At 41.2% G+C, this 72,089-nt stretch overlaps 2 protein-coding genes across 2 annotated transcripts in view; both read left to right on the forward strand.

Annotated features, from left to right (window-relative positions):
- The first annotated feature begins 6,843 nt into the window (after positions 1–6,843).
- On the forward strand, positions 6,844–39,117 carry LOC147035794 (extracellular calcium-sensing receptor-like). The gene is made up of 6 exons (XM_085847504.1): positions 6,844–7,203; positions 15,355–15,634; positions 15,757–16,030; positions 16,464–17,404; positions 34,040–37,312; positions 37,633–39,117. Exons 1-5 carry the CDS (start codon positions 6,908–6,910, stop codon positions 34,364–34,366), a joined length of 2,118 nt encoding a protein of 705 aa, XP_085703630.1. The 5' UTR covers positions 6,844–6,907; the 3' UTR covers positions 34,367–37,312; positions 37,633–39,117.
- A 19,734-nt stretch (positions 39,118–58,851) lies between these two features.
- LOC147035795 (extracellular calcium-sensing receptor-like) overlaps positions 58,852–72,089 on the forward strand; it is a 56,606-nt gene continuing 43,368 nt past the window's right edge. The window contains exon 1 of the mRNA XM_085869547.1: positions 58,852–59,208. Coding sequence (XP_085725673.1) covers positions 58,913–59,208 — 296 coding nt within the window. The 5' untranslated portion in view covers positions 58,852–58,912. The remainder of the gene's footprint in view (positions 59,209–72,089) is intronic.

Consider the following 72,089-nt stretch of genomic DNA (forward strand, 5'->3'; position numbering starts at 1 on the left):
CATGTGCATGCAGATGTTCAGTAAAGTTGGTTCTGAGAGAGTCCCATCAGTTTCACTTTGAAATGTGGAAGATACTGGTGAAAAAATTTAATTTGTTCACTTGGACTTCTCAGAACTATTAAATTTCACTCACTGTACATGGAAATGTACTCCAGGGTGTTGGAAGGAGAATGTCCTCATAGTGCTCCGAGAATGACTGTCATTCACGTACCTGTCGTTTCCAGGACCATTATGGGGTCACTTTTTTAATGAAACACCCTGTAGTAAATTGAGTGATGCCACTGTGTGTAACTGATTTCCTATGACATTGAATGTTGCTTTCAGGTTTCTCAGACAGATCCACTTGTATTTCAGTGGTCAGTCATGTACAAAATCCAATGGGCTATGAAAGACAAAGAAAAGCTCTGTTTATATTTTGACTTTTTATGTTTTTAATATCATTTATCACTTTAAATACATGTGTACCAGTTTAACTTTCACTTGAACAAAGATTTAAACAGCAATTTTCATGTTTTCTTCTTCAATTTCCAGCTTGAAACTTTCTATGGTCTTCTGTAACTTCATAACTTGCCTTCTGACCATGAATCCCATAGATGTCTTCGTCCTCCAGGCACGCGCCACTCCATTCATAAAATAATTAAAAAAAAAATATCTCCCTCTCTACCTGGAAAAATTGGAAGAGGTGGATGCGAAACAAGTAAATTTTTTTATGTGGCCTTAGGTGTGCTCTGTCACTGGTTGTTGAAGCACTGTTGCTGCATTCTGGATATAATGGTGATGACCCTTTCTGACAGTGAAAAGGAAGCACTTGTGGACTGTTGGCCATGATGTTGACTGTTGGCAACGATGTCAATCCCTGTCAAGAGAAAAACAAAATGACACTTGACACAATATTGTTTTGCGGAATTTATACAGGCCCTTTTATTTGTTGAAAACTTGGCACTGAAATATGAGTTGTCATAGCATGTCCACCACGCCTCACATGTGGAGAATACAGTGCAGAAGGGAAGAGTTCATTTCTGCCATTTTTGCTTACGTAATAAATAGATGGTATAATGTTTTGACCAACAGGTTTTCAGAGAAAATAAATAAAAATGAACTTTCACCCTTTTAAAATAGTGCGACAAAATGCAAGTCCTTTTCTCATCTGTCATAATCTCAACTGTGATAATTTCTCAAAATTAGAAATGCCATTGAATGACTCACCATTATTATAGGTGAAGAAGAAGAAGAAGAAGAAGAAAAAGAAGAAGAAGAAGTTATCGTCCCATCAGCAAACTACTCTGCGTTGCCCAGCAACGCCGGGTTCATTGGACAGTACTGTTTGATCGTGCATTATATTACTGTTATGTAATTACTATGATATGGAAATGTTTAAAGAAAAAGTATTGTAGATAGCAAGTGTTTTCTGAATCTAATCCATATGAGAAACAGAATTGAATAAGACTCTTCATTATTCTCAGTAAAATGATGAAGGAGTAAGAGTTGCTGTTTTAATGTAAATTGAAACAGCCCATCTATCCTCACTTTACTCAACGATATCTAACTGCTTGCAGATTTCCTATTTGCTTTAATTCTCATTGATAAAAAATATGGTGATCGGGGTCTTTCAGGGTTTTGGTGTATATTAGTTATTTGGGGTCATTTCAATCTTTTTTGTATTCAGGGTTTTTGGGTCTTCAAGGGTTTTGGGGTGTTTAAGCATCTTTGGAGCATTTTGGATCTTCTGCGTATTTTCGTTCTTGTGCATGTCTTTAAGGGTCTTGGGGTCTTTTAGTTATTCGAGATCTTTTAGGTGTTCAGGATATTCTGGGTCCTCAGGGGCTTTGGGGTCTTCTTGATCTTTTAGGTGTTTGGGGCTTTTTGGGTCTTTTTGTTATTTGGGGTTTTTTTGTGCCTAAGGGTTGTTTTGAGTCTTTGGTTCTTCAGGGTCTTTTTGTACTTTTGGGTATCTGTGGTCTTTAGCATTTTCAGGGTATTTGGGTTTTAGAGGGTCTTCAATGGTCTCAGGGCCTCAGCAGTCTAAAGGGTTGAAAGATACTTTCCAAAAGTACGTAAATAATAAACATATTGTCACACAGCTAGAAGGACAGAATGAAGGACGGACGGACGCCCGCCCGCCGAGACCGTGCTCTTTTCATATATATATATATATATATATATATATATATATATATATATATATATATATATATATATATATATATATATATATATATATATATATATATATATATAATTTAATTTTATCCTTTATTAGGCGCATCCTCAGTCAACACTCTCTGTCGTTTTTTTCATGAATACTGATTTTTTGCAAAATGTGTTTTTGGTTTAGAACAAGCTAAAATACACACTTTTTGATTAAAAAACATGTTTCGGCAGGGGAATAGTGATTTAGACCAAGAAACAACATCAGAACAAGCAAATGTGTTGTCAAAAACAACTGTTTTCAGCAAATATGACAGGTTTTTTTTCATTAAAAATGTTTTTTTTCCAAAATGTATTGTCTTGTTTGAAAGAAGCTAAAATACACACGATTTGATGAAAAACACGTGTTTCTGCAGGGAAGTCGTTATATCAAAAAAAGAATCCTCATCAGAACAAGCAAACGTGTGGTCAAAAAACTTGTTTATGTAAATATGTCCGTTTTTGCATGAACAATGGTTCCTTTCAAAAAAAAAATTTTTTAACGAGCTAAAATACACACAAATTTGATGAAAAACATGTTTCTGCAGGGGAGTAGTGTACCGGGCAAGAAACAATGTCACAATAAGCAAATTTGTTGTTCAAAACACGTGTTTTAAGGAAATAAGACCGTTTTTTCATGAATAATGTTTCTTTGCAAAATGTTTTGTTTGGTTTAGAACATGCTAAAATACGTACTATTTGATGCAAGACATGTTTCTGCAGGGGAATAGTGATTTATAATGAGAAATATGGTCAGAACAAGTAATTTTGTTGTTAAAAAAAACCTGCTTAAAGAAAATAGGACCGTTTTTTTCATGAATAATGCTGTTTTACAAAATGTGGAGTCTTCTTTGAAACAAGCAAAAATACACATAACTTGATGAAAAACACGTGTTTCTGCAGAATAAGCGTGATTTATCACAATAATTGTGGTCAGAATAAGCAAATGTGTTACTAAAAACACCTGTATTAAGGAATTAAGACAGTTTTTGCATGAATAATGTTGTTTTGCAAAATGTATTGTTTTAGTTAAAACATGCTTAATGCACACAATTTGATGAAAAACATGTGCTTCTGCAAGAGAATACTGATTTCGAAGAAGAATCCTCGTTGGAACAAGCAAATGTGTTGTTAAAAACACTTGTTTTGTGAAAATAAGACCGTTTTTGCATGAATTATATTTCCTTGCCAAATATATTTTTATCTTTAAAACAAGTAAAAATACACACAATTTGATGAAAAAGATGTGGTTCTGTAGGGAAGTTGAGACGTCGAGCAAGAAACGATGTCAGAAAAAGCAAATTTGTTGTTGGAATACCTGTTTTGTGGAATAAGACTTTTTATAACTTTTATAAGAAATAAGACCTCCACACCATCAAACACCATTGGGATGAATTGGAATGCTGAATGCGAGCCAGACCAGGTCAGACCAGGTATGGGAGCATGTGCAGAACATCACGTCGCTGCGTCCACTTTCCGCCGGTACTCCAGGGACCTCCGTCTGGCCATCCCCCAGGCAGATGCCAGGCCCATCCCCATCTCCTTGAGATGATTATCAACCGGCTGCAACCACGAGGCACGTGGTCGGCCCACTGGCTTCCTCCACTCACGAGACTCCCTCGCTGAGAGAATCTGGTGAGCAGGATAAGTGTCAGGAAAACGAACCACATGTCCATTCAGCCGCAACTGACGCTCACGGACTATGCAGGTAACAAATCTCATCAGAGTCTCTCTCAGCAACCGCTCGTTGGACACAAAATCCGACCAGCGATAGCCAAGGATTCTCCGAAGAGACCTGGTACCAAAGGAATTAAGTCTCCATCTCAGATCTTTGGTCATAGTCCAAGTCTCGCAAGACTGGAAGTACCAAGGACCTGAAGACTCGGAATTTCGTCCTCCCGCACAGGTACCGGCAGCGCCACACCCCATGATCCAGTGAATCCATGACTCCCCAGGCCCGACCCAGACGTCTATTGACCTCTGACTCACAGCCAGCAGAGACATGAATATCACTGCCAAGGTAAGTTAATCTCTCCACGACCTCAACATCCTCACCACAAACAGACACAGACAGGACAGCAGCATCCAAGATGTCACCGAAAGCCTGGATCTTCGTTTTGACCCAAGAAACCCGTAATCCCAGCTGCTCTGACTCCTCATTCAGCACCTCGAGGGCCCCCAAAATGATATCGAAAGTCTCTGCAAAGATTACTGCATCATCGGCAAAATCAAGGTCCGAGATCTTGACATTCCAAAACGATGCACCGCAGCTTGATCTCTCCGACATCCTCCCTAAAATCCAGTCCATACAAGTGCTGAAAAGTGTGGAGGCCAGCACACACCCCTGACGAACTTCAGTAACAATGGAAATATGTCAGAGGTGTTACCACCACACTTCACAGCACTCTCAGTACCAGAGTAGGGTTCAGACATCAGATCGATCAGTTTTGGTGGCACCCCACGAAGACCAGAAATCCTCCAGAGGACATCCCGATTCACTGAATCGAACGCTTTACAGAGATCAACATCGGCTGCAAGCAGCCCCTGCCTAAACTCTCGTCTGCGTTCGGTGAGGACACGAAGAGCAAGGATACGGTCAATCTTTGACCTCTTTGGTGTAAAGCCTGACTGCTCTGGACGCTGGTGCTCAATCAGATGGTGGCGAACCATATCAAGAATTATCCGAGCAAAGACCTTGCCCGGCACTGAGAGCAGCTTCACCCCTCGGTAGTTGTTGCAGTCTTGGTGATCACCCTTCCCTTTCCAGAGAGGAACAACAAGGTCCCTCTTCCAATCAGTTGGGGTGATGCCTGTGTTCCAGGCAGAGCACAAAACTGCATGCAACGACAAGAGTGCAGCATTTCCACCAGCATTGAGAAGTTCAGCATGGATGCCACAAATCCCTGGAGTTTTGCCGCGTTTCAACCACTTCACCACAGCCCGTGTTTCCACAAGCGAAGGTGGACCTCAATTGATTTGAGGGTCAGCAACAGGGATTGTAACACCCTTGACGTCCAACTCGACAGCTGGGGGATCAGCCTGGTACAACTGCTCAAAGTAACCGGCCCAGCGGGCCTTCACTTCAGACTCCTCTGTCAAGAGCCTACCACTCTCTGCTCTCACTTCAGTGGTCCGAGGGATGGGCTTGGATGAACACAATGCGCGAATTCCCCTGTAAGCGGGATGAGAATCACCTGTCCACAGGTGATGCTCTACTCCCTCACAGATTCCTCGCACATAGGCCTCCTTGTCCACCCTCAGTGCACGTACAGTTTTACGCCTCAGCTCCGTGAACAGCGCAGCTCTGCCATTCAGCCTGGCCCTGCGACTCTGGTCAATGGTATCCAGTGTCCCTTAAGAGACAAAATTCTTCTTTGCCCTGCGGTGAGTTCCAAGAAATCCACCGGCAACATCAAGGATGGTGGTCTTGAAGGCACTCCACAACTCTTCAGGACCCCCCAAAGTACCCAGACCCCCCAAGTGTCCACTCAGCCTGTTCGCAAACTCCTCAGCTACTCTCTCATCCCTGAGCTTGCAAACATCCAGCCGAGGCTGGGATGGTACCATTCTCCAGGATTTAAGGTGCAGCTTCAGAGTTGCTTCAACAAGCCTGTGGTCAGTATTGAGGAACTGAGCACTCCGGTAGACCCTGCAGTTCTGGATCATCCTCCAGCGACCATCAATGAGAACATGGTCAATCTCCTTTGCTGCACCTCCCAGCGTTGGAATACCAAGTCCAATGATGATCTTGTGGGTGCTGAAACCATGAACCATCCACCCTAACTCCATGACTTCTTGCAAACTCAAGGAACTTAGTGCGATTCTGGTTCATAGTTCCTGACCCATGGGGACACATCTCATAACCATCCCTATCAGTTCCAGTCGATGCATTGAAATCCCCCAAGACTAGAAGTGTATCTCGTCTGGGGCACTGATCAACCACAGACTCTAGCGTGGCGTAGCGAGCCAGACTGAATCGCCCAAAATCAGTGCCTGACCGCACTAATATTCTTGTGGCTGAATGTAAGTAAATACCTGCAACAATGTTCCAACATCTAGTGGAAAGCATTCCCAGAGGAGTTGCGGCTATTGTAGCAGCATTGGGGGTGACCAAGTTCATATTAATGCCCAGGATTTTGGAATGAGATGTTGGACAAGCAGGTGTCCACATACTTTTGGTCACGTCATGTGTAAATATATATCAGAAAAAGAGAATGAAGAATACTTGACCAAAACAGAACATTAGAACTGATCAAACATAACTGATGAGACAGCATTCCCAAAAGTAATCTGAATCTTTGTGGAAGGACCACATTTTTGCTGAGATTGAAATCTCTATTCAGTCTGAACAATGTTCTTGAAATTTATCTTTTCCTCATTAAATTTTCAGCTCTGGCACATACCTGAGAGACATTTCTGTAATACTCATCATGAATTATTCATAATGGATTGCACAAGTGCGTTTTACACAAAAGTGAAAAAGGATATTTTACTGATACATCTTCATAATTATTGTCAATTAAACATTCAATTTCACAAAACCTTTTAGTATTTCCAAAATAATCCCCCATTTGGAGGTCCTCTGAGGCTCCTGCTTTGATGAAAAATCAGTATTTATTCTCCTGTACAGAGAGATGTTGTCTTAGTTCATCAACACTTAGAACGTTGAATGTCTATTTCTCACACTGGAGTTTCATATTGGTATTTTTTGTGACTTGTAATGGATTGGATTAAGAGATTGGAGAGAAGTGAAAGTGTTCCTCTTCAGGCTTTCCAACATTTAAACATGTTTTTCTGGATTCCAACTTCATTGTTATTTTTGTGTTTCATATTTCTGTTTCCTGCACATTCCAGGACATTTTTTTGCAGTGCATGTGATATCAACATTGAACACATGTCCAGTGGAATATTTCAACCTGGTCAATTAATGCTCGGTGGTTTGTTTCCTTTACACAGAAGAGCAAGCATTGCTCCATTGAATCCAAAGGTCGGTCCTGAACCTGCCGTCTGTGCTGAGTAAGTATTCTTCAATCTTTTTTTTCTTTTCAATCAAAAAAATGAATTGAATAATTCAATTTTATTTTGACGTATCCATTTCTAGCGACACATTTTGAATATTCCTGGGGATTTCAACATAGTTTTGTTTTATGAACGCAAGAGTTTTGCCATTTTCTCCCACGATGAATTGTAAATTGAGGAAACGAAGGGATAAAAATCACTCTGTTTTGAAATTCCAATTTCTTAACTTCTCACACAGTTTTATTTACTATGATTCCACGTGTTCTTCAACGATTGCATATGTTGACTTAGCGCCCAGGAAACAGTCTCAGTATAAATAATTTAGGCCATGTGCCAGAACCACTAATTTTTGGCCACTGGTACCATCCGAGAGGAATAATGCTCATTGCAATTTTTTGCAACGTATACACCTCTAAAGTCAGAAACTAGCATTGCATTGGTGGTAGCTTTTTGTGTATTATTAGCCGTTTAGTAACCCCATCCCAAAATCAACTTTTCTGAAACCGGTGTAAGACAGAAGACATTTTGTTTAAAACCAATCGTTCTCTCTTATTATATGCTATATCTTCTGGGAAATTGTTAGGCACAGAGCTCATGTTATTTGCCTGCAATTGTAAAAGAAAGTGTTGACTACCAAAATGTGTGTGTTTGTCGAACGGACTGAAATGCACTGATATGTGCAGACTGCCAGACTGTGAGAATCAGGCATCCATCATTGAGTCAGATGATGGGGAAATTTTGATCAGGATATTGAAGAACTGCACAATGATTATGATTCTTAAGTTCATCTTGAACATTTTATATCACATACCATCAGTGCGTATGATCAGAGATTTCTTAGAAACTATAAAGGACCCATTTTTGGTTCATAAGACTATATGTTTATCAGCAACACATTGGGCCTAGGTAATGGCCTTGTTTGTGTGGAACACCACATTTGTGTTTCTATTCTGTAATTTTACGCCCTTCAACAGAAGATTGTGTTTCATTTTCACCTTTGACTCATTCATCAGATTGCACATGATATAACCATCTTGCTACTGTCTTATTGGTTTACATTGTGTAATACAGGTGTTTGATACCTTCATATGTGCATTATTGAGTATCTAAATCCCTGAAATTTTGTATTTTTTTAAGAACTTACAAGGAAAAAACATTAATGTTGCTCTTGAACATTTTATCATTTTCCTTTGTTTGATTTTTGGAAAGTATCCTTCAATAACAACAAGGAAAATATCATGACATTGACCAAACTGCATAAATCCATACAAATTAGGTATTTTGTTTTAAGTTGGGGGGAGGGGGTGGGGTAACATTGTCTGCTGCACAGATTTAGCATACAACATAATTTTTTTTTAGGTATTTGGATTTCCTCATAAATTTGCTAAACACCCAAGTAATTATATTGTTGCAGAACTTTTATTTACTTTCCACAGTAAATTATTGACAAATACACTTCTTAAGGTGGAATGATTTATCACACAGGAAATACGCACTGATATATATATATATATATATATATATATATATATATATATATATATATATATATATATATATATATATATATATATATATATATATATATATATATATATATATATATATATATTGTCACCAATGACATACATTTCGACCGAGGCATGTTTAACACTTTTTGTTAAGAGGCAAATCATCCAAGCAAAAGGTGAGACAAATTTCAATGTTAATGTTTGACGAATAAAAAAAAATGTTAAGTTGAAGGAGCATGTCTTACCTTGTATTGGCCATTTTGCACGAAAGCTTATTTCAGGGTAGGTATATAAACAAATTGATTAAACATTCAATATATATATATATATATATATATATATATATATATATATATATATATATATATATATATATATACACTTATATATATATATACTTATACATATTAGTCTAGTGTTGCCTCAGTGGTTACGATGGTGGCTTGGGATCCGAGGGTCCTGAGTTCAAACCTCGTTGGCTGCCGAATTAATTCAACAGGGGGTTGACTCAGCCTGCCATCCTTCTGCGGTCGGCAAAATGAGTACCAGCTTGCTGGGATGACCGAGTCATTCAAGTATCCTGGGTCAGAGTGGCGAACTGTCCAGGATTGTGCCAAATAGCCAAGGAGACTGCTTCGGTAGCACCAACGCTCTGCACAGGGTATGGGCCCAATGGATGGAGACATACATATATATATATATATATATATATATATATATATATATATATATATATATATATATATATATATATATATATATATATATATATATATATATATATATATATATATATATATAGTAATAGATTTCCGCCCGTTCGTCGTGAGCACGACCGTTTTAGCCCAATCCAGGCCGCATTTCCACCGAACGCGACAATCTAGTCATAGCTTCCAGACAAACACTGAAACCCAGCTATGGGTGTTTATAATACACCATAAAGCAGCCAATTCTTCTGTCCACGTGCTACAGGGTCAATCGCCGAATTATCGATATAACTAACTATTTGTGCATACAGAAATACCGGGAGTTTATACCTCGACGGGGCCTGCACGAAAACGAGCCGTTTCAGCGGCTCGTTCTGTATGCGAATGCCGAGCGGTTTTAATTCGACAGATCCCATCGGACCGATTCACTTTTATTCGCTTTATAAACAGCCAGCTAATTTCCCGAACGCACCATGGCAGTCAATGGAGAAAGTGACACATCGAGCGGGTGGCATTCAAACAACGGGTATTTATTTCCACCCAGCACGTAAGCAGTCAATGGGGGATGGGACAGGACACAAGCAAAAAGCAGACAGCCAAGTTCCATCAGAATGCAAGTATATACAGGCACTTAACAGTTATACTTAATGACAAGGCGCCAAAGACTTTCATGCAAAACCCAAGAAAGAATAGACTCGGGCTCGTGAGCCTATAATGCACTCAGGGCCGGGATGACCGGAATAGGCCCTGAGAGAATGGGCCGGCTACCTGGCCGCTCTGGTGGCGACTCGCTGGCCTTCGGGCCGGTGGCCTCTGGTGTCTCTGCTCAGTCCAGGTGGTGTAAATGCGCCAATCGCTTGAGCGGCTTGGCGAGCAGCTTACTCAGTTCCCCTCGGCAGTCCGCCTTCTCTGCGGCCTGGTCCGTCGGGCCTAGCGGATGACGCACTGGAGGAGTGGACGGGTCTCTCGCTTCAGGATCGGTTGCCCGGACCGCCCCCCCCCCAAACTCCGCACTCCGACTGGCTCCCTTGGTTGTGCTGGTGAACCTTTCAGCGATCTGATGGGCTCCAATTGCCAACTTGCCAACTCTCCAACAACTCAACTCCCCAACCGCTCAACTGCCTGGTTACAGCCGAATGTCCAACTCCTCCACTGCTACCCGGCCCAACTAACTTTGTCGGCGAGCGAACGCAGCTTTTTATAGCCACAAGGGGAGGGCCGCTGTGAGCTTAGCCACCCAAAATCAGCGCCTTCCCCCTTTTCACCTTTGAACCTTCACCCAGGCTGGATCCGCCCCTCTCACTTCCGATTGGACAGCTCGTTTCTCGGCAGAGGCCTTTTTGATCCGATTTTGCCGTGAAATCGCTGATCAAACGCGGACGTGGTTGAAATCGCCGATCAAACGCGGACGTGGTTGAAATCACCGATCATACGTGGACGTTGTTGTTGTCGTTGTTGTTGTTGTTGTGACCATGTGTCTGTTTTAAAATAAAAGATAGAGAAAGAATTATGGCTAACTCAAAGATGCACAGCCCAGCACACAAATAAATCCCTTTATACATCGGTTGGGAATTCTAACCAAGAACACACACTTATCGAAATAACTGACCTCTGGGGAACCTGACTGGTGTTCTGTGAATTTCCACAACCATAACACTACCCCCTCCCCTTTTTACAGACTCGTCCCGAGTCGTCAAATGTTTGTGTGCCTTCATGTGTAGTTTTCCCCTAGTAGATCTTACCTTTGGATCCCTGAGTGCAACATTTGGTGTATCCGTGTCCCAAATGTAAATAACCTATGGGCTGTGTAACTAACTAAACAAACTCACTCATACAGACGACTTACCTAAAATTGCCGGTGCTCTGAGAGACATGCAGGAGGAGCAAAACTCATTTACAATTTTAACTTATTCCTTAACCTTATAATTTTACACGAAACCATGGCCCAGGACTGATGGACTCTGTGGGAAAAAGGGCACAGCAAAGTTAGTCATAGTTTGTAAGGGTGAGTACCCTGCAGCTGAAGGTCAGATGTCCTCGGGGCCTGTTCAAAAGGCCCCGTTGTCTGTCACTGAACGTTTTTCATGTCTTCAGCTGCTGGAGGCAACTCACCCCAACCCGGCATGCCTTTGCCATCCCACAGGCCATTTGAAGAGGGTAGCAAGGCTGCCCAAATGCAGGGACAAGAAGGTAGCTGGCTGCCCAATTCAGTCCCAGACTTCCCCACTTGAAATGAACACAAGAATGTAGCCGGCTGCCCAATGCAGTCCCAGGCTTCTCCCTTGAAATTAACACAAATGGATGGATGGATGCAAAGCACAAAATGATGCACAGGCTGCATCAATGCAGTCCCCATGGTGTAGCTGCCTGCAGGGCAGTCTTTGCAAAAAGGATGATCCTGGCGCATATGGTGATGAAATGAACACAGGGGCAATTGCAAACAAGGGCAGCAGGCATGGGGTCAAGGCAGAGGCAGGCAGACAAGGCATGGCGAGGCAATGAAGGAACAGGCCGCTGTAGCACAACAGGCCGGCACCATGAAGCTGGCCGGCCTCTCTTCTCATTCTGGAGGTTTGTGGAGGGAGTGCGATGGTGCCAGCCGCTCTGAAGGAGGGCTCGGACCTACCCCACTGTTTCCCTCCCAACCGATCGCCTTTGCCTGTCTCTGTCCATACCCACTCCCTTAGTTTGCAAAAATCCAAATTTAGCCCCATCTTATTTATTTATTCTATGTATAGTTTAGTCTCCCTAACCCCCTTTATCATTTCTGTCCGGCTATAGTCCTATAGTCATCTATAGTCATCGAAACCTAGAGTCATCTTAGCCTACTCCCAACCCCTACGTTCCCTTCATGGAGGGGAATAAGGGAGGACTAGCGTTCTGTCCCGAGGCCCAATAAAGCCTCAGAAAGGACTCCTCAAATTTCAGTGATCTTTTTACCCAAGGTGGGTCAAGCGGCCCACTGCGAGCGAAGGGATGGATGGTGTGGAAGGGTGCATTTCACTATCTACCCAAACATTTATGAAACCTTAAACTACCTCAGGGCTTTCCAAAAACGCCTCTCACTTAATCTATTGGTTCTACCAACCAAGATCCCCGTCGCCTTTGTTGGTGTCCTCACAAATTTGGGCCTTGCCCTCCAATTTTCCTTCATGCCCACGCACGGTTTCATGGCTGGGCCGCGTGGCTCACTTGCCAGGAACTACCCTCGACCAAATCTCCAACTATGGCAACCCCGGGCCCTCAAATTGTCTCCGAGCATACCAGTTCCTTAAAATCTGGAGAGTGCACTCCTCGGCTACTCCTCCTCGATGCTCACGTGGAAGGCTGGTGCCACGGGCCCCTTTTCCCCGGGTGCCCGTGCCCACGACACTGCCCACACGGCCAATGGCGCTCGGGGTCCTGCCTCATGCGGGCCCACTATGCTATCCCAGCCCCTTTGGGGCCCTTGGCCTACCGCGGCCGACTAGTCCGGTGCCCGGGGTGCCCCCTAAGTGACACTCACCATTCGCAGCCACGCTCCTAGCCAGTCACCAGGACTCCTGCGCCCCTTGAAAACAGGTTTCGGGCCAACACTCGCACCAACAGCAAAACGACTTCCATTTTGTCAATTTGTCTAACCCACGAGCTAACATTACTCTGACCCCCAGGGTCCCTTGGGTGGGAATCACTCCTCCCCCCAATTACTCATCACACCATGCATACCACATTAGCTCCATTCACACAGGCCCACTGGCCCTCATTCACTCATTGTACACTTTTTTTTTACTCTTCAACTCATTTCACGCTCCCATCACTGAACACTGCCATTCTTCTCACTAAATCCCCTATCTATCTTGTGCTCCCTCGGTATCCCTTAAACTCACGCACGTTCTTTTAACACTACGTAGCTAAGCTACATCCCCACTACCATTCAAGGTCTGTCAGTGTCTGCAAAAATCATTTTCCATTTCTGAGTCCATCCTAAAATCCCTCGAACTAATCCATTCCACGGGTTTCATGAGGAACAACCCACGTCTCCAGAAAGCCAGTCTAACTAACTCTAACCTATCCCCATAACTCGTGGTTTTTCCCGTTCCATAAGCAAGGGGGTCTCCTAACCCCTGCCGAGGAATCCTATTTACTCAAAGTGGCGAGGCTTGCTTTCCTCTTCTTTTTTTTTTTTATGCGCAGTAGCGCGGCAAGGCACAACCTGCGCACTTTTTCCGTGACATCATGGCAGCTGCTCGCGCTTCGCGCACCTCGTCCCTTCCTCCCGGACGGTAACATCCGGTAGGGATTTCCCTTCTGCCGGAATCCAACCATTCGTGCAGCCATGACGCCACTGCGCATCACAAGCAAGCCTCGCGTTTTGAGGGGTTCGCCACGCGAGCCCGTGTGCTCTGCTCACCCGTAACCTGCGACACGGAATCCCCGATGACGTCACTCGCACCCCGTACCCGCGCGATTTCTCGTGCAGGCCGGGGCACGCGTAAAGCATCGGGGAAGCTGCTTCGCGCGCCCTACGAACAGAATACCAGACAGAGCTCTATACACATGCTTGTCTGGAAAACCTGTCCGATCCAAATTCACAATTCCCACCCAAACTTCTGTCCATCCGCGGGGTAGGATTGTATCCACCACGGGCGTTTCCGTTCCGGATCTCACTTGCGCAGGAGCACGCGTGGCGGCCTCATACGAAGCACAGCACGGACCGCGCGCGTTGCTGTGCGAATCCGGCAAGGTCCTTGAAACGGCTACGGCCGCGACATGGCCCTTGTCCCTCGTCTGGCACCGTGTTCGTCACCATTCAGCGCATGCACTCCCGTGTGCCATGATGCTTACACACCTTGCCATGACACTTCCACTCAGAGAGAGAGAGAGAGAGAGAGAGAGAGAGAGAGAGAGAGAGAGAGAGAGAGAGAGAGAGAGAGAGAGAGAGAGAGAGAGAGAGAGAGAGCTGATATGCATGGCTTCATCCAATATGAACCTTGCGACAGCTCTGAGGAGCTGCCACAACCTCCTGGCTGTGGACACACCTCATGACTCTTGAAAGCCCCCTGTCCTCCACACTCCCCTCTGGCCTCATGCTGTTGAGTGCAACATGTCTCCAAGCACAGTATGTCTCCAATCACAGCACATTTCAAAGTGCAATGACTTAAGTGAAGAAGTTTCAAAAGACAAAACACTGAGAGATGAGAGATGACAGATGGCCAGACTTTGTAGAGACAAGGTATGTGTAGAAGAATCTGGAGCCAAAATTACACAACATCAAAACCTCAAGTCACCTATGTGTCCCATCTTTTCTGGCCGCCTGTCCCCATTCTCAGTGCTGTCGCCCAAAACCATCGGAATCTGCCCCAGAGTGCAAGACATAGTTTCATTTCCCACGATTTGTCCCACACGGAGGGTCCTGTCAGACCTTTCCCATGGATCGGTCTGACTGTGACTGGGCTTGTACCCTTCTCGATACAGATTTCTCCTCTATCATGGTTTGGGGACATTTGGCCAGCTCATCCCCGTTTACAGGCACTTACCACCGTGGCAATTTTTCAGATGCAGGTGACTCATTATTTGGTAAGGGCAGCAAGGCGTGACTTAATCCAGTTCTCACTGAATTGAGGAAAGAGGAAGCAAGAGGAAGAAAAAAAGTTCAAGTATCCTGTGCTCTTGAAGCGAGAGAGAAGAAAAACGAGAGAGAAACGAAATGGTTAGATGTGGAGAATACACACAAGACATTCCAGATGATGCATATGCAACACATATTTATCCACATGTAATAAAATACACTTAAACGAAACATAATTTTAAATAACTATCATCATTCCATAGATCTACTCTTTGAACCCATGTGAGCCACAATCACAATACTCATTGATTGTTCGATTTTAAAAAATCACCCTTCACCTTTGCCTTGTGATTGTGAAGAACATTGTTTTTTTCTCTCACAGCTTCAGCATCAGTATTTTTCGTGGTGTTTTGGCGATGATTTATGCAGTTGATGAAATCAACAAAAACGCCTCGATTCTTTCAAATACATCGCTTGGATACATGATTTATGACTCTTGCTTTAACATGCATAAGACCCTCACTGGTGCACTCAGCTATCTAGGGCAGAAGTTCAGTGAAGATCTTAAAGAAGTTTGTCCAATTCATGCTGTGGTTGGAGAGTCTGGTTCACAACATTCATTGACAATTGCTCGTTTTTTCGCTCTCTTTTTAATTCCACAAGTAGGACTTTATTTTTTCATACAATTCTTTAATTTTATATGAATTGTGATTTCTATGTTATTTAACAGTATGGTAGAGTTTTACTAATGCAAGGCATCTTACCACACGCTGTTTTGCTTCAGATAAGCTACTTAGCCTCATGTCGATGCTTGAGTGACAAACACAAATTTCCTTCATTTTTGCGAACAATGCCAAGTGATACGTTCCAGTCTATCGCCATTGCAAGGATGGTTCGACACTTTGGCTGGGTTTACATCGGAACAATTGAGAATAACGAAGAATATGGGAGAGAAGGAATTGCACAATTTATTGCTGAATCGGAGGATTATGGATTGTGTTTTGCCTTTCAAGAAGTTCTGCCCAAAAAAGGGGATGTAAATGAAATAAAACGTCTTGGTAAATCCCAACATGATCGACTCATTGTGCAAGATAAAGTATATTGTAATGAGGAAAATTCCTCTGTTGTTAGTATCTTTAAAAGCTCAAAGTAAATTGACATTGGAGATATATATATATATATATATATATATATATATATATATATATATATATATATATATATATATATATATATATATATATATATATATATATATATATATATATATACACATATATATTACATCTTTAAAGTACAATTATTTTCTGAGCATATTTGGAAACTGTTTCAGATCATATTCTTAATTATTTTCATTAATTAATAGAGCAGAGGAATAACAAAGACATGAAAACACAGAATTTAAATTCTCTTTGTTGTTCCAGGTGTAGTTGACTCATAAAGATGTACAATGAATATAATTTTATTCTGATTTTTTTTTATATCAATCAGGAAAGGACATTGCAAACACGAAAGCAAAAGTCATCTTGGCTTTTACTTCTGTACCAGATTTCATGCCTATCATCAGAGAAATCTTACGGCAAAATATCACAAAGAAGCAATGGATCGCCAGTGAAAATTGGATTGATTCCTCTGTAATTTCAGCAAAGAATACCATCAAAATGTTTGAAGGCACAATTGGTTTTGCTTTAAGTCGGGGATACATTGCAGGTTTCCATGACTTCCTCATTAATTTACAACCAAGTCTTCTTCTGGATGTGAATAAAGTTGCAAGTATTCAAGTAAAATTGTATGAACTTTCTTCCCGCAATGATGATATGAACACTAAAAATAGTTGTATTCATGTGGATGTGAAGCATCCTGTCACTATTTATAATAATTTAAAAACATTTGTGAGAAGGAATAATGGAGTTTCCAATGAAATGACTGATAATAAAACTATTAATGTTAATGATTTGTTCAAAACAAGTTTGTCATCAACATATCACTTACAACCTGAAGCAGTCAAGCAGAAAAATCACAAAAATTTAAATGAAAAACAAATAAACAAAAAGTTCACCCTTAACCAAACCGTTTCCATTATAATGAATCTAGAATCCACTGCTTTAGACATGCTTCATACCAAAACAAAGCTTATCTATGAGAAAGAAAAGGCATCAGTGAACATATTTTTGTTAGAATTTTGGGAGCAGACGTTTGATTGCATGTGGAGTCCAAAAGATGAGACTTCACACGTGTGCACAGGAAGTGAAAATTTGGAATCAGTTGACACAGATCTGACTGATGTATCTCATCTTCGAGTCAGTTACAACACGTACCTGGCTGTGTACGCGATCGCAAAGGCTTTCCATAACCTTCAATACTGTGTGCAAATGAATGACATTTTATTAAATATTACTTGCGGAGATATTCCGAGTTTTGAGCCATGGCAGGTGAGAGTGCTGTTAGATTATACCTTTTTGTTTTGCTGTCTTAGTATGAAGCTACTTTATTTCGGTAGTTAGGTGATGTGAATTAATAATTTTGGTGTTCATTTGTGCATGGAAATGTACATTAATTTTTTTTTTTTAAAAATTGTAAATTACTGAAGTTGCTCAGTGTCTTTATTTTTTAATACATCACATTCTTCACCTCAAATGGCAAGCCATGAAACATCTTGCAAAGGTCATCACTGCATTCCAAAAGCAGTCTTCATTGTTAGTCCTGTTTGAACATTTGAAAGTCTACCTCTGATGCATCACCACAGCCATGCACTCGCTTATCTCACAAGGATGCACATCGACCTTGTACACTGTCGATGACGATTAAACCCATCAATCTGCACTATATCGACACCACATTAATTCCATGTAATAGTTTATCAAGTAATAGTCACTGGGGGAGCAAGTGTGGTTTGATGATGGTGTGAGTATAAGAACAGTGAAGAAAGCACATGTATCATCAGGGTGTTTTGTGTACACGTATAATACGTCCAAAAAAGAAGTAATTTAAAATTATATAAAAAAAAGTTTTTGTTTTGTTTTGTTTTTGTGGAAGGGACGGAGGGATAGTGTGAGTAGGATTCCAAGGTGAGGAATGAAAAAGGAAACAGCACATTCACCTTTAGATGAGACCTTCTTACATATCACAAAATACAAATATATGCAATCACCCATCATACCGACCATTTCTGCCCATATCCACGTGTTCTATCCCCAATCCTTCCAGGTACCCATCGAAGTCAAATTTAAGGCTTTCTACTCTTTTATTTTCTCTACACACTGTCGAGGCTCGTATGAGAGCTAACACACAGAACGTGCAACAAGGGGAGCAGGAGATAAGATAGGTGGGAGAGGGAAGGAAAAAACAATGCGAAGAGAGTTATGAGGAGAACTGTGAAAGGATGAGGGATGGGGCAGGGTACACAAGGGAAACAAGATGTCCACAACAGAGACTTTCAGGTCCTTATACGACAGCGACTTTCAAGATGGAAAGCACGGAATTTTGAGGTGGGTTTGGGGTGGATTCGTGGGGGTAGAAAAGATCGTGGTTTTGGATGGGGGAAGATAAGAGATGGTGGTGAACAGCTCTTTTGAAGACCTGAAAAGAAGAGTGGGACTGAAAAGAATCTGTGAGTTTGTTCCAAAGGCTGAAAAAAGAGGAATGAAACGGTGGAGGTGAGGAATGATTCGTGATTTTGGTAGTTTTAACAGAAGGAGTTTGCTGGCAGACCTTGAGTGCCCTGTGGAAAAATGTGGGGGGGGGGAAATATCTCAGAGGGAGCAGGGGGGTGAGGCCAGAGAGGAGACGGGTGAAGACAGAAGGACCAGCGACCTGCCTGCGGTGAGAGATTGAGAGGCCCAAAGACTCAGCCTCATTGCAAGAGATACCAATGATCCAAAATGCCTTAGTTTTCACTTCAGGAAGCTGAAAAAGGTGAGATGCAGGAGCACCAGCACATCTGGTAGAGCAGAACTCCATCAGGCTGAGGACAAAAGCTTTGTATGTGGTCAGGACCTCAGGTGTACCAAGGAAGAACTATGCACGATAGTAATGCCCAGTCAGCGACTGGCTTTGGAGGTCAGCTTGGAAATGGGGCTTTCCCAGGAAGGATCATGGCAGATAGTGAGACCCTGAAGATTGAATGACAGGACTTTTCAAGAGGATTGTTGAGAAATTAGATGGGGGGGTTTTCCAGACGGTCCTTTCGGAGAGACATCATAAGGGTTTGAGATTTGACAGGGTTGAAAGACATGTTCCACGTGTTGGACCCGCTTGTGACTTTATCCAGATCTGCAGAGTGAAGTGGCTGCAGCTTGCCGATCTAACAGATGACAGATGGTACGACAGAGGTGTAGTCTTCAGCAAAGAGATAAAGAGGATTTTCCGGAGAGTCAAAGCGGTCATTGATGAAAACCAGAAAAAGTTTTGATCCTAGACTGTGAACTATGAAGTGATCCTAGACTGTGAAAAATAAAACTGTGAATCCCATCCCTTGTTGAAAAAGACCCACTGTTACAACTTTTCGTTTCTCCATTCTCGTAATGCTCCTTAATTTCATCCCTCACATAATGTCTTTAATCGCATCTCATACTTAAAAATGTAAAAACTCCCAGTTTTCAGTGCATGTTCGTGCCTCATCATTCATCCTTTTTTTTAGAACTTCATTACCAGTTCTCCCCCCCCCAACTTAAATCTACCTCCTCCTAACCCCTCACCTGTTATCCCCACTCCTTACACCTCCCATATTGTCGCACAACCTACGTCCGCTCTTGGCACTTCTTCAGTGTCTTCTGCTTCAGTATCAGCTCCTCCTCCCTTCCTATCAAAAACTTCCCCTCACCCAACTCCTTCCAATCTTCCCCCTCACTCCCCCTCCCAAAGTCACCCCCCTCCTCACATCCACAAAGCTGCATCCATCCCCCACCCTCTCTCTCTTCGATCTCATCAATCCAAACTCGTCCAATCTTCAACTGCACTCTGCCCTCTATCTTATTATTCCCGACTGTACCTCAACCCATCACCACCAAACCTGTACTCCTCATCCGGCCCTCTCCCCAAGCTCTTCTGCAATCCCTCTCAGCTGCCTCCTTCCCCCAGCCTCTCCACAAAGCTGCCTCCTTCCCCCACCCTCTCCACAAAGCTGCCTCCTTCGCCCACCCTCTCTCTTTTCATTTCATCAATCCAAATTCCTCCATTCTTCAACTGCAATCTGCCCTCTATCTTATTACTCCTCACTTTACCTCAACCCATCAACACCGAGCCTGAACTCCTCCTCATCTGGCCCTCTCCCCAAGCTCTTCTGCAATCTCTCTCACTCTTTCAATAACTCTCCTTACCACCCTCTTCCTATCCTCATCCTCCCTCCACTCCCCTCCCTATTTCTTAGCAGTGTGTACCTCAAACATATCGGGCCTTCGCTCAAACCTGACAGATATTTCCATACAGGTTGCCACTGACAAACTAGAAAAATCTGCTCAACAGAAACTTTCCCCCTTGAAGACATCTCTGACTCCTTAGTATCTCTCACTAGTCACTCCCTCCTCTGGTATGACAGACCTGAGAATCGTGCTGGCAGCAGAGTGACTCTTTTCATCAAAGACCCATTCCACACCCTCCATGCACTGCCCTCTCTCCCCCACACCCCCACCCCCAAGGAATACCTTTGGCTACCGCTTCCCCTCCACTCCCCACTCATGTTTATATGTGTGTTATACCGTTCACCACACAGTGATGACTCCTTTTACATCTCGCTCTCTGAAAGCATGGACCAACTTCTATCCACTCATCCCAACTTTCACTTCCTCTTATGTGGTGACTTCAAATGTCATCATTCCAGTTGGCTGTGTGTGGGTACCTCTCTCACCTTCCATGCTACTTCAGCAAAAGACTTCTGTGACTCATTGGTACTGACACAATCTGTGAAGTTCCTGACCCAGATCTCAACCAATGGTACTCCATCTGTTCTGGATCTGATTTTGTCCAATTTTCCTGAAAATATCTGCTGTTCTTCCTCCACTCCAATCGGTTCATCTGACCACATGCTTGTCGAAATATACATCTCTCTGGCTGTTATTAAAGAATCACCTCAGGGCGGTCGAGTCTGACATTTTACTATTGCTGACTGGTAGGGACTTCAAGCAGCCATCAAACTTCTAGACTGGTCTCCCATCTCTAGTTCTTCTGACATCAACTCATCCTGGGAATTCTTTCAAAGAATCTTGCTCTCTCGCATGTACAGATTTATCCCATCTCTTCTTCAGTTGACCTACCCTTCTTCACGCCCATGGTGCACTGAAGGTTGTGGCGAGGAAGTTGTCCTGAAACAACTTGCTTCACCATATGTAAGGCTAATCCAACCGAAGGCCATTTCAGTTCCTTCCACAAAGCTCGGAACAAGTGTGTATCTACCCTCAGGAGAGCCAGAAAACAACATCTTTCTCATCTCAAATCTGAACTCTCAAACCTCTCTCAATCCTCCAAATCCTCATGGCATCCAGTTAAGTCTGTTTATGGTGCATGTACTCCCTACATCCCTTCCTTACCTCAAATAGCTGCACAGCTGACACTGCATGGGAAAAGGCTGAATGCCTTAACCCTGTGCTTGCTTCTAAATGTTGCGTGCCAAACCTGTCGCGTTCTATACCCACCTTACCCATTTGTACCCAGCTGTTTCTGGATTATGTGTCCTTTTCTCCTGACAAGGTGGAGGGCTTGCTGTTCAGATTTTGCAATTCTCAATTCAGATTCTGCAATGGGTCAAGATGGCATCATCACATGTCTCCTAAAAACCTGCTCTGCTGCTCTTGCTCACCCACTCTCTCTGTTCTATTCACCCGATCATTTGCTCACGGTCATCTGCCATCAACTTGGATATTGGCAAACATTACTTCTCTGCAGAAAAATGGTGAAAAAGAGATCCCTGCAATTACAGACCAATCAGCCTTCTCACAATCATCAGCAAGGTTATGGAATCCATCATTGCTTCAGACATTAAATCCTTCCTCTTTTCCAATGGCCTGATTTCCTATCATCAATTTGGTTTCAGAACAGGTCACTCTACCCTAGATATGCTGCTTCTGCTCTCCCAACAATGGATGGAGGTACTCAATGCCGGACATGAAATCAGAACCATATCCTGAGACATATTGTGTGCCTTCGATATTGTCTGGCACCCTACCTTGTTCACCAAACTCTCTTCCTATGGTATCCAAGGACATCTCCACTCATAGCTCACAGACTTCCTCTCCTGTTCTCTGCCTCTTTGGAAAATCCTCTCTATCTCTTTGCTGATGACTCCAGCCTCTGCCATACCATCTTTCATCACGCATATCGACAAGTAGCAGCTTCTGCACTCTCTGCAGATCTGGATAAAATCAAAAGCTGGTCCAACACATGGAACATGTCTTTCAAGCCTGACAAATCTCACACTCTCAGTATGTCTCTCCGAAAGGACCATCAGGAACCCTCACCCTTTCCCTCCATCTGCTTTCTAAACAATCCTATGGAAGAAGTCCTTTCATTCAAGAATCTGCTTCTCACTATCTGCCATGATCTTACCTGGTTAATGGGAAAGCCACATTTCCAATCTGGCCCCCAAAGCCAGTCACCAACTGGGCATCCTCCACCGAGCAAAGTCTTTCCTTGAACAACTGAGCTAATGACCACATACAAAGCTTTCTTCCTCAGCCTGCTGGAGTAGTGCTCTCCCCTCTGGACTGGTGCTCCTGCCTCTCAGCTTTCTCAGCTTCACGTTGTGGAAGCCAATTAATTTAGCATCATTGGCATCTCATGCTGTGAGGCTTGGTCTTTGGGCCTCTCAATTTCTCACCGCAGGCAGGTCGGTGGTCGTTCTGTCTTCCACCATCTCCTCTCCGGTCCGGCACACCTCTGCCTGTCTGTGATATGTGCCCCCCCCCACCCACACACAAACAAACATTTACACAGGGTGCTCAATGTGCGCCAGCAACTCTCTTCTGGTAAAACTTCCAAAATCACGAATTACTGCTCACCTTCACTCATTCATTCCTCTTTCTTTGCCACCTTTGGAAGAAACTCCCACACTCTCTTCAATCCAACTCTTCCCTCCAGTTCTTCAAAATGGCTGTTCACCACCATCTCTTATCTTGCCACATCCCAAAGCAAGATTATTTCTTCCCCCTGTTAATCCATCCCTCACCCACCTCCTTCATATTCCCTGCTTTCCGTCCTGAAAGTCCCTGTCGTGTCCATCTTGTTTACCCTGTGTATCCCTCCCCATCTGTCTCCCTTCCACAGGTGTCCTCATGTCTCTGTTCCACACTGTTTCCCCCCCCCTCTCTTGTCTCCTGCAACCCTTATTATATATTCTGTGTTCACTCTCATACAAACCTCGACAGTGTACAAAAAAAGATTCCAATTACTTCCTGTCCCTAAAACGTCATTGCCCACACCAATTTTCCAAGGGGAGGCTAACATCTTTCACTCGACTTATAAATTTCAAGACAACACCACATTTTGGCCGTATGCCACCACTTCGGCCACCCTGTCTTCTCGCCATGCCCTTTTCAGAGGACGGCGGTGTGGGTTTTTGCGGTACTTGACAAATGCAGCACCAGATGACCGCTTTACCCCTTCACAGCTTCCATTGCAGATATTTTATCCATCTGCCCACAGGTTTCAGCTTTGTAAGTCAACAGCAATTTTTTTTTCCTGAGATAGGATGACACATCAGATTTGTGGATTTATCACTGAATTCATAACAAATTGGTGTTGAGAAGTAGTGAAAGAAAAACTTGTATTTGTTATTTTAGGATTGTTATATAATCCAGCAATTATTTCACAGTAAATCCAGATTGAATTTATATTGGAAGAGATGCTCATGACATTATCACGATCAAAGGCACAGTTACTATACACCTTCATCATGTCAAAGGGCAACACATGGCCCATCACAGTCACTGATGAGTGGGTCGATGAGTGCAGCAGATTTGCCTTTTAAAAACTCTGAGGTTTTCATAACCCTCCAATGTCACGGCTTCCATTATCATGGGTTTATATCAATCGCAGGCAACCCATAGTGTTCTGATGTAGTTATTGCGATATTTATTTTCGGCGATTCGAGGGTTGTGAGCAAAGATGAGTCATCATTTTCATCTGTGCATACAAATTCCTCCCTTGAGGAGATTTTTGTTGATTCTCGTGCACCGTTAATTGTCGTAATCAGACCAGCATATGGGAACGAAGCTAAATTTAACAAGAAAAAGTGTACTCAGATATTGCAGACCCTCGCCAGGCCTTGTTTTGCGTGGTGTATTTTGTGTGGCGTTTGTGTGCTGGTGTGATACGTAATTAATATAAGACATAATTAGAACTGCCAATTTATAACTAGTGGCAGTGATGATGATGAGTACCAAGACATCGCGCTTTGATTGGACACCTGACATTGACCCATGAAGTTTATCATTATTTTTCAATGGAATCTATAATGGGATAAAAATTAATTCAATTCAAATCAAATGGAATACCAAATGGGTCCATTCCTGCATTGGAGTCATCAGAGGGAACCCAAACAAGCAAAAAGCAAAGATGAAATCATCAGGAGGAACCTCGATAGGATTCACCTTTCAGCTGCTACTCCTCTACCCTCAAACCCATCCAGGCACAGCCAATTTTGCCTCATTCAAAATAAATAAATAAATAAATAAAATGAAGTAGAACCCAAATCAATATATATATATATATATATATATATATATATATATATATATATATATATATATATATATATATATATATATATATATATATATATATATATATATATATATATATATATATATACTGCCAGACAATGTGTCTGATCACATTGAAATAAAAACATGTATTCTCCATCACTACTACATCATAATTGTGAAGTTACATGTCGATTGATTAAGCAGTTCCAGAGGGAACAATAGTTAATATTTTTCTTCAATCCAATATGGCTGGCAAATCATGTGATATATCAATTATTCCTTCACAAACTTGTACACCCAATGCTTTGGGAACACTTGTGTGAAGCTTCCTCTTGATCTGTTTTGCCGTTTTGGAGAAGAATATTTTTTTATGAGTTTTCCGTTAAATCCAATATGTCTGCCCAACTATGTGACCGAGAGTCGTCGCCAAAATTTTTTTTTTTTTTTTTTTTTTTTTTTTTGTATACCTTGGTCGAGGCTCGTATGAGAGCTAACACACAACTCACAGCAAGGAGGCATGAGACAAGAGGGGCGGGAGTGGAAGGGACAAAACATTGGGGAACAGACACAGGTGAACTGTGGAAGGGGGAGGGATGGGGATGGGACGGGGAACATGGCGAGGGGAAGATGGACATTAAAGGGACTTTCAGGAAGGAAAGCAGGAGAATTGAAGGAAGTGGGCTTGGGTGGATTATCGGGGTAGAAAAGATCGAGGATTTGGATGGGGGAAGATAAGAGGTGGTGGTGAACAGCTGTTTTGAAAGCCTGGAGGGAAGAATGGGAAAGAATAGAGTGAGGAAGTTTATTCCAAAGGCGGGAAAAAGAGGAATGAAAGAGTGAAGATGAGCAGTGATTCGTGATTTTGGTAGTTTTACCAGAAGGGGGTTGTTGGCGGACCTTGAGCGCCCTGTGGAAATGTGGTTGGGACAAATCACAGAGAGAGCAGGGGGGCAAGGCTGGAGAGGAGTCGGTAGAAGACAGAAAGACCACCGACCAACCTGCGGTGATTGAGTGAGAGGCCCAAAGACTCAGCTTCATTGCGGGAGATGCCAATGATCTTAAAAGCCCTGGTTTCGACAGCGTGAAGTCGAGAAAGGTGGGAGGCAGGAGCACCAGCCCAGAGGGGAGAGCAGTACTCCATCAGGCTACGGACAAAAGCTTTCTAAGTGGTCAGGAACTCAAGAGGTCCGAGGAAGCACTTTGCACGACGGAGGATTCTCAGTCGACGACTGGCTTTTGGAGGCAAGGTTGGAAATGTGACTTTCCCAGGAAAGGTCATGGCAGATAGTGAGACCCAGAAGCTTGAAAGAAAAGACTTCTTCCAGAGGATTGTTGAGAAAGTGGATGGGGGTTTTGTAAACGGTCCTTTCGAAGAGACATAGTGAGAGTGTGAGATTTGTCTGGATTGAAAGACATGTTCCACGTGTTGGACCAGTTTGTGATTTTATCCAGATCTGCAGTGAGCGAAGAAGCTGCTGCTTGCCGGTCTGAGGGATGACAGATGGTACGGCAGAGGGTGGAGTCATCGGCAAAGAGAAATAGAGGATTTTCCAGAGAGTCCGAGAGATCATTGATGAAAACCAGAAAAAGAACAGGGCCCAGAACGCTACCTTGAGGAACTCCAGCCTGCACAGGAAGAGGGGATGAAAGAACTCCATTTAGGGCCACACGTTGACTGCGACAGGAGAGGAAGTCTGCGAGCCATGAATGGAGATGGCCTTGAATACCATGGGAAGAGAGTTTGGTGAGTAGGGCAGGGTGCCAGACTGTGTCAAAAGCACGTGATATGTCCAGGGATACGGCTCGGATTTCCTGTCTGGCATTGAGGACCTCCATCCATTGATGGGAGAGCAGTAGCAGCATATCTAGGGTAGAGTGACCTGGTCTGAAACCAAATTGATGATTGGAAATCAAGCCATTGGAGAAGAGGAAGGATTTCATGTCTGAAGCGATGATGGATTCCATAACCTTGCTGATGATTGGGAGAAGGCTGATTGGTCTATAGTTACAGGGATCTGTTTTTGCACCTTTTATGCAGGGCAGTGATGTTAGCAGATTTCCAAGCAGATGGCAGATGACCTTGGGAAAATGAGAGGGTGAATAGAACAGAGAGAGGGTGAGCAAGAGCAGAAGAGCAGGTTTGAGGACACGTGGGCTGATGCCGTCTGGACCGGTTGCAGAATCTGACTCGAGGTTTGAAAGCAAGCTCTCCACCTTGTCAGGAGAAAAGGATACAGAGTCCAGGGACAGTTGGGTGCGACTGGGTAAAGTGGGTAGAGATAGTGATGGGTTTGGGACACAAGATTTAGCTGCAAACACCGAGTTTAGACATTCAGCTTTATCACGTGTGGAATCAGCAGTGCGGCCATTTGAGGTAAGGGAGGGGATGGAGGGGGAACATACACCATAAACAGATTTGATTAAACGCCACCAGGATTTTGAGGAGGGAGAGAGGTTTGAGAGTTCAGACTTGAGATGAGAAAGATGTTGTTTTCTGGCTCTCCTGAGGGTAGCTACACACTTGTTCCGAGCTTTGTGGAAAGAACTGAGATTGCCCTCAGTTGGGTTTGCTTTCCATGAGGCAAAGGCAAGTTGTTTCAGGACAACTGCCTCGCCACAAGCTTCAGTAAACCAAGGGCGGGAGGAAGGGTAAGACAACTGAACACGAGAGGGGATAAATCTGTGCATGAGGGAGAGCAAGTTTCTTTGAAAGAATTCCCAGGATGAGTTGATGTTTGAGAAAGTAGTGATAGGGAGACCAGTCTGTAAGTTTGATGGCTGCTCGAGACCCTGCCAGTCGGCTTGAGTGAAATGCCAGACTCGACGGCGGTGAGGTGGTTCTCTGATAACAGCCAGAGAGATGTCCACTTTAACAAGGACGTGGTCAGAAGAACCAATTGGAGCGAAGGAAGAGCAGCAGATATTGTCAGGGAAATTTGTCAAAATCAGATCCAGAAGAGATGGAGTACCATTGGTTGAGATCCGGGTCGGGAAGTTGGACCGATTGAGTCAGTCCCAATGAGTCACAGAAAGCTTTTGCTGATGTCCCATGGCAGGTGAGAGAGGTACCCACACCTAGCCAACTGGCGTGATGACAATTGAAGTCGCCACATAAGAGGAAGAGAGAGTTTGGATGAGAAGATAGAAGATGGTCCATGTTTTCGGAGAGTGAGGTGTAGATGGAGTCATCACTGTTCGGTGGACGGTACAGTACACATATAAACATGAGGTGGGAGTGGAGGGGAAGCCGAAGCCAGAGGTATTCCTGGGGGTGTGGGGGAGTGAGAGCAGTGCAGGGAGAGTGAGGAATAGAGTCTTTGATGAAGAGAGCAACACCTCCACCAGGACGAGGCTCAGGTCTGTCATACCGTAAGAGGGAGTAACCAGGGAGAGATACTTGGGAGTCAGACACGTCTTGGGAGAGGAAAGTTTCTGTTAGGCAGATAATGTCTGGTTTGTCAGTGGCAACCTGCATGGAAAGATCTGAAAGGTTTGAGCGAAGGCCCCGGATATTTGAGGTCCACACTTTTAATGAAGAGGTAGGGGAGGAGGATTTGGGTGCAGGAGGTGGAGGGGGCGGGGAGGGTAGGACGAGGGACGAGGGGGGAGGTAAGGAGGGTTGCTGAAGGAGTGGGGTATTGCAGAATAGCGGGGGAGGGGGCGGAATGAGGAGGAGAAACGGCGCTGTGGTGCTGGGAGAGAGGGGGGACAAGAGACAAGGAAGATGGCAGTTGAGTATTTGAGGAGGTGGAGTGAAGAGATGGAGGTGAGAGGGCAGTGGAGGGAGGCAGGTTGGTGGATGAGAGGGGGGGCAACTTAGAGAAGGAAGAGTGAGGGGGATGAAAGGTGGGAGAAAGGTGAGGGGGGAATTTTTGGAAAGAGGTGAGAGGGAGGCTTGGAGGGAGAAGAGTGGGATGGTTGTTTTGGGAGGGAGAGTGAGAGGTGAGAGGGAAGAGTTGGCACTGAAGTTGGAAAAAAAGAATGGTTGATGGAAAGCGAGCATCCATGGCAAACTGTGGTTTTTAAAAGTTTTAGGTCAGAGATGCGATTTAACACAATTCTTGATGGATGCAATGAAGGCGAATTCAGAGCATGGAGAGAAGAAGCGCTGTAATAGTTGGATTTTTTAGGCAAGGAATGAAGGAGAGGTCGAAATGAAAGCAGTCTGTTGAAATAGCAGAAGAGTAGTGCATTGTGAAACAGTAAAGAGTACCACATGTGAGAGAGAGGAAGATGAAGCATCATAAGATCGTTTTTGTTGTTAATATTAATGTATGAGAGAGTTCAACAGATTAGGTCATGGAAATGTAAAAAAAAAATATTGGCACCCTTGCACTTTTTTTCAAATAAAGCACCACTTCTTCCAGAAAATTGTTGAAATAAAAAAATATTTTGGTATCCACAGATGCATTTCTTTGGTTTGCAATGGAACAAAACAAAAAAATCGTGAAAAAATTGAGTAAATCGTAGCTTATTCCACACAGAAATCCTGAAATGGCCATGGCAATATTATTTGCACCTTTTAGAAGTTGTTTCAAATAATTAGATTTCAAGCAGGTCATTCTCCTTTACTTTGGAATTGAACTCAGCTGTGGTGAGTTGCAGGTGCTTGCAATATAAAACTCACTCATTCTACCAGTTTGAATTGAGAAAAAGAGTCATTCTGCTATTTTGTGTCATGGTGTGTACCACAATGAGCATGGAGAAAAGAAAGAAAACCAGAAAATTGTCTGTGGAGGTCAGACACAAGATTGTAGCCAAGCAGGCACAATCTCAAGGCTACAAGTCCATCTCCAGAGACTTTGATGTCCATGTGTCCACCGTACGCAATGTTATCAGGAAGTTTAAGATCCATGGCACTGTAGACAACCTCCCTTGTCATGGCCACAAGAGAAAATATGATCGAAGATTGCAGGGAAGAATTGTTTTAGTGGTGGACAAGGCACCTCGATCAACTGCCAAACAGATTCAAGCTGACCTTCAGAAACAAATTGTGACAGTTTCAACTCGCTACATCTGTCGCCAACTGAATGAAAGTTGGTTTTATGGTAGAAGACCCACTGATAAGAGGATACATAAGAAAGCCCAACTGGAGTTTGCCAAAACACACCTGAACAAGCCAAATTCATTCTGTGAGAATGTCCATTGGACAGATGGGATCAAATTAGAGCTTTCTGGTAAAGCACATAATCTCTATGTTTGCAGAAAACAAAATGAAGCCAAACAAACAAATGAAAAATCACTCAAAGCGACAACTGGCAAAACAGCACAAAGCAGAATGGTACTTGGTAGTGCGCATACCTCTGCCAGGTTGAATAGTTCACGTTTTATATCCCACTGATGGGCTAGATCCAACTTAAAATCTAATCTGCTAGTTCTTGCCACCTAACCAACAAATCCACAACTTTTTGAGACATAATATGTATGTATGTATTGTGTATATATATATATATATATATATATATATATATATATATATATATATATATATATATATATATATATATATATATATATATATATATATATATATATATATATATATATATATATATATATATATATATATATATATATATATATATATATATATATATATATATATATATATATATATATATATATATATATATATATATATATATATATATATATATATATATATATATATATATATATATATATATATATATATATATATATATATATATATATATATATATATATATATATATATATATATATATATATATATATATATATATATATATATATATATATATATATATATATATATATATATATATATATATATATATATATATATATATATATATATATATATATATATATATATATATATATATATATATATATATATATATATATATATATATATATATATATATATATATATATATATATATATATATATATATATATATATATATATATATATATATATATATATATATATATATATTATATATATATATATATATATATATATATATATATATATATATATATATATATATATATATATATATATTGACACATACATGCACACATACATATATTTATTTTGCGCTATCTAATAATTTTAGAAATCAGGCCTGTGATGGCCATTTGGTTGAATTTACCGACCTGATATGCAAATCTTGTTCAAATTTCAAGTCAATCATGTGCAAATTGAGGATTTTAGAAAGTTATCCTAAGTTGGTGATTTTTTGGCATGTGCTTACCTCAAAAATAATTGGGGCTTGAAGTCAGTAAGCTGATATGCAAATGGTCTTCAAATTTCAAGTCAAATCGGTTGAAAATTAACAAATTTAGAAATTTGGCCCATGTTGATGTTTTGGCCTATATTGACCTTTTTGCTGACACTGACCTCAAAAATAAAAAGTGGTTGAATTGATTGACGTGCTATGTAAATCCTCTTCAAATTTCAAGTCAATCTGATGAAAATTGAGGATTTCAGAAATTTTGGTTCAAATTTGCCTTTTGACCTGTTTTTCTCAAAATCAGAAGGTGGTTGAATTCAATGATCTGAGAAGCAAATGCTCTACAAATTGTAAGTTAATCAGATTAAAATTAAGATTATAGAAATTTTCCCTAAGTTGATTTTTTGATCGATGTTGACCTTAAAATTAATAGGTAGTTGAATTCAGCACCCTGATGTGCAAATGGTCTTCATACTTCAAGTCATTTGGATGAAAATTGCCAATTTTTGGAAACAATTTTAAAATTTGGCCAATGTTGGGTTCACCTGCTGGCCGATGTTGACCATTTGACCTCGTTTAATCTCTAGCGCATTGAATTCCTTGACGTAATATTATATGCAAATCCTGTTCAAATTTCAAGTCAATCAGATGAAAATTGACAATTTTGAGAAATTTGGCCTATGTTGACCTTTTGGCCTATGTGAACCTCCAAAGTAATTGGTGGTTGAATCTGGTGATCTGAATTATATGTCCTCTTCAAATATCAACTCAATCTGATGAAAATTGATGATTTTATAAGATTGACCTTGAGTTGACGTTTGACCTTTTGACCTCAAAAATAGTTGGTTTACAAATTCAGCGATGCACTCTGTAATTGCTGCTTAATTTCAGGTTAATCGGATGAAAATAGATTATTTTTCAGATGAAATTTGATGATTCTAGAAGTTTGACCTTGAGTTTACCTTTAACCTCAAAAATAGTTGCTTTCCAAATTCAGTGATGGACTACTGAACTCTTGTTCTACTTTCAATAGCATGTAAATTGATGATTTTTCAGTTGAAAATTGATGATTTTATAAGTTTGACCTTCAGTTGCCCTTTGACCTTTTGATCTCAAAAATAGTTGGTTTTCCAATTCAGTAATGCACTTTGCAATTGCTGCTTGATTTTCAAGTCAATTGGATGAAAATTGACAATTTTTCAAATAAAATTTGATTTTAGAAATCTGACATTGAGTTGACCTTTGACCTTTTGACCTCAAATATAGTTGGTTTCACAATTCCGTGACAAAGTATGCAAATCTTGTGTTAAATTTCAAGTGAATTGGATGAAAAATGACGATTTCTGAAATTTGACCTCAAAATGACCTTTGCTTTTCAGTTGAGACTACCTCTACAACAGTTTAGAATTGTGACCTGGAGGTGACACACAGACAGAACAAGAAGACGACATCATGCACAGCACTATACTTGCAGAATCCCAAAAACAATTTTGACATCAAAAATAATTGGAGGTTGAATTCAACGATCAAATATTCAACTCCCCTTCAAATTTCAAGTTCATCGGATGAAAATTGACAATTTTAGAAATTTGGCCTGTTTTTATTTTGCCATTTGTGGACCTCCAAAATAATTGGCTGGTTGAATTCAGTGATGCGGAATATATAAACTCTTCAAATTTCAAGTCAATTGGATGAAAATTGAGGATTTTAGAAATACCACCTTAGTCGTTGACCTTTGGGCTATGCTGATATTTTTGTCCATGTTCACCTCAAAAACAATTGGCGAATTGAAATTAGTGGCCCGACATATAAATCCTCTTCAAATATCAAGTCAATCGGATGAAAATTGAGGATTTTGGAAACATTAGCTGTTGACCTTTGGCCCATGTTGACCCTTTGACCTCAACAACAATGTGCTTCTTCCTTATGACAAACTCTACCACATGGTGAAGTTTCGTGAAGGTCATTTTAAAATTGTGACCTGTCGGTGACAAACAGACAAACATAAAACAGACAGAATACCAAAATCAACAGACCAATATTCTTGAAAATCTTCGATTTTGCAAGTAATAAAGAAAATGACCAAATATCAAGACCTCAAAAATTGAAATGAAAATATCGAAATTCTACCAGTCATCTTTGGAGTTGTTAGGCTTCGATCCACCTTCTGAAAATCAGCATATGGAGATAACACACACACACACACACACACACACACACACACACACACACACACACACACACACACACACACACACACACACACACACACACACACACACACACACACACACACACACACACACACACACACACACACACAACTGAGGTTACAGATATAATGGTAAATCACCTATCTAATCTTATTCATTAACATAGGAACATGGGACAGACAGGCACAAGGTTAATGAGACAGATCAGAGAATGTAAGCTGAGCCATGGGGAATAATTAGCTCATCCTTAATGTAGTTCCGAGGAGCTTATCCGATGGCGCATCGTCCGTCCGTCCACAAATACTTTCAACTTCTTCTCTGAAACTACACATTCGATTTTGATGAAACATTACCACAACGTTCAACACTGTGTACGGAACAAAGTTTGTTCATGTCATAAAGAATAAAAAATATATAAAAAATTGTGCCTGAAGGGGGTTCACAGGGGTTGCCCCCCAAAAGAGGTATTTGCTTTCTTCTTCGAAACTACACACACAATTCCGTTGAAACTTCACCACAGCCTTTGTCACAAGTGATGTACCAAAGTTTGTTCACGCCATTAAAAATAAAATAAAATAAAATAAAAATCCTGAGGTATTTATTTTCTTCTCCGTCACATATTTTGTGTCATCCATGCCGACCAGTAGTTCCCTAGTTATCTTACCCAGCTGGTACCAGGTGAGTGCCCAGGGGTACTGCCCCTTTGTTTTGTATTGTTTTTAGCTGTTTTCATCAGTTTTAGTATACGGAGAAGAAGAAATAGTTATAATAAACAGCGAATGCGGACGTGGACTGGCTTTACATTTTCAGATACTTTCTAGTTTTCATTGAAATGAAATTGCATATGATTTAATTTCCACCTTGTTTCACCTCACGAAGAGGATGCTTGATGACGAGTGCTTCTTCACCAAGGTTTGCATTCACACAAGTTTTAGCTTTTGTTTTATCTCAGGAATGTCGAATTTATCAACAACCTCGGTGATTTGGTGAAGTTTGATGAAAATGGAGATCCATCTGGAAACTCGTATGAATTGATTAACTGGCAAATGGATGAGGAGGGTCAAGTGCAGTTTAAAATTGTTGGTGATTTCAAGTCATCAGCTCCTCCAGAGAAACAACTCCACATTACCAACAACACAATCTTATGGAATGATGGAACTCACAAGGAAAGTAGTTATTCAGTTGTCTGTGATATGTGTTTATACTGTATGTCTGTGTGCACGTTTGAACAGCGATTCGGTTCGGTTATGTCACACATCTAACTGGCGTGAAAATTTCATCCAGATTTTTGCATATGTGGTTTATTTTATTGTTCTGTGCCTATAATTTGAGAAAAAAAATTGTTTGACATTTTTCTGAGGCCATCTTCATGGTATGGCAGCAGCTATCTTAATAATGGACTAAAATTAGTGTAAATTTTACCGATATAATATAATTATCAATTTAGAACTGCATTGAAAATTTTTCTGAGGGGATTATCAGATTGGATAAGGTTTATATGCATATGTTTGTCTGATAAATACATGGGAAGAATTGATTTTATGATTTTAGACTGGCCTTTTTATGATATTTTATGATAAAATTGGCACAAAACCCTACGAACCAACCTTCTGGTATTTTATAATATATTGTTGGATTCCTTGTTGAGCAGGTTATTTAATTTTGTATATGTTTCAGTGTTTTATGTAACTGCATGTAATTTCTCGTTTCACCATATTAAATCCAGAGAGGACATGTCTTTTTATTTTTTTCAGATCATGGATGCCGAGAAAGCAGATACACACACTAAATGAGCTCGACTGGAAACGGACTATTCACGCTGTATCATCTGCCAGGGCATGAGCTTTGAGAATGTGATAACCAAGCTAAAGGATGATAGCATAAATAAACTGCTAAATGTTGTAAACAAAAGAGCAGGATATGGTGAGAATGAGTTTGTATTTTTTGGAGGATCGGCTTCAGGGCACCTTTCGAACAGACATGAAGGATAATAGCGTTTTATGATAACTGTACAAGTGCACTACACATCACACGATCAGAAGAGCGTCATATAAGGGCTCTTGCCAATGAAGATACTGGTCTGCTTTGGAGAAGGAAAGGACGGCTAGCAAAGTCATAGCATGGGCCTCCTGTTGAAATAATTTCAGCAAAGGAGACATTCACCAGATCTTGGAAATCATCATTTGAGGTAACTGTATTTTTGCCAGGAATCAAGATTTGTCAAGGATGATCTTCATGTGTGCTGAGGTCATCAAGTTGGCAAAAGAATTGCTCATATTGTAGAGACCTCTGGAAATGAACAGTGGTGTATCCACTATGCTGAACTGATAGCTCTTTCCGATTCTCTGTCAATGGAGATTCTTTACCATAAAGCTTGCAAGACAAAATTGGCAAAATTATCAAGGATCATCCCCTGCAACATCATCAGAAGAAACTCTTGAACAGACAATAAACTTTGTTGCTGCCGAAATGCAGTTTTGCAGTCAGTTGATTAAGAGACTAAACCAAGGGGAAATAATTCCAATTGCTGAAGCTCAACAGGACTATGAGAATATTATGAGACACCACGGTCAAAGCAGAACTTTGGAGAAAGCCGCTCTCAGAGGTGGTGGAAAAGCAACACGAAGAACAGGCACAGTTCAGTCGACCAAATACTCATTCAGAACCAAGCCTGACCCATTCTGTGAAAACTGGGAATGTTTTTTTTTTCCAGATTCCCAGTGTCAAATGATGCCTCACCATCCAATTATTTTTTTTTTTTTACAGTTGATCTCGATGAAAATTTTTTTTTTCCAAGAGACAGAAGATGAACAGCCAGTCTGTGTTTGGTTGGACTTGGACCTATACAAACATGTGTTGAAGTTGACATTCCTGGATGAAAAGTATGCTGGTAAATGGGATCCATCTCCTGGACAGTTCCATGTGACCATATGTGCTCTTCGATGTCTGGGTGTCATGGTTGAAGGCAGCGGGCTTGATACAGCATGGTTCGAGGCTGACTTGTACAGCAGTGTTACTGTGATGCAGATCTTGAATGACAAACACCTTGAACCATTAAGTGTCACGATCACTTGGAAGGCCCTGCATGATCTATGGCTGGAGGCTTTCTTCAAAAAATATGGCCAAATTTCTGAAAGCCTGATAGATGACCTCAAGTCCTTAGCTGATGCTTGTGACAGTGACCAATCTGTTCAGGATGAATACTCATACCTCTTGCAAACCTTGACATCAATGGATATTCAAACATTGGTTGATGAATTTGATGAATCCAGGTCAAAATACCAAGTGTACCCATCGTTTTGCATGTACATGAGACAAGTTCAACTTCTTTTTGCATTCCTCCATGGTACCCATCAGAAAGACGAGAACCTGCACCTCTATTCTCTTGAAAAATTGTGCATTTAGTTATTTGCCTACAACAGGCTTGATTATGCACAAAATGTCTCTGAATACATTGCCCAAATATATGATTAGGAGAAAACGAACCTCCAGATTTGGAATTTTTTTCAAAGAAGGTGGATTCACGATTGAAACTGGCAAGATTATGTTCACAGCTATTGGAGTAGACCAGGCACAGGAGCATGTAAACAAAATGCACAAAGGCGAGGGAGGTAGTTTGGTGGAGAGGTCCAACCAAAAGTGAAAACCCTATATAATTTAATAGATCATTTATTATACAAAAACACATATATTTGGAAAGAAGAGCTTGTCTCAAGAGTCCAAACAGATCTGTGCCTCTGAGCCAGAATACATGGCCTTTTATACAATTGGAAAATTGGGAGGGGTCAGGGGGCTTGGTTAATCTATACCAAACTGCAAGAACGCTTTGTTTGCACATGTCCTTTAAGCAAAGAGAAAACAATCTTGTGCATAATTAAAGCAAATAGTGCTGTGAAAGAATGCATGTCTTCTTTCAGGGTGTGTACGCAGAGAAAACCTTCATTTAATTTAGGCAATGGTAAGCGCTTATCTCAGCATGCATATGGAGTATCTGGTTTGCACAGCTTTTGCAGAACAATCAGAGGTCCATGACCTCTGCAGTTCGATGAGACTCCTGTTTGATAAATGCACAATGGGAAGCCAAAGTTCATGTTTGTACAACTTTGCAATTCAATGGGAGGCCAGAGTTAATGAGACAGATGCCTTTGTGACCTAGACTCTCCAGCGTCACCAAAGTAATTCTCCCAAATTTGCGAACCACATGAAAGGTAGAAAATTATATTGTTACATACTTAACTAACATACTATATCTATTCATTTATAAATCTACCTTCAGTATTGTTACGTATGAAAAAAGGGGGGGGGGGGAGGATATGCATTCAAAGGGTAATTAGGATGTTTAATTAGGTATGCCATGCTGTACGAGTTATACCAGGATCTCGATGTAATGAAGTAGTGATTTAGTGGTGATAGATTGTCTCGTAAATGTCCATTTCTTTGAGGGGGAAATGATAATTGTCATGTAATTAGATAGGGAGACGGGTTAGATTAAGTGTTGATGCGTATTCCCTTTTGGTATTTCCTGGAGGCTTGCCATGACGTGACAGAACGGTGCTGAAGATGGCTCCGCCCCCACTCCCCATTGATGACCATTGGCCGAGGGCCGCAGATGGAGGCCCAATGAGGCGCTCTGTTGGAAGTTACAAAGACCCTGGAGCATGGGGCGGCCTGATTGGAGGATTGAGAGAAAGGGAGGAGATATATCTGTGGATGGCTCCGCCCCTTGATGACAATTGGTGGAAGGCGGCAGGTGGAGGACCAATTAGGTGCACCGTTGGAAGTTGCAGACACTCGTGAGCATGAAACGATCTGATTGGGAGAGAAAAGATATAAAAACAGCTGGCGGGATTTGTTCACCCTCTCTCTCCCGCTCTCTCTTGCCCTTGCTCGTTACTCATTCGTTGTGCCTCGTGCCTCGTGCCCTTGCTTGTGCCTCGTGCCTCACCTCGTGACAGAATAAAAGGACACGGAAATGTGTGGGACAAAATGAAGAAGGTCAAAGTACAAACGTGGACATCAGATAGAAAGGAGATAAGATCAAAACATGGAACACAAGAAATTGTGATGAAGGAATCTGCATCGATGTTGGCTCACCTTCTTATCATATCACGATCTTCCTGTGATGTTGACCTGAAAGAAGTAGTTAGAATGTATAAAATTTCTACAATGAACAATGTACTCATGCAAGCTGGAGGTCTACTGCATCCATGCACAGACAAGTTACAACTGGCTCATGAGCTCATTCATCAGATGGATACAGATCCTGACTATCTGTATCCATCTAATGGACAATTAATTAAATGTATTTGGACAATTAATGAATGATTTTGGCCAAGTAATTGAATATAATGAACTGGAAAACATGACCTGTAACTCAATAAATATTATCTAAATTATTTGGGTTGTTCCTGCATAAATAAATGAAATAAACAATAAAAAGTAAAACAAACTGTTGGCCATTTTGAATTTATTAATCATCAAAATTACAACAAAAAAGTTTAAATCGCATTAAAATACTTTTAAAAAACTTATTTCTCTCTCACTGGACCATCATCTCCATCATTACAAGAGTAATAAAATAAAATGTGTAATAACTAATTGATGTATGGAGAGTTTCAAATGAAATTCACGATGGCCACCATTCTGTTAATACAACATTGAGAAAAATGTAAAACATGATTTTCAGGAATTTTGGGTCACAAACTGTCTAACAAATCGCTTGAGTAAAAATCTACATGAAATTTTCACGAAATGATGTCACTGAACAGACCAAGGAGGTGTTTAAGCATTTGATGGCAAATTCCATTTGTAAGTTTATCTGTAAACAATTTTGAACATGTTAAAAAAATAAAAATTAATTTCTCTTGTTCATGAAATCATGAATATTTTTAACAGGTTCCAAGGTCTGTTTGCAGTAATCCTTGCAAACGAAGTACACGGAAAGTGAGACAAAAAGGGGAGCCTTTCTGTTGCTTTGACTGCATTCCCTGTGGTGATGGGACATACTCTAACACAACTGGTATGCACTTCAAAATAATATTTACATATACTGTATTTCCACTTTTGGGCCACTTTTATACCTTTGTCTTTGTTTTGCAGTGGTAGAAAGCTCTTGGAGAAGTTTGTTCAGAAATTGGATGCCAGGCAAAGACTTGAATTACTTTATCTTTAAACGCAAGTACTTCATTACTTGGTACGTTAGCATGATTTACAAGGACATTTGGATAAAATAGACCAGGGTTTCTCAACCGGGGGCCCGTGTCCGCCCAAAGGGGCCATGAGCGGACGCCGAAAAACTGCGAGTCAGAATGCAGAAGCTTGTAATGTACAAATAAGGTGACGAGTCTCTGGTCATACTGTCAAAGTAAAAAGGGTAGATGAGTTTAACCACGATTTTAAAAGAGAAGGCAGAGCCAACAGAGCATTCATAGTAAACCAATGTTTACAAAAACGTTAGAATCTTTTTTTTTCAAATTTTTTCTCAGATGTCGAAGGTTCGAAAATGGAATGACAGCTATGTCAAGTTTGGATTCACGAATGTCAGTCAAGATGGCGTGGACTGCGCGCAATGTCTGCACTGCTCGGTCGTGATGTCAAATCCGTCACTACGTCCTTCCAAGCTTTCAAACCATCGCGACAATATGCATCCCGGAACGAAGGAAGATAATATCGACGCTCTGTCTGCGAAAAGATCACGATATGACTGTGAAGCAACACTTTCCAAATTTGGATTCCGCACAGAAGAAAAACCTGCTCTTCAATCCAGCTACGAAGTGGCATACCGAATTGCGAAGTGTAAGAAGCCGCACACTATTGCTGAGGACCTTATCAAGCCATGTACAGAGAAAATGGTGGAATTGATGATCGGAACAGAGGCGAAAAAGAAGATCCAGCAAGTTTTACTCTCTAATGACATGATCCGACGACGGATTGACGACATGGCCGCTGATGTGTGCCGTCAAGTTTGCTCCGAAATCAAACAAAGCATGCTCCAGGCTAGCCTTCAATTAGACGAGTCTACCGACACTGCCCTGGAGAGGAAGTTGATCGCCGTCGCTCGCTACGAGAGAAAGGGAAAGATGAAGGAAGAGTTGTTGTTCTGCAATACCCTACCAACCACAAAGACAGCGGCAGATATCAAAGCTATTGTGGACTCTTTTTTTTGAAGCTAATGGACTCGGTTGGCAGAATTTCAAGCACATTTGTACTGATGGTGCCCCAGCGATGGTCGGCGTCAGAGGAGGGTTCGTCATGCTTGTGAAGAACGAATGGCCTCATGTGACGTCCTCCCACTGTTCACTACACCGATACGCTCTGGCGTCAAAGACTCTTCCGCCTCGTTTGCTGGAAGTCATGGACGTCGCGCTCAAAGTGATCAACTTCATTCGTGCGAAGGCCAAAAATCATCGGCTCTTCCAACTCCTGGCCAACGAAATGGGAGTGGAACATGTTGGTCTTCTGTTCCACACCAAAGTCCGTTGGCTATCGAGGGGGAAATGCCTCTCTCGGCAGTATGAACTCTGGGTTGAGGTGGAATTCTTCCTGCGAGACAACGAAAACAACCTCCATGTCCACTTCGACAATGAAGAGTTCGTCATGATGCTCGCGTACCTGGCCGATATATTCCGCCGACTCAATGAAATGAACCAGTCCTTGCAAGGCTGTAATGTGACAGTCAGTGCCGTTCAAGAAAAGCTTGCTGGAATGTCTGCAAGAATGGAAGTCTGGCAGGCACGAATCAAGGCCAGGTCCACTGCCTCGTTTCCTTTCTTGGACGAGGACCTGCAGACGCAGAGGATTGAGCTTCCCGTCGGCATCAAAGATTGCATCACTGGACATCTCGACAATCTCTCCGCTGAGTTCAAATCGTATTTCGATGATGCACTGTTGGATGTTCCATGGCAGAAAGACCCGTTTAACGCCAAAATTGAACCTACTGAAGACGAAGCAGAGGAGCTGGCAGAGTTGAAGGTTTCAAAAGCAATGAAGCTGGTCTTCAGTAACAAAGAAGACCACTCCACCTTCTGGTTGTCTGTTCAGGATGCATATCCACTACTCAGCAAGAAGGCATCCGTAAGGCACATTCAATTCGCCACAACATATCTTAGCGAATCTAGGTTTTCTGACCTTGCGACCATTAAAACGAAGTCCAGAAACCGTCTTGACGTTGGGAACGATATTGGCCTTGCTGTGTCCAAGACGGAGCCGGACATAAGAGGCCTCGTCAGACAAGCCCAACAGCAAGTGTCTCATTGATTGTATTGCTTCGAAAATGTTTACTTTGAGTTATCTTTTAAGACTGAGTAAATATATTTCATAAAACGAAATCTGCATCTTTTATTGAAGGGCAGGGGGACCACGAATGTTCAGCGACTCAGTAGGGGGGCTATGGGCCATCAAAGGTTGAGAAACGCTGAAATAGACAGACACAATTTGTATGCCCTCTTTGGTTTAAATAATGATATGCGCCATCCAAGGCCAGGGGTTCAGATTGGAAAAGTAAGAGACCAACCCAGGTTTTTTTCATTTTGTGATAGAATTAAGAGATTTGTACAATGTACAAACTTATGGAAATAATAAAAACGAAAGGAAAGTCACATTATTTATTCAGATATTTCAAACGGTTAGACATTGGAGAATGATGACATTGAGGAATTATTTTTTATCACAAAAGCTCATTTGAAAGATTGATTAATTCCAACCTGATGGTGAATAGTCATCGGACAGCATATTCAATAAAAAATCGCACGTTTGGATAAATAATGAGGTAAGATGGTGGTTCAATGCTAACTTCAAGTCCAAGAAGGATGAGTCTCCTACTTACGTGGCCTTGATCTTCTGAATATTTTTTTTACCATTTCAACACTGTTCAAACACAGTTCAGACCTTGTTAGGTAGTACAAAATTAAAAAAAAAACATGATACAAAATAAAATAAAAAGCAAATAAGCAAACACCTTAACCTCATTAATGCTACGACACCATGGTATGTCCTAAAAGGAAGGGGAGAAGAAAGAAGGAGGAGAGGCAGCAGGAAAACACTGAGTCGGAGGGGGCAAAGACTGAAGGGGGAGGGAGAGAAAGAGAGAAAGAGAGAAAGAGAGAAAGAGAGAAAGAGAGAAAGAGAGAAAGAGAGAAAGAGAGAAAGAGAGAAAGAGAGAAAGAGAGAAAGAGAGAAAGAGAGAAAGAGAGAAAGAGAGAAAGAGAGAAAGAGAGAGAGAGAAAGAGAGAAAGAGAGAAAGAGAGAAAGAGAGAAAGAGAGAAAGAGAGAAAGAGAGAAAGAGAGAAAGAGAGAAAGAGAGAAAGAGAGAAAGAGAGAAAGAGAGAAAGAGAGAAAGAGAGAAAGAGAGAAAGAGAGAAAGAGAGAAAGAGAGAAAGAGAGAGAGAGAGAGAGAGAGAGAGAGAGAGAGAGAGAGAGAGAGAGAGAGAGAGAGAGAGAGAGAGAGAGAGAGAGAGAGAGAGAGAGAGAGAGAGAGAGAGAGAGAGAGAGAGAGAGAGAGAGAGAGAGAGAGAGAGAGAGAGAGAGAGAGAGAGAGGTGTCAATAGATAGATAGATATAGACAGATACACACAGACAATAACATAGTTCTGAATCAAGTCATAGCTTAAACAGCTCAAGTAGATTGCATTAGAATTCAGTGAAGAACGCACCAAAACAAATAACCTCCATTAACTTGCATACCACTTCAATGCATTGGAGATCATTGCTTAGCTTTTTTCCACTTTTAAATGGAAATACAATTCTGGGGCTCAGACTTTCAAATAAATATAAGACAAGTTTATTAAAGTTCATTCCAACAAGCAGGGAGAGAAGATATTTCACATATTTATTGTTTTGAATTGTGTGCAGATTCTCCCAACTGCTATTCCTGTCCAGAGATGTTCTGGTCGACGAAGGAAAGGAATGGTTGTGCACAGATGCCTATCGAGTTTTTAGACGTTTCTGACCCACTAAGTGTTATTCTGCTGGCATGTACTGCTGTGGGACTTGTGTTTACAATATTCATCAGTGTGATGATGTATCTGCTTGATGAGATGAGAATGGGAATTGGACTTTTACTTTTGGCACTGACAAGTTGCTTTGTTTGTACTATTAGTTTTGTTGGTGAGCCAACAGATGCAACCTGCACAATACGGCAAACACTTGCCTCCACTTCCCTTGTGCTTGTCATTTCTTGTGTTATAAGCAGGACCTATGGAATACTTTTGCAAACCAGAGGTAAGATTTCATACTGCAGCCTTAATTGAGCAATTATTAATTATGAGCAAATATGACCCGTCGCTTCGCTGATGTGGATATTATGGGGTTGGGGAGAAAGAGGGGCTGAGAGCGAGGAGGTTTGGGATGAGGGAGGGGGGATGAGAGGATGGAGGGGAGGGGGGAGGAGAGGATGGAGGGGAGGGGAGAGAGAGAAGTGAGGGATGGGGAGAGAGACGAGGGAGGAGAGGAGAGAGAGAGAGAGAGAGAGAGAGAGAGAGAGAGAGAGAGAGAGAGAGAGAGAGAGAGAGAGAGAGAGAGAGAGAGAGAGAGAGAGAGAGAGAGAGAGAGAGGGGAGGGGAGAGAGAGGAGGGAGGGGAGGGGAGAGAGAGGAGGGAAAGGAGGGGAGAGAGAGGAGGGAATGGAGGGGAGAGAGAGGAGAGAATGGAGGGGAGAGAGAGGAGGGAAGGGAGGGAGATGATGGAGGGGGCAAGAGAGGAATAGAGAGGGGGAGTGAGGAGGGGTGTCAGAGATAGGAGGGGTGAGGAAGGGGGAAACTTGGAAGGGGTGGAAGAGCAATGTCTCACCAAACATTGCTCTACAGTCCTGAATGAGGAGGAGTGGGAGTGAGTGAGAAGGATGGCAGAGAGAGGAGGGGAAGGGGAGAAATCAGAGGTAAACACGAGAGGAGGGGATTTTGGACTTGCGTTTGGGAGTGGGGTTTGTGGAGAAGTGGTGAGAGACGTCAGAGAGGGAGAGGGGTGGAGGTGGCAGAGGCAGAGGGGAGAGTGAGGAGAGGGAGACAAGAGGGGGGATTCCTGAAGATGTGTGCCAAGTTTAATGTCCATCTGAGAGACAGCTCACATTGATGAATCAGCTGCCTTTGAAACACTGGGATGACAGTTTATAACTTGGTTGGGATTCAAACCCAGGCTAGACAGCTTAGAGGGAGTGTGCCTACCTCTTGGCTATCCTGCTGTATTGTGGCGATAAAATGTTTTGAATCCACTGAAAACATTTTTTACTCATTGTAGTCCTCTAATTTATTTGGCCTTTCTTATGGCCCTGCCACATCTTGACGATTTAGCCAGAGTATGCCTGACGTATGAAAAATTTGGCAAAAATGCTGGCACATGTCGAATACGTTATGGGTAAGTTTGTATATGTTAAGAGCACGCTGGCCTATGTCGTAGGATGCTGGCATACGATGTAGTATGCTGGCATATGTCGTAGTACGCTGGCATTTGTCATAGTATGCCGAGCTGTCAGACAAATTTTCCATGCTTGAAATTTTTCGACGTATGCCAGCGTATGATTCACACGTTCCGCATAATGCTGACAATAAGTTGTAGGCACGTTACGTGATCGTTGACACACATCGACACGCGTTTCTTGTAAGTTACTCATAAGTCGAAACACGTCGAAGTAAATGTTTACCATATCCGAAACGTATTTCTCACAATCGCGTAATATGCCTAAAACTTATGGCCAGCATATGCGCAACGTGTGTCATACGCCGAGTACGTCGAGAAATTTTCAACATGCTGAAAATCTATCGACGTATTCGGTGTATGACGACGTATGCCAGCATACTGCGACATATGTCAACATACTACGGCATATGCCAGCATGCTCTTAACGTATACAAAACTTACCCATAACCTATTTGATGTGTGCCAGCTTGGTTCGGCAAATTTTTCATACGTCGGCATATGCTGGCTAAAACGTCAAGGTTGACAGCAGCTTCACACTTCGATGTCTCGTGCTGTTATGATTTGAATCGGCGAGCCGCAGCCTATGAATAGCCTACGCCACGTGATCGTCCGCGATAGGCTGACGCACGCTATGCATAAGTTAGACTATCGTTGGGCATAGGTTGTGAACGCCGAGAACATGCTCAGCATTCGTTGGTATAAGTTATCTATTTGTGATTGATACGTTCTGTTTACGTTACTAATACGTTATGCATATGTCCAACACATTATTATACGCCCAAAACTTTTTTTAAAAACTTCAATAATTCAGCGTACGCCAGCGTTTTACATACATTTAGAGACCTTGCCATACGCTGGCTAAAACGTCAAGGTGTGACAGCCCCTTTACATTGGAGATGTCCCCATGGAGAAGTGAGCCGTGGTATAGCCATTTATGCTTGTGAAGATTGAAGCTTGTAGAGCACTCACAAAGTGAGTTAAGTACTCAAGCAAACTTTCCAGAAATGGTTGATGAAGCTTAACAAAAAAAAAAGAAACGAACCGTTTAATCTTTGATATGTATCTGTATATGTTGAAGTGACAGATGAAAGCAAATTACATAAAAAGGGGAAACGTTATGTTAAATATAATTGCTGATTTTCAGTGGGCGAGGCACCACATGACAACGTGGTGCCAAACACAGACGGGGTAATGAACTGAACTTCAGGCTGAACTTTGTTAAAGTCGTTCGATATATTCCGTGGCAGTGTGAATGCTTTTGCAGTGTATCACCATGGCTTGTAAATGAACAATGAAACAACTTGTAGAGTGCTTGCCAAGTAGATTAAGCTCTCAAGCAAGCACTCCAATGAAACGGTTGATAATGGATGGCTGGCTTGGCCAGCGATCGCAAGCTGATCGGTAATGGAACGTATCCTCAAAGAACCAAAACATTGCTAATTTCTTAAGATTTTCCAATTTCACTCCAGATTTCGAAAGATATTTAGTTCACATGATCTATTGCTTATAACTGAAATAATAGTTTGATTATATATTTAATTTCTCCATGAGAGTACATCATGCAAAATCGCATCACATCATGCATAAAATCATCACATCATGCATAAAATCATCAAGAAATTTGTAGGTATTTAAATCAGGCATTCGATAATATGAGTGAGGAAAGTGAAAGAAAAAATATTGATCTTTTTTCATTAAAAAACATTCCAGCCAGTACCAAGTCAGGTCATTGTTCAACAGGCCAAAAAAAATGGCAAATTAAGACCCCTGTGAGGGAGAGCGAGTTGCCTGAGGATGATGCCTTGATAAAAAATAATTAAATAACACCATTAATTATCTTCAAAAGAGGTGTTTAAATTAACTCAAACACCCAACTTTCATTCCTGCACTACTTTTGTAGTTCCACTATAATATGGAGGACACACACACACACACACACACACACACACACACACACACACACACACACACACACACACACACACACACACACACACTATTAAGGACCAGCAAATACCACCATCGCTTCGCAGATGGGAATACTGAGAAGGGGGAGGAAAAGAGTGGTTGAGAGTGAGGGATGAGAGAGAGAATGAGGGGGGAGTGTGAGGAGCTGGACTGGGAAAGAGGGAGGAGTGAGGGGAGTGAGGAGGGGTGGTGGAGTTAGGAGAGGTGGGGGAGTGAGGAGGGAGGGAGAGTGTTGAGTGGGGGAATAAAAGGTAGTGTGAGGTAAGAGGAAGGAATGCAGATATGCAGTGGAGCATTAATTATGATTCATACTGTCTTATCAAAATGTAGCCTGGTGTTGGCGCAGTGGTAAGGGCAGCGGCTTGGGATCCAAAAGGTCCTGAGTTCAAGCCCCGTTGGGCCACTGAATTAATACACCAGGGGGTTGACTCAGCCTGTCATCCTTCCGAGGTCGGCAAAGTGAGTACCAGTGTACTGGGCCGGTGTATACCCCGTTTAAAATAGGTGTACCATATCGCTGTGTCGCAAGAGGCGACCAGGGTTGTGTCAGGAAGGGCATCCGGCGTAAAACATGTGCCAAATCACTATGCGGATCATACGGATGATCCGCTGTGGCGACCCCGAACGGGAGCAGCCGAAAGAAGAAGAAGACTGTCTTATCAAAATGATTCTGCAAAGAATAACAGTGAAGATGGAAAAAAAAAATCTGAAATCCATTTTCTTCCGGTCATACTATAAATACCACCTGGAGACGGACACTGCCAAGATATGTCAAGAGATATTCTTCTTATGTATGTAAGTTTGGTTGCAAGGAAGATGTCATTTTTGTTTGGGTATGGCTATGCCGCTGATGCAGTGCCCCTATACCAGTACATTGGTACTCATTTTTCCGACCTTGGAAGGATGACAGGCTGAGTCAACCCCACAGCAGCCATCAGCCAGTGGGGCTCAGCAGCCAGTTAATTAATTGATGTTAATGGTGTTAATTCAGCAGCCAGTGGGGCTCAAACTCAAGACCCAAAGATACCAAGCCAGCCACCCTAAATGCAAAGCCTAATGGCCAGAGACAAAAACAGTCCATCACCAAAAAAACAGTCGCTAGGACATGTCCGGAGATAAACACACTCCGGAAACAAACACCATCCAGACATGTCTGGAGACAAACACCACCCAGACATTTCTGGAGAGAAACACCGTCCAGACATTTCCAGAGACAAATACCACCCAGACATCTCTGGAGACATACACCGCCCAGACAAGTCTGGATACAAACACCACCCAGACATGTCTGGAGACAAACACTGCCCATACATTTCTTGAGATAAACACCGCCCAGAAACATCTGGAGACAAAAAACACCCAGACATGTCTGGAGACAAACACTGCCCAAATATTTCTGGAGACAAACACCGCCCAGACACATCCGGAGACAAAAAACACCCAGACATGTCTGGAGACAAACACAACCCAAACACATCCGGAGAAAAACACAACCCAGACACATCCGGCAACAAACACTGCCCAGACATGCCCACAAACAAACACTCCTGGACAGGTCCAGAGAAAAACACTTCCTGGAAAAGGCCGGAGCCAAACACCGTCCGGAGATGAAGAATGCCCAGGCACATCGGGAGACACAGAATGCCATAGAGGTGAGGGAGTGTGCTGCACTGTATGAGGTATATGTACCACAAACCTTAGAGCAACTGTTGACTGTACATCCCAATCGGGACAGAAAATATACCACTGTTGAATGTAGTTCTCTCAGCAAGCAGCTTAAGCACTCAAACAAGCACTCCAATGAAATGTTTGATTAGGAACAGCTAAATGGCTGAACAGGACAGCAAGCTGATTGGTAAATGCACATACCCACAAAAACTAAACAACGCAGATTTATTGACATTTTCAGATTTCACTCCAGATTTCAAATGATTTAATCCACACGAACCAATCCGCAAAACTCAAATTATATCTAATGTCTGGTTTGGCGATCACTTGTTCCATCATCAAGAACACCGCTGGGAGATGCCCAAAATGTCAAATATGTCCAAATTTGACACATGAACACTTTTTTCAGTATTTAAAACTGCTGCTAAGTTTAATTTTTGGAGCTTAAATTTTGTAATTTGTATTATCTTACGAGATTATTGAGATTATGGCATATGGGGAAATGAAATAAAGCCAGAAACGCTGGCATCTCTGGTGTTTATAAGCAATGCAATGTATCCAGTCTTTCATAGTTGTGATGATCAGGGATTGGACAATATGAGGGAGGAAAGTGGGGAAATAAACTTTGTCGTTTAATATTGTTGCAGTCTGTTCCAAGTCAAGTCATGTTTGAGCAGGCCAAAAAAACATGGTTAATACCCTATTAAGATAACCCAGGATGGGACTTAAGACTCCATCGAGGGTGAGGTGCCCGAGGATGTGTCTGGTAAAGGAAATAACTAAATAAGGCCGTTAATCATCTTCAAAAGGGGTGTTTTATTTAACCTAAACACCCAATTTTCATTCATGGACTTCCTTGGAGCTCCCTTAAGGCCCGGTCACACCTTGACGTTTTAGCCAGCGATGGCAATGTATTAAAATGTATCTAAAACGCTGGCTTACGTTGAACTTTTGATGTTTTTTTTTTAAAGATTCGGACGTATTCATAGCGACTTGGTATTATGTACAACGCATTGGTATCAGACACAGAACGTTTCGTTGTGTTATAGATAACTTATACCATCAAATGCTGAACCTGTTGTCAGCCTACACAACCGATGCCCAACGATAGTCTAACTTAGGCATAGCGCGTTGCACGCATCGCCGACGATGTCGTGACGTAGCCTATTAAAAGGCTGACGCACAACGATTCGAATCATAACTGCCGTAGAAATGGAAGTGTCAACATCACGGTCACACCTTGGCAATCTTGCCAGCATATGCCGACCTAAGAAAAATGTGTCTAAAACGTTGGGGCACGTCAAATACCGTATGAGTAAGTTTGGTATACGTGAGTAGAACGCTAAAGCACGCTATCATACATCGTAGTAAGTAGAGTACGTCAAGAAATTTTAAACATGTTCAAAATTTTACGACGTACTCGGCGTATGACACACGTTCCGCATGCGATGGGGATAAGTTTTACACACGATATGTGGACGCTTACACACGTTCACAAAGGCTACATATAAGCTACTCATAAGTCGAAGCACATCGCAGTAATGTCTTTTTTTTACGCAAAACTTATTTCTAACTTATGTTTGACGTGCTTTGAACCAATTCTTTACATAGTCCCAACACACATTGACGTATGTAGACGTATTCCAATGACGTCTTCCGGTCGACAAAAAAAATAAATCAATGTGTTTCAAGCTTACAACTGCCATATAAAGACGTGTTCCCAGCGATTTGGGGAATTGGTATATAAAAATGCTGCTCATAAAAGGGGAACCCAACAGTGTTTTCGAGTCCTTTTTGAGTCGATGTCCATGTCAGCAGTAACAGTATCAGTATCAGTATCAGTATTAGTATTAGTATTAGTATTAGTAGTAGTTTGTTCATGTTGGCAGTAGTAGGTGAGTGTGAGGGGGAGGGTGTGGGTTATGTTGGATCGTCCTTGCGTTTAACGATTTAACGATTTAAATGATAAACTCAACGATTTAAATGGCTGCATCTCCACTATTGAAAGTAGACGCTTGTGCTCAATATTTGGATTTTTTTTACACTCAACGACTTTTAAACGGTACCACTCAGCTATTTTCATTGTTTACAATGAACGATTTAAATTGCTGTCACTCGCCTTTGTTTTTTGACCCTGGCGCTCGGAAATTTTAATCGTTTCTTTTGAACGTGTTAAATCGCTCAAACTCCACTTTTGAAAGTCGACGCTTGCGCTCAACAATTGGATTTTTTTACACTCAACGACTTTTAAACGGTACCACTCAACTATTTTCATTGTTTATAATGAACGATTTAAATTGCTGTCACTCGCCTTTGTTTTTTGATGCTGGGGTTTGGAAATTTGAAGCGTTTCTTCTGAACGTGTTAAAACGCTCAAACTCGACTATATTAAATAGACGCTGCCGATGGACAATTGGAATCATAGCCAAGCTAGACATCGATGTGTGAACATCCTCGTCATGCCGAAGAAAAGTTTGAAGAATGCTGCAAATAAGTGTCCTGGCCGTGGCCGTGGACGCTGACGCAAGGACGATCCATTATACCGACGTCTTTCAGCCTATGAGTAACTTAAAAGTAACGTCTGTCGATGTGTGGCAACGATCGCGTAACGTGCCAACAACACGTTAGTCATAGTTTAGAAATAAGTTTCGGGTACGCTAAACATTACCTCGGCGTGTCTCAACTTATGATTAACTTACAAGTTGCATGTGTTGACGTCTGTCAACGATCGCAGACCATGCATACAACTTGTGGCCAGCGTAGCGGAACGTGTGAGTCATACGCCGGCATATGTCGTGAAATTTCAAGCATGAAAAAATTTGAGGACAACCAAAAAGTACAACGTTTAAAGCCAACCTACAATGACGTATGGCAGTGTTTTTCAGCATGCTCTCAATGTTATCAAAACTTACCCATAACGTATTCAACGTGTGCCAGCGTTTTAGAAAAAAAATTCAAAAATCGGCATGGCTAAAACGTCAAGGTGTGACCGGGCCTTAAGTAAGCATGCAAAGATTCAGGCTGCTAGGTTTCATTGTTTTGGAGTTATGGAAGAGACACACACTGACATTTATTAGTATAGATTAGACAGCCAATTAAAATACACCCTTTTCTTGTGCTTGCAAAATAAAACGATTGTCATGAATAATACAATATTAAGAAGCAATTCATTATCATCTGATTGAAACTCATGATAGAGACTTTTCTCAAGCCGGTTGATCACTGAGATGAGTATGAAGTAGAATGATGCAAGATGGTCATTGACACAAAATACATCATTATATTTATTTCTCAAATTTCCACTGAAATTGATTCCAATTCAAACAAATATATATTTGTCCAATAATGAAAATTTGACTTGGTTTCATAACTCTCCATACAATATTTTTACGAAAAAAAACAATACATCTATATTTACGAAAACTCTCATCTTGTATGTATGTCTGTGTGTATGTATGTATGTATGTATGTATGTATGCATGTATGTATGTATGTATGTATGTATTTTCCCAAAATACAGCCAAAACGGCACACGATAGCGCAAAAAATTTCTGCTTATCTTAGTCACCATTCTCGTGCGGTGTTCAGTGTCAAGTTATGTTAAAATCGGGCGATGAAAAAATTATTTAAAAATCAATTCCCGATTCAGTCAAGTACTCTTCAGGAGAATTTGATCAATGCAAACAACCTCAGTGGTATCGTTCGCGTTTTTTTTGCTTGAAATGATTTATTAAAAAATCTCAAACATTTAGTACAGACAAAGAACGATTTATTTTAAAGCATAAAATAAACTTCGCCATTTTGATCTAATACTTCCGTGTTCATTTATAAATAAAATTGTGTTTATAAGATTAGGCACAACAATTTCTTCGACTTTCTTTTCTCAGGGTTTTTTTTTTCACATTGCCGCGCAATACCAACATTCAAATCGGGCAAAAAAAAAAAAAAATCAATTCCCGATTCAGTGAAGTTCTCTTCGGGAGTATTTGATCAATGCAAACAACCTCAGCAGTATAGTTCACTGGAGCTCTCTCTTAATATTTTTTTTTTTTTGGAAATGATTTTTTTCAACCGCTGTCACAACGGGAACCCAACGGGTTCACGGGTCGTGTAGTAAGATATAAAACAATAGTATCACAAATACATAACACAGAATATAAATTATAGACACAACCTATTAACCAAAAATAACGAAAAAAAGCAGCAGTTTCAATATACAGGGTGTTTCAAAAACATTGATACGGAAAGATGTCAAAGTTGTATCAATCTTTTTGGAACACCCTGTACATATTGTAAAAAAAAAACTTCAGTGCCCCCCTCCTCCCCAACCTATCCCCTCAATCATTTCCAAGTCAAAACAAGACTTCTTGACATTTATTTGTTTCATTACCTATACCAATTTCATTTTCAGAGTTTGCTGGTGTTATATTATTTATTCCCTGGGATTTCTGGCTCCATCGCTCAACTATGCCATTGACAGTGAAGTAGAAGACAAAAGTGGTGGCTCTGTGGTATTGGACAAAATCATATGTAGACACCCGCCAGAGGTTCTGCCAGGAATACGACCTTAGAACACATGATGGACCCACAAAATTGTTCCATTTAACTTCTTGTGAAACATTTTGAGCACAAGGTTACAGTGGCCAGCCTGCATCATTAACCAAGAGCCAAGCCAACATCGATGCCGTGAGGGATTCTGCTAAGGACAGTCCCAAGAAGTCCCACCATTGGCGTTCCCGGGAACTCACCATCAAACAAACATTAGCCTGGCATATCCTCATTAAGGAACTGAAGCTTTTCCAATACATCATCTCAATTCGGCATAAACTGAGTCAAGATGAAATGAGAAGGAGACTGGATATGTGCTATTGACTCAGTGACAGGATGAAGCGGTACCCAAACTGGATCAATGTGATGTGATTCAGTGATTAAGCCCATTTCCACTGGAACGGTGCCATCAACAACCACAACAACATTGTGTGACGGGTGTCTATGTATGATTTAGTCTCATACCACAGAGCCCCCAGTTTTTTCTTCTGCTTTACTTGCAATGGCATTGTTGAGCTATAGAACTGAAATCCCAGGGAACAAATACAACAATGACATCAACAAACGCTGAAACGCAAAAGGTATCGGTCAAAAAACAAAAGAAACGGCAGGAAGTCAAAGTTGTATCAATCTTTTTGGAATACCCTGTACATATTCTAAAAAAACAACTTCAGTGCCCCCCTCCTCCCCAACCTATCCCTTCAAATAATTTCAAGTCAAATCACTAAAAACAGCATAGTCAATTACATACATTTCACATTTTTGGCAAGTGTGTATTGCACAGTACCATTCAACAGCAACATAATAAATATACTAATTGTGAGGGAAGCAAAGGAAAGAGAAAGAAGAGATAGAGAGAGTGGAGATTACTTCTTAAAAATACAGGAAGGAAATCGAAGGGATTGGTCAAGGGACTGTGTTAGTTCAGTCAACATGAAATCTTTACTTATATATTTTGGACCTGACTTTCACCTTGACATCATATGTGCTCGAGGATGGATCCCCATTGTCTGGAAAAACAACAAGTGGCCCATCGAAGACAGATTAGATCAGAGCAGGTAAGAATTCCAACACTAGACACCTCTTTTTCAAAGCTGACGTATTCCTTCGACTTCACACACATTATCTTGAAAAAACAAACCAATACAAATGATAATTTTCTTCCTTTCAATAACATCTGTGATTATCTCATCAGAGTTGATTCAACAGAAATATTTTTCCAGATCCACCTGCAGACATTGGTTTCTGGATAATGTTGAGAAGAGTAAATCCACGAGTTTTCGTGTTGCTGGGTGTGAGCCCTCAATTGTTATTGTGTATCACTTGGGTCTTATGGAACCCCACAAAGTCAATGAAAAATACATGGGCAAATCCAGGAACGGTCATAATGGAGTGTCGAGATTCATCACCTGTTTGGCCAATCAGTGCTTTTTCTTACCTGGCACTCTTGATACTAACATGTTTATGCTTTTCTGTGAAAATCTCTGAATCTTCCCCATCATTCAGAGAGATAAGATTTATTACATTCAGCATGCTGGTCTGCTCTCTCATATGTTTGGCCTTTGTTCCAGCCTATGCAAGTACACAGGGAAAATATTCCACCGCCTCTGAAATGTTTGCTCTGCTTGGGACTGCCTTTGGGATTCTGAGTTGCATTTTTGTTCCAAAATGCTATTCTGCATTCAAGCTGAAAAAAAGAAACAAGTCGTAAACTTTTGCTCCAGGAATACGAGTGCATGACTTATGTTGATTTTAAACCTTATTTGTAATATTTATAGTCTTTATGTGGAATTAAAAGTCAAGGTAAAAACGTCTTTTCTTTCCACAATTTAAATTGGTGTATTTTCATCGTTTTCAAAGTGCTGATAACATCTATATCTTGAGCTCTTGGCAAAAGTCAGATAATATCATTCAAATACAGCTTGTCCTTTTTTCAAATTACAATATTTATTGTATTTTATTGCGTCATTTCTATATCATTGTTGGTTATTGAGGTGAATAAAGATAATTCTTCTGTTGGTTTTTATCATTCCGCAGCTATGCATTATACGGCTTGAACCACAGCTCTCCACACTTTTGATCATGGGCTCGATGTTGTGCTTCTTCTTTCACTGTAATTCAAGCTTCAATTAAATCCTTCATCACTATTTCTTCCCTCTGTGTCGAGGACAAACCATTATTTATCCTGATTTATTTTTCAACTTTCACTTGTCTTTCCTCCTCCTCCTTTCAATGTGAAGAAACCATTTCAGTCTATATTTACATATCTCATACTCACTTAAATTTGTTGGTCTTTCTCTGATATCTTCATTTCTTATTTGCAAAAAAAATATATCCAATGTTATCTTTCGCAAGATTCTGGTCAAATGCATTCCAAAGGAATCCATTATTGGTTCACAAGCGCCAGCCAGAGTGACCACTATATTCGTTATGTCTGTGTGTCTGTCTGTCAGTGTATGTGTCTGTCTGTCCAGAGCAGAACTCTGTGGACTTTGATCCGATCTTGAAACTTGGTTATGTGTTCGATATCAATGACTAGTTGTGTTTTCCTGGAGGAGGACATGCTTGGCCCATTGTGGGCGGGGCCACGGCCAAAAAATAGCCATTTTTAGGGGGTAGTTGGATTAAAAATATATCTTCTCCGAGGGAATTGACTGAATGGAATTGGTTCTTCAGTATTTGAATAGCAACATGAATTATCTAAAACTTGTCATTGTCCGATTTTTCATTTTCATCCCAAGGTCAAGGTCACAAGGTCAAAAACTTAGAAAATTCCGAATTTTGACATAAAAGTCATACGACCGCCAAAACTTTGAGAGCTCAGAAGACAATATTTTTTTATGCATAATCTTGAGGTCGTTACCCACCTAAAGTCTTGAAACCATTTTGCTCTATCTCGAACACCTTGTTCGTGGCGCCCCCTTCAAGATTGTTTTTACGCTGATTTCATCAAAGTAATGATAATCAGAGGAGTGTGAAATGCTATATAGCCTATATTACATTATATTGTTCATGAAATGTTCCAAAGGAATTTGCACCAAAGGTCATAATCCTTGACCTTTGACCTTTAAAGGCCACAAAGGTCAAATTTTCAAAGTTGTGGGAATCGAACCTGGTTTTCGACCTTCTTTGCCATACTAACTCCAATGAGCTATAGCACGTATCCTGTTTCCTCATTTTAATGTCCACAACATTGTTTTCTGACCTTTAAAGCTTATGCAAAGATCAAATTTTGAAAGTTGTGAAACGAAACCGGGTTTTTGACATTTTTCATCTGTCACCTGTCACCCGTACCACATTATGTTGATCATTTTTATAACTTGGTCAAAAATTATCACATTGTCTCATCCTTGACTTCTGAAACAATCTGCATCGTCAAATACCGCTCGTGAACCATTGTCGTCTTCAGACTTGTTCTTCATACACAAAAATTATTTCACTTCTTGACTTGCTAATTGTTAAGCCAAACGATATGGTTATTTCTTCCATCTTTACGTCCATCAGCAAATGTGGACGGAGGTAAGGTTTTCACCACTGTCTGTTTATTTGTGAACAGGATATCCCAAAATTGTGATGGATTCAGAAAAAAATTGGTGGAGAGGTTGGGTGTGTGACCACGACAAAATTCGTAGATTTTGTTGAAGATATGGATCCGGATAGTGGAAGTTTTAAACTGATTCTTCACCATTGAGTGATGTGGCTCAAACTGATATGTTACACGATGTCTCATAATGTTATGCACAGATTCTGCAGAAACTTTGTGGACAGATTGGGTGTGTGACAAGGACTAATTCGGTTGAATTTTGGTGTCGATTCATATGCAGATCCGGATAATAGAAGTTTTTAGGTGACTCTTCACCATTGAGAGATGGGGCCAAAAACTATGTATAGCATCATGTCTCAAAATGTTGTCGACGAGTTATGACATAACTTGGTGGATGAGTTGGTTAGTTGACAAGAACAAGCCGATTCGATTTTTGTGAAGGTCCAGGATTCAGATCTGACCTATTAGTGGGATGCAAATGTAAACTCTTCAGCCTGGCAGATGTATGCGCTCGACTCAGTGCCATTTTGTTTCGCCAATTGTCACTCTATGAGTGATTTTTCATTTGTTTGTCTGTTTGTCCACATAGAACGTGAGTATGTTTATTAATTACATGATACCCGTTAGAACCCGAAGACCATTAAGACCCTTTAGTCCTATTAATACAATGATTCTAAAGAACAAGAAGACTTTAAGACCCATAAAATTCCACAAGACCCCTAAAACCTTTTAGAGCCTTTAGAACCCATAGACTCTTTAGAACCCAAATACCATGAAAGTCTTATTATAGCCTTTAATACCCCTAAAATCCCATAACACCCGTAGAAACAATAATACCCTTGCAGACCCCCAAGACTCTTTAAACCCCAATTACGTTTTCGACCCCCAAAACCCTCTACGACCCTTTAGACCCTTAAGAACATTACAACCATTAATACCCTAAACACTCCCAAGATCCTTTAAAACCCTATTGACCCCGAAGACCCTTTATGAGCCTTTAAGGGCCTTTCCAACCCTCAAGACCTTTTAAGATCCCTCAGAACAATAAGACCCCATATATTCCATTTTACCCGTTAGATCCTCTTAGGCTTTAGATCCCTGAAGACACTTAGACTCCTTTCTAACTTTTAGACTGAAAAACCTTTCAGACCTTTTAATACCCTGGAGACCTCTTTGACCTTTTGACCTTTTTCGTCCACTTCAGACAATTCTGACCCTTTAGACCTTAAATTTCACCCTTTAGTCACTTCAGACCATTCAGACCTTTTCAGACCTTTCAACCTTTCGACCTTCAGACCATTTGATCTTTGTAAATTACAGGTCCAAATGCTCTACTTGTAAACATGTAACCAACAACCTTTCATTTAGTACATCCTTTCATTTATTTTCCTCCGATAATACACCACAAAAATCAAGTCCTGGCAAGGGTCTCTAATCTCCAATTGCCCTTTCTTGTTCACACTGTTACATTGATGGAGTAAGAGGCAGTTGATATAATTTGTCTTTTGTCCTACTGTTATTCACATATGTTATAAGACTTTAGAACATGTATTAAATAAAGACACATGGTCGGGATTGTTGATAAGGACATGTCACAAGTAAAGACGGGGCAACAATAAGCATGGATTCTTGAAAAAGAAAATAAACATGACATTGTGATTAAACAAACCATGTTACAAAAGACTTATTAATTTGTATTTTTGAATTTCACAAGTAACTCCATCACCCAAGGTGTCAACAAAATTTTCAAGTTTGCTTGGACTTTGAGCAAAATTAAATTCAAATTTCAAATTTGCTGAAACCTAAGCACTGAAAAAACCCTAATGTTACATTGTTCCATGGGTTTGCCACCCAGCTTCGCCTTCTGTGATAAATAAACAGCAAGTTTGGCAGTGGCTCAGAGTAGGCTTGAGCTATCCAAAAACTAATTTGACAAGATAGCACAACAGGGTATGATTTAATAAGGAAATTGGACAACAACACAAACAGCAACACAGGGATGAAAATATACCAGAAATATATGAAGAATCCAGATTGGAAAACTTAGCTTTGATTGAGGTGGAAGGATGAGCTGCAGATTTCACATCAACTTCAATCAACCCCAAACCAAAAGCCCCCTTTCCACTGTGTTCTTAATGTTTTCCCCCTCTTCCCACTATGCTCTTCTTGTTCTGGTGTTTTATTCCTTTCTGTGTTTTAGTTCTTCCACATTCCTCAATCTTGTATTCGAAAAGGTAAGATGAATTTGTGTGGAAGGTCCTCAGTTTTGTTTCTGCTTGAAATCTCTTCAGTTTGAATTGAGTTGTTTCACTTTACCTTTTTCTCATGAGATTAGCAACTCTGGTCGATCAACGAGAGACATTTCTAGAATAATCATCATGAACTTTTCTTAATTTGACTGCATATTTATTTGTGCACAGAGTAGAAGCACATTTTGATAATATCTCCTGATAATGCTCGGCAATTAACAAATGTTCAATTTCATAAGATCTTCGATAATTTCCAAAATAATCCCCCACAGTTGAAGTCCCATTAGGCTTATGCTTTTCTGAAAACAGCAAGAGTATTTATTGTCTTGTACAAAGAGATATTGGCTTTGAAACGCAATTCTCTGAGTTGAGCTATTTCTCACATTGCAGTTTCTTATTGTCATTTTTTTCTGACTTGTAATGGATTGGATTAAGAGATATGAGAGAAGTGAAAGTGTTCCTCTTCAGGCATTCCAGTATTTAAAGATTTTTTCCTGGATTCCAACTTCATTGTTGTTTCTGTGTTTCTCATTTCTGTTTCCTCCACATTCCAGGACATTTTTTTGCAGTGCATGTGACGTCAACATTGATCACATGTCCAGTGGAATATCTCTACCTGGTCAAGTAATGCTCGGTGGTTTGTTTCCTTCACATAGGAGAGCAAACATTGCTCCATTGAATCCAAAAGTTGGCCCTCAACCTGCCATCTGTGCTGAGTAAGTTATTCATCAAGCACTTTTTTTCCGAAAATATCTTTCTTTTTTTTCTTATTCTTCTCTTTGTTTTTTCTTTACCTGGCTGTGATACAAAAACAGATCCAAGGAAATGTATTCTTAATCCAATCTCTTTAAAAAGTGAATCGAATAATACAGTTTTATTCTGAATATTTCTATCATTACAATCTGTATATTTCTGGTGATTTCAATAATCCGATGTACTAATACACTGGTTTTTCCGTTATATAGTTTGGATTTATTAATACACTGTTTTTTCCGTTTTATCGTTTGTAATTTGTAATGCACTGGTTTTGCCATTTTATAGTTTGGATTTATTAATACACTGGTTTGGTGTTTTGTCGTTTGGAATGATTAATATACTGGTGTTTCCGTTTTATCGTTTAGATGTATTAATGCACCGTTTTTTCCATTTTATCGTTTGGAATTATTAAAACACTGGTTTTTCCGTTTTATAATTTAGATTTATTGACACACTGGTTTAGCCATTTTATAGTTTGGTTTATTCTCTCTCTCTCTATCGAGTGCAGCCTGTGGCTGCTGGTTGCATCATTGGTTGGGATGCAGCTATGCTGCTGATGCAGTGCCCCCTTACCAGTACACTGCTGCTCATTTTGCCGCCTCGGAAGGATGACAGGCTGAGTCAACCTCCTGGTGTATTTTTAATTCAGTGACCAACGAGGCTTGAACTCAGGACCTTAGGATCCCAAGCTGCCACCCTTACCACTAAGTCAACACCAGGCTTGTTTGGTTTATTAACACACTGGTTTTGTCATTTTATCGTTTGGAATTATTAAAACACTGGTTTTTCCGTTTTATAGTTTAGATTTACGAATCCAGTGGTTTTGCCATTTTATCGTTTGGAATTTGTAATTTTTTTTGAAGGTTTGTAGTTTGGATTTATTAATGCACTGGTTCTGCCATTTTATAGTTTTTATCTATTAATGCAATGGTTTTGCCACTTTCTCCCAACATGAATTGTTAGTATTGCTTTAATTCTTTCGAAACCCTTTTCTTGAGGAAACTAATGGATAAAATTACAAGTTCTTATTTTCTCACAAAGATCACTTTTCCATGACTGCATCCAGGTGTTCATCACAATACTCTTGGTCTAAGTAATTTTAATCTTTAAATGACACTTCACCATTTTATTAACTTTGAGATCAATTTAAAATCGTGTACCTGACAAAAAATACTGTCAAATAAAAATCACAAATGAAAATTATATATCGAAATGTTAAAAAAATCTATATTTATTTAATATAAGAAAAAACAATCAGCAAAACAGATACAAGTAATCCCATTTGACCACAAACATGACAATAAACAAAGAACTTTAGTTTGTATCAATACTGATAATGTTCATTATTGTGACATGTATAATTGCAAGTTATGAAAATAAACATGATTCGATGGTTTATATTTTCTTTTTCTGAGGGATATCACATATTTGTTTCCATCTGAGTAAAACATTTTTTAATAAAAACGATTGATTGTCAAATTCTACATTATTGAAAAAGAAGTGTTTTTTATTTCCTTCTGGTGTCCAGCACAATAAGATATAACCGATATTGCCGTTTGTATTCCATTTTTTTTTGTACATAGCCTGTGACATTTTATCACAGTGTACATAATATAAACGTCTTGTCATATATTACGTCGATACTTGGCCAAGTCGTTACCTCCACCTCTGGAGGTGATGGGAGGTTATGTTTTCACACCTGCCTGTTTGTCTCTTTGTCTTTCTGCTTGTGAGCAGGATATCTCAAAAAGTTAGGGACGGAATTGGGTGAAACCTGGTGGACAAGATGGTTGTCTAAAAAGGATGAATTCTTTCGATTTTGGTGAACATCTGGCTCCGGATTTGTTTCAGGTTATGAGACTTTCAAAGAGTGTCTTCACCATTGAGAGATTGGGCCAAAAACGATACATAGCATGACATATCAAAAAGTTAGGGATGAATTCGGACAAACCTTGGTAGACAGGTTTGGTGTCTGACAAGGAATAATTGATTGCATTTTGCTGAAGATCCGGATCCGGATCTGGATAAGATAATTTTTAAAGTGAGTCTTCACCATTGACAGAGTGCCTAAAATGATATCGAACATAATATTTCAAAATGTTTTGGACTAGTTATGACAAAACTTGGTGGATGAGTTCGCTTGGTGACAAGAACAAACCGATTAGGTTTTGGTTGAGGTCCACATGTAGATTCTGCCTCTCAGTGGGATACAAAATGTAAATTGATCCATCTTTCAGAAAAATGTATTCGCCTGTGCCAATCGAGTTATCAAATGTTCCACCGTTCATAAAGAATAGGACACTTCTAGCTAAGTTATCTCAGTTTGTCACAGTGGTTTCTCAGATTACAATGTTGATTGGGATGTCACATATCAGGGCAAGCATATAATGTTTTTTGGCACCAGGCATATATCATACTTCTTGCATCTAACTTCGATGAGTTACTTGATATCACATTTAAATTTCAGGTTAATTATCAGGAATAACGGATTTATCAATGGAAACATAGCAATGTTTTACCTTTGGTGATTGTTGTCACTTAAAACGTTTGTGTCCTCAATCTGCACCTTCTTCAGTCAAACAGACTGCTTCTTTTGCCAATATTGTTCCATCTGCTCCCCTTGTAACAGTTGTGGAACCAACTTTAGTTGCTATCTCAGATTTTATATATTTGTATGCAGCCTGTGGCTGCTTGGCTGCATCATTTTCTTGGGTACCAGGTCTCTTCGGAGAATCCTTGGCTATCGCTAGTCGGACTTTGTGTCTAACGAGCGGTTGCTAAGAATAAGATGAGATTTGTTACCTGCATAGTCCGTGGGCGTCAGCTGCGGCTGTATGGACCTGTGGCTCGTTTTCCTGATGCTTATCCTGCTCACCAAATTCTCTCAGCGAGGGAGTCTCATGAGTGGAGGAAGCCAGTGGGCTGACCACATTCCTCGTGGTTGCAGCAGGTTGACTGGCATCTAAAGGAGATGGAGATGGGTCAGGCATCTGCCTGGGGAATGGCCAGACGGAGGCCCCTTGAGTATCTGCAGAAAGTGGACACTGTGATGTGCTGCTCTGGTGAATGCTCCCATACCTGACCTGACCTGTGGCTGCTTGGCTGCATCATTTTATTGGGGCATAGCCTTGCCACTGATGCAATTCTCCCTGCTACCTATAAGCTGATACTCATTTTTCCAACCTCGGAAGAATGACAGGCTGAGTCAACCTCGCTCGTGTTAGTTTAACAGAAAAACAGAGGCTTGAACTCAAAACCAAGATATCTTAAGCCAGTCACCTTGACCGTTAAGCAAACATCAGGACTGCTATCTCAGATGATGTAGCATCAATTTCAAAAGGTTTCTGATAGCACTAACTCAAGTATTTGGGATAGCTTTACACTTGATTGTTTTCTTTTTAAGGGATAGGAAAATACCTCAGAATGCCCTTCCACTCCATAAGAGAAAGAAGGTGGTTTTGGTGACCAAAGAGCTTGTAATGTTGGACACAGCTCCGGTTTCATCCGATCCAATATATACTTTGCCTGTAGTAGAGATTGGTCTTCATATTGTTTGGCTGAGGATGGAGGGAAGTAGAGCAGTATCATGGTCAAGGTAGGGCACAGAAACTTGGTGCCATCAGACCTCTCCCATTATAAAGGGAAGAGGAGGAGATGAAGAAGAAGTGTCTCCAAGGGCAATTGTTTGTTCATTTCCAGAAAAAGTTAAGAGCAAAGCTTCATTGATTCCTTCTTGGGTAAATGATTCTGGATGACTTTCTTCTGAGGAAGAAAAAGCCAAAAAATAATTTCCTTCCAGTGTCTCCCCCTCCCTCATTCTTTCACAATGCCTTTGCTTCATTATAAATCTAGAGTCCGTATGTCGATTTGTCTGCTGGTGGACTCCTGTGTATATTCTGTGGAAGCATATTCAATACTGGTAAGGGAAGTGGAAAATAAATACAGAAAGGTATTTCTGGATAATGAATCTGGGTTAAAGATCAAATTATTTTAACAGATTGATTTTCTGGGTTAACGTTTAAATATATGGTTAGTTGTGTGAAAATGTATGTCGTTGATTGTCATCTCCATATGCAGGTTTCAAAAGGTGGAACAGAGCCCTTTCTGGTCTCAAAGTATCCACCTTCAGTTGTGCATGCATATATATATATATATATATATATATATATATATATATATATATATATATATTTATATATATATATATATATATATATATATATATATATATATATGTGTGTGTGTGTGCATACAAGTTGCTGTTATTGGCTGCTATCTCCATACATGGGTGGGTTTCAGGGGATAGAACGGAGACCGACCAGGTTTCAAAGTACTCATCTCCATTAGCGTGTGTGTGTGTGTGTGTGTGTGTGTGTGTGTGTGTGTGTGTGTGTGTTTGTGTGTGTGCGCACACGTCTGTGTGTGCACGCATATGTATAACGAACATGGATCGATTTGCTCTGCTCACCTCCCCACATGTTGCTTCAGAGGCAGAAATATGTTTTAACTGAGGATAATGACTACACATGAATTGCTGTGTTGTCATGATTTAGATGAATCATAACACAAACATTTATTTTGCACAAATTTATCGAATAGATAAAAATTGTCATCTGTCCGTCCGTCCGTCTGCATTTTTTGCAAAGACCGTTGGACCGACAACCAGCAAATTTGACACACAGACCAAGTCAAACCAGGGGTTTGTCCCAAATGTATTTTCATCCACCAACTCAGTCTTTAAAGACCCCGATGACCATTTAATGCCTCCAAGACCCTGAAGACACCAAAGACCCTAAAGATCTTTGAGACCCTTTCGACCACAAAGACCTTGAAGACCCCAAATAAACTTCAGAACTTTAAATCTGCAAAGACACGTTAAGACCAATAATACCCTTTAAAACCTCCAACAACCTGAAGACCCCAAAGACCCTTAATACGCCGAAGCGCTTTTAAGACCTTTAAGGCTCTTTAAGACCCTTTAAGACCTTGAAGACCCCAAAGGCCTGACAAGACCCAGAATACCCCTAAGTCCCATTAACACCCCTTAAAACACCAAATACCACATAAGACCATTCTAGACCTTGGAAAGCCTGAGGAGCCATAAGATCGCTTTTCGATCCTAAGAACCTTAAGACCCTTTAACACCCCCAACACCCCAAAAACCTCTAAGACCCTTTAAGACCTTGAAGACTCCTAAATCCCTTAAGACCTTTTAAGACACAAAAGACCCATTCGACCTTGAACATCCTTCAGACCTCAAAGACCCTTAAGATACAAAGACACTTCAAGACGTTGAAGACCCTAAATACCCTTTACCCCATTAAGGCAGATTTGACAGCTTTGATCCTTGAACATTTTGAGCTTTCGACCACTTAGATCTTTTTATATTTCAAATAAATTACAAATTTTTACATCACCAAAATTACGAATAAATTTGTCTAAAATAAATGTTTGTATTAAGATTGGTGAAAATCATGACAACACATCAACGTATATCTCTGAAACGTACATCTCTGTACCGACATGTGGAGAGGTGAGCAAAGTGAGCTGATTCACACTAGTTATATATATATATATATATATATATATATATATATATATATATATATATATATATATATATATATATATATATATATATATATATATATATATATATATATATATATATATATATATCCGGGAGGGTGTGCGATATTGTAATCGTCCGGTTTGTTTGTCTGTTTGTTTGTCTGTCTGTCTGTCTGTTAGCAACTTTACGGCAAAACAGCTTTCACAAACACTATAAAATTTAATCCACAGGTGGGCAATGAACCTTGGACGACCCCATTAACTTTTGGGTCCAATTGGATCAAAGGTCAAGGTCAAGGTCACAAAAAGATCAAAATCGTTTTTCGCTCATAACTTCGTCAAAAATGATCTGATTTACTTCAAACTAAGCTTATAGTGAACCTTATTGTATTTGTCACTTATAATCCTATCCATTCCTACAGTGAAAAATGCATATTTGTGAAGATCGGTAGGGTCGGAATTTTTGGGGGTCATGGCCATCGGTCAATATTTCAAATTTTCCATTAAAACTAAAACATGGTTACGAAAATATAACTTTGCGGGAAAACGGATGGCTCAAACACTGTCAAATTGTATCCACAGGTAGGTAATGAATGTCGGACGACCCCATTATCTTTTGGGTCCAATTCGGTCAAAGGTCAAGGTCAGGTCATGAAAAGGTCAAAATCTTTTTCACTCGTAACTTCGTCTAAAATGGTTTAATTGACTTCAAACGAAGACTAAAGTATTCCTTATTCCATTCCTGAAAATCATCATTCAGGTTAAGGATATATCAAATTTAAATTTGATCCCTAAAATATCTTTATGCCTAAAATGGGCAGAATATGTTGTGCCTGGCACCACTTGTTATTATTTTTTTCATACACCAACTCAGATTTTAAAGACCCCCTAAGACCATTTACGGCCTCCAATATCCTGAAGACACCAAAGACTAAATATATTGAAGACCATTTATACCACAAAGACTTTGAAGACCCCAAATAAACTTAAGAACTTTAAGGCTCCAAAGACATGTAAGACCCATAATACCTTTTAATACCTCCAACATCCTGAAGACCCCAAAGACCGTTAATACCCCAAAGTGCTTTTAAGACCTTTAAGACTCTTTAAGACCCCATAAGACTTTGAAGACCCCAAAGGCCCGACAAGAACCTGAATACCCCTAAGACCCTTTGACACCCATTCAGACACCAAAGACACTTCAAGACGTTGAAGACCCTTAAGTCCCTTTACAACATTTACTACATTTTGGCAGATTAGACAGCTTTGCTAATTGACCTTTTCGACTTTTAGACCACTTGGACATTAATATATTTCAAATAAATGACAAATAAATACATTACCAAAATTCCAAATAAATTTTTACTATATATATATATATATATATATATATATATATATATATATATATATATATATATATATATATATATATATATATATATATATATATATATATATATATATATATATAGCATGGTCTGTCCATGAAGCTGGGAAACCGTGAATCCATCTGTCACTCAGTCAGTCCGTGAAGACTTTGCAAATTTGAGTCCTTGAGTCCGTGAAGACTTTGAAGACTTTGAAGTCAGTCAGTCCGTTAAGACTGACTTCCAGTTCTGGGTTTCAAGCATTGGCAGGACTCCTTGGGGGCTTCCTGCTGACAATCTCAGAGTTCACTTTCCTGTCATTATCTGTCCCGTTATAACTGTTTATTTTCTCACCTACATGTTACTGTGTGTTACTGCTTCGGTTTTGTTTCAAAAATCGTGCTATTTTGTGAGATTTCATCGAACTTGTCTTACTGGGTGCTTGAGGCCTATCCTTGAGGCTTGAGGCCTACCTTTTGTTCCCCTCAGTGTACGATCATGTTTATTTGTTTTTTCTCCCCATTATCTTCAATTTCTATCTTTCCCACTTTCTTAACGTCCCCATCCCAACTCATCACTCTATTTCTTATCGAACAAACAAAAAAAAAAACGCTACCTTTCTCTGATTCCTCTTCTTCTTCTTCTTCTTCTTCTTCTTCTTCTTCTTCTTCTTCTTCTTCTTCTTCTTCTTCTTCTTCATCTCTTCTGCTTCCTCCTCTTCTTCTTCCTCGATTTTTTCTACAACACTTCCATGACCTAATCTGTTGAAAACTCTCACAAACATTAATAATAATAACAAAAACGATCTCATATAATGCTTCATCTAACTCTTTCACACGTGTGGTACTCTTTAATGTATCAGAATGCACTACTCTTCTGCCATTTAAACAGACTGCTCTCAATTTGACCTTTCCTTCATACCTTGCCTAAAAAAAATCCAACTGTTACAGCGTTTCTTCTCTCCATTCTCTGAATTCGCCTGTATTGCATCCCTCAAGAAATGTGTTTAATCGCAAAACTGAACTAAAACTTTTAAAAAAAAACCCAGGTTGCTATGAATGTTCGCTTTCCATCAACCATTCTTTTTTTCCAACTTCAGTGTCAACTCAGTCCTCTCACCCCTCACTCTCAAAGGAACCATCCCACTCTTCTCGCTCCAAGCCTCCCTCTCACCTCTCTCAAAACTTACCCCTCACCTTGCTCCCACCATTCATCCCCCTCATTCATCCTTCCCAAATTTGCCCCCCCTGACATCCACAAAGCTGCCTCCTTCCACTGCCCTCTCACCTCCATCTCTTCACTCCACCTAGTCAAATCCTCAACGGCCTTCTTCCCCCTCTTTTGTCCCCCCTCTCACCCAGCACCACAGAGCCTTTTCTCCTCCTAATTCGGCCCCCTCCCCTCGCTATTCTGCAATCCCCCACACTCTTTAAACAACACTTCTTACCTCCCCCCCCTCGTCCGTTGTCCTACCCTCCACCTCCCCCCCACCCCCTGCAACCAAAGCCTCCTCCCCTACCTCTTCATTAAAAGTATGGACCTCAAATATCTGGGGCCTTCGCTCAAACCTTTCAGATCTTTCCATGCAGGTTGCCACTGACAAACCAGACATAATCTTCCAAATATAAACTTTCCTCCCCCAATACGTGTCTGACTCCCAAGTATCTCTCCCTGGTTACTCCCCCTCCGGTTTGATAGATTGAGCCTCGCCCTGGTGGAGGTGTTGCTTTCTTCATCAAAGACTCCATTCACCACTCTCCATGCACTGACCTCACTCCCCCACACCACCAGGAATACCTCTGGCTATGGCTTCCCCTCAACTCCCACCTCATGCTTATATGTGTACTGTACCATCCACCTAACGGTGATGACTCCATCTACACCTCACTGTCTGAAAACATGGACCAACTTCTATCTTCTCATCCGAACTCTCTCTTCCTCATATGTGGCGACTTCAATTGTCATCATGCCAGTTGGCTCGGTGTGGGTCGCTCTCTCACCTGTCATGGCAACTCAACAAAAGCTTTCTGTGACTCATTGGGACTGACTCAATCGGTCAACTTACCTACCCAGATCTCAACCAATGGTACTCCATCTCTTCTGGATCTGATTTTGACAAATTTCCCTGAAAATATCTGCTGCTCTTCTTCCGCTCCAATCGGTTCTTCTGACCACGTCCTTGTCAAAGTGGACATCTCTCTGGCTATTATCAGAGAACCACCTCACCAACGTCGAGTCTGGCATTTCACTCAAGCCGACTGGCAGGGTTTCCAAGCAGCCTTCAAAGTTATAGACTGGTCTCCTCTCAATACTTTCTCCAACATCAACTCGTCCTGGGAATTCTTTCAAAGAAACTTGCTCTCCCTCATGCACAGATTTGTCCCCTCTCGTCTTCAGTTGTCCTACCCTTCTTCCCGCCCTTGGTTCACTGAAGCTTGTGGTGAGGCAGTTGTCCTGAAACAACTTGCCATTTCCTCATGGAAAGTAAACCCAACTGAGGGCAATCTCAATTCCTTCCTTAAAGCTCAGAACAAGTGTGTATCTACCCTCAGGAGAGCCAGAAAACAACATCTTTCTCATCTCAAATCTGAACTCTCAAACCTCTCTCCCTCCTCAAAATCCTGTTGGCGTTTAATCAAATCTGTTTCTGGTGTATGTTCCCCATCTCTCCCCTCCCTTTCCTCAAATGACAGCACTGCTGATACCACACATGAAAAAGCTGAATGCCTAAACTAAATCTTGTGTCCAAAACCCATCACTTTCTCTACCCACCTTACCCAGTCACAGCCAACTGTCCTTGGACTCCTCCTGGACTGAAAGCTTGACTCAGATTCTGCAACCATTCCAGATGACATCAGCCCACATGTCCTCAAAGCCAGCTCTTCTGCTCTTTCTCAACCTCTCTCTCTCTGTTCTATTCACCCTCTCATTTGCTCATGGTCATCTGCCATCTGCTTGGAAATCTGCAAACATCACTGCCCTGCATAAAAAGGTGCAAAAACAGATCCCTGCAACTACAGACCAATCAGCCTTCTCCCAATCATCAGCAAGGTTATGGAATCCATCATCGCTTCAGACATGAAATCTTTCCTCTTCTCTAATTGCTTGATTTCTGATCATCAGTTTGGTTTCAGAGCAGGTCACTCTACCCTGGATTTGCTGCTTCTGCTCTCCCAACAATGGATGGAAGGCCTCAATGCCAGACAGGAAATCCGAGCCGTTTCCCTGAATATATCATGTGCTTTTGACAAAGTCTGGCATCCTGCCCTGCTCACCAAACTCCCTTCCCATGGTATTGAAGGCCATCTCCACTCATGGCTCGCAGACTTCCTCTCCTGTCGCAGTCAACGTGTGGCCCGAAATGGAGTTCTTTCATCCCCCCTTCCTGTCCAGGCTGGAGTTCCTCAAGGTCGCGTTCTGGGCCCTGTTCATTTTTCTGGTTTTCATCAATGATCTCTCCGACTCTCTGGAAAATCCTCCATATCTCTTTGCTGATGACTCCACCCTCTGCCATACCATTGATCTTCCCTCAGACCGGCAAGCAGCAGCTTCGTTGCTCACTGCTGATCTGGATGAAATCACATACTGGTCCAACACGTGGAACATGTCTTTCAATCCAGAAAAATCTCACACTCTCACTATGTCTCTTCGAAAGGACCATTTAGAAAACCCCCCCATGCACTTTCTCAATAATCCTCTGGAAGAAGTCCTTTCTTTCAAGCTTCTGGGTCTCTGTATCTGCCATGACCTTTCTTGGGAAAGCCACATTTCAAACCTCGCCTCCAAAGCCAGTAGCCGACTGGGAATCCTCCATCGTGCAAGGTCCTTCCTCGGCCCACCTGAGCTCATGATCATTTACAAAGCTTTTGTCCGCAGCCTGATGGAGTACTTCTCTCCCCTCTGGGTTGGTGCTCCTGCCTCCCACCTTTCTCGGGTTCACGCTGTAGAAACCAAGGCATTTTGGATCATTGGCATCTCCCGCAATGAGGCTCAGTCTTTGGGCCTCTCACTCAATCACTGCAGGTTGGTCGGTGGTCTTTCTGACTTCTACCGTCTCCTCTCCAGCCTCGCCCCCCTGCTCTCTGCGATTTGACCCCACACATTTCCGCAGGGCGCTCAACGTCCATCAACAACCCTCTTCTGAGAAAACTACCAAAATCACGAATCACTGCTCACCTTCACTCTTTCATGCCTCTTTTTTCCCGCCTTTGGAATAAACTCCCTCACTCTATTCATTCCCATTCTTCCCTCCAGGCCTTCAAAACAGCTCTTCACCACCACCTCTCATCATCCCCCATCCAAATCGTCGATCTTTTCTACCCCCGTAAATCCACCCAAGCCAACCTCCTTCAAATTTCCTGCTTTCCTTCCTGAAATTCCCTGTAATGTCCATCTTCTATTCCTCATGTTCCCCGTCCCATCCCTCTCCCTTCCACAGATATCCAAAGGTCTCTCTTTCCCATTATTTTGTCCTTCCCACTCCTACCCCTCTTGTCTCATGCCCCCATTGATGTGCGTTGTGTGTTAGCTCTCATACGAGCCTCGACAAGGTATACAAAAAATGAAAAAAAGAAATAATAATCACATCATGTTTGAATGTTGCCTGTCGACTACATGAACGTCAATAAATTACGTACTATTGGAATGTTTGTTTCACAGTTTCGCTGTGACTATATGTCTATTAATTAAATACTGTTTGAATGTTACTTGGAAAAAAATACACATGAAAAAGGTTGTCAAAAACGATTTTCAGGGCAATTTATTTTAAATTTCATAAGGGATCCAAAGTGGCTTAATAGTCTTAAAAGGTAAAAAAATGGTCGAATGGTCTGACATGTCAAAAGGCTCAAAGTGGAACAAAGAGTCTCAGGTGTCAAAAGCGTGTACAGGGTTATAAAGGTCTTATTCTGGTATAATGGGCCAAAATGGATCTATCCATCTCAAAAGGGACTAAGGGGTCTAAATGCAAAAGAGCAAAAGGGGTCTAAAGTGTCCAAAGGGTCTTAAAATGGCTATCGGTCTGAAATGTGTCGAAAGGACCAAAGAAGGTGTATATGTTGCAAAATGGTCGAAATGGGTTTGAAGGGGTCCAAAGGGTATTAAGCTCTAAGGGTTCTCAATGGCAGGTCAGGTCAGGTATGGGAGCATGTGCCAGAACAGCACGTCGCTGCGTCCACTTTCCGCCCGTACTCCAGGGGCCTCCGTCTGGCCATCCCCCAGGCAGATGCCAGGCCCATCCCCATCTCCTTGAGATGATGGTCAACCTGTTGCAACCATGAGGCACGTGGTCGACCCACTGGCCTCCTCCACTCATGAGACTCCCTCGCTGAGAGAATCTGGTGAGCAGGATCAGAGTCAGGAAAACGAGCCACATGTCCATACAGCCGCAACTGACGCTCACGGACTATGCAGGTAACAAATCTCATCCGAGTCTCTCTCAGCAACCGCTCGTTGGACACAATGTCCGACCAGCGATAACCATGGATTCTCCGAAGAGACCTTGTACCAAAGGAATTAAGTCTCCGTTTCAGATCCTTGGTCAGAGTCCAAGTCTCTCACCCATAGAGCAAGACTGGAAGTACCAAGGACCTGAAGACTCGGACTTTCGTCCTGCCGCACAGGTACCGGCAGCGCCACACCCCATGATCCAGTGAATCCATGACTCCCCAGGCCCGACCCAGACGTCTATTGACCTCTCACTCGCAGCCAGCAGAGACATGAATATCACTGCCAAGGTAAGTGAATCTCTCCACGACCTCAACATCCTCACCACAAACAGACACAGACAGGACAGCAGCATCCAAGATGTCACCGAAAGCCTGGATCTTAGTTTTGACCCAAGAAACCCGTAATCCCAACGGCTCCAACTCCTCATTCAGCACCTCGAGGGCCCCCAAGAG

The sequence above is a fragment of the Eptatretus burgeri genome, chromosome 1, assembly GCF_056783735.1.
Source record: "Eptatretus burgeri isolate ZD-2024b chromosome 1, Ebu_testis_v1, whole genome shotgun sequence".
NCBI lineage: Eukaryota > Metazoa > Chordata > Myxini > Myxiniformes > Myxinidae > Eptatretus > Eptatretus burgeri.

Coding starts and splice junctions, on each gene's coding strand:
- LOC147035794 (XM_085847504.1), top strand. CDS start 6,908: ATGGATTGGATTAAGAGATTGGAGAGAAGTGAAAGTGTTCCTCTTCAG. Junction 15,635..15,756: donor CTCTCTTTTTAATTCCACAA/GTAGGACTTTAT, acceptor GTTTTGCTTCAG/ATAAGCTACTTAGCCTCATG. Junction 16,031..16,463: donor AAATGAAATAAAACGTCTTG/GTAAATCCCAAC, acceptor TATATCAATCAG/GAAAGGACATTGCAAACACG.